A 72,089-nucleotide genomic window follows, 5' to 3' on the forward strand; every position below is an offset into this window, starting at 1 on the left:
GGTTGTTTACTTACCTTCCCTTTAGCAGAAAGGGAATGATCAGATGCTCTGGCCTCAATACGACACAGACAGAACATGTTTCAAAAACCACATGCATAATCTTTGTGGAGAACTCACACATGCTGCTACAAGGCACAGAAAGCCGGTTTCTTGCTAAATGCCATTTTCTTCTTCCACAGGACAGAAATAGAATGGCAGAAAAACAAAAAAGCATCACAAGAAGCTGTAGCCCTCTCCTGCATGATCTTGCCATAAGGCTTTGCCATGAGGCAAGGTAGGTAGCTGACCCACCTAAGTAGCTCTGGAAGACTAATTGGCAGGATGACTTTCACAGACCTTGACTGTGCAGGTGTTGCAATCAACTAGAAGAACACCTGAAATACTTGAACATTTGAGTGCAGATAAGGTATTGTTGTAGTGCAACAATCAATCCTAAGTCAATCTTAGTTGACTGCCCTGTGAGGTGGTCTCTTTCCAGTGCATCTCCTGAGGTGAAATCAGTTTCATGCAGGGCAGCACCACTTGCCAAGGCCTGCAGTGCTGCCCTCCTGGTCAGCTTTTGCACCCCTTGGCTGCCAGTGCCTCTGGATCAAGAGTGAGCCGCCCTGTATGTCCCTTGGCTGTTTCATGTGTGACTGTGGTTTGGGTGATAAAGCCTGATCAGGGGGGATTGCTGACTGCTGAAGGCATGTAAACAACTGCTGAAATGTCATCTTAGTGCATCTTGTGCCTGTGTTCAAAATGGCAATTGTTTTAGTGTCAGTATTGCATAAAGAATGTGGCTTAGAGCAGAGTACAAAGCTCCCCAAAATGTGGGGTGAGAAAGCACAAGAGGAAACAATGCTCTGTCGAGTTACTTTAGCTTTTTCATATAATAAATAAAATTTGTATTGATCCTGTGTCCTTGTGAGAACCCTGAACACTGACCACAATTTCTTAAAAATATGTATCTGTCTTTTTGCAGCCTTTTTAAACTTCACAGGTATCCATCAGTCCCTCCATGAGCCTCAGAGTGTCAGGACTTGCCATTTCAGAAGTGCTACTGGGCAAATCCCCTTTTGGCCCAGAGAACACAGAAGAAAATGTCCCCCAGGTGTGCTCAGCACTGCAGTGAGCAGCTCAGAGCACTCATGGATCACACACGTGGATGGCAGCGCTGGGCAAGCCGTGTCTGAAAAACGAGCTCCCCTCTCTGCAGCAGGGCATTGTCAGCCCAGTGCAAGGGGGTTGGGCACTGCAGTTGCTGATGCTTGGTACCAGAGTGAAACCCTGAAACAGGGCTCATGTGTGTATGAGGTGATTATTCTCTTTCTCTCCTAGAACAATTAGGGCTGAGGCAGCATCAGACTTTTAGTATAGACAGCTGTGAGCCTGCATCTTAGTGTGCTATACAAAATTATAAGTTAAGTTGCTCCTGCCATTTCTCTGGCAACCACTTCAATTATGCAGGGAAAACTGCCTTGGCATCTTGAGTGTGAGAGTTGATAATTTTACCGAATAATCCCTTAAATGGGCAGAAACTCAAATATAAATACATAATGCTGGACCTACTGCACCTACCTGAGAATGTACACTAACATCCATGGCAATTATTTTTGAAAAAAGAATTGGTTGGTTTCAGGGTTTAAAATATTTATAGTAGCACATGCAAATTTAAAGCAGGCTGTGCAATCCAGTCGTTAGGACTCCATGCACTGGCATCCTGGCAACAGTTTGCCTCTCTTATGGACTTGGTGATGCACTTAAGCAAATCACTTCATTGCTGGTCCTATGTCAACCCAAGAATATCTGAACTGTTGTTAGGTTACCACCAGGAAAAGGAGCAATGTATAAGAAGGTGGCAGGTATCTTAATCAGAAAACACCGCATCAAGAAACCATATATCCTTCTAGGAATTACTGATTAGAGTGCCTCAGAGACAACTAATCCTGTGCACCAAAGCATATCTCCAAATCTCAACTTGAAAGCCTTGAAAATAACTCATGCAGGTAGTAATTATATGGTGGAGATTTGACCAACTAAAACAATACAGTGAAAAAATCCCATCAAAATACAGAAAATGCTATGTAGAAAAACTTCTTTTGTATAATTTCTATTCTCTTCATAACAGAAACATTTTGTACTACCAAGTGTCAAATGGGGATAAAAAGACTGAACTCCTCCAAATTGCTTTAGGGTATCTTTCAAAAATTAAACATGCATGGAGTTTTGTAATTTCTGATCACACTGCAATGCACAGGGAAGTACAGACATTAATTAATCTACCCATGAAATTCAATAACACATGTTTACGTGATCAAGAATGAGACTCATGGAAACAAACAGTAAATATATGCTTAGAAAATAATTATAGCTACTGTTGTTTTGACTGACAATGAAATCAGTCTTGCAGTCACCTACTGTTCTTACTCAAGCAGGAAAAAGTAAAATTGCAGACAAACTGGCTTAAACAGAATAGTGTTAGAAACAGTAGTAAATAAGCAAATGGGAGAAAATACTGACACAATTGCATAGAGATGAAAACCCTCAAAAAATATTGCAGAGAGAGATATAAATGCACAGTTACATCATTATATAGAGAGATATTGATGGCCAAATATACCACTGTATGGGTATGGAGAAATACATGTGTACTTAAATAAGCCACCCTGCCCAATTGGTTACTGTTTAAAATAAATGCATAAAATTGTTAAGAAATCAGTGTTCTTAGAAAACTGAAAGTACTAAGAATATGAGACGGAAAATTAAGATAAGTGAGAAAATATTTCTAGAGTTGTTTGAAGAAAGCTTATAGAATGAGTTTAAAAGTTCAACATAATAACTGTGGGTGGGGTTTTTATATCTCTTTGAGAAATTATATTACTGTGATACTTGCACAAAATTAAAGTGCAAGATTGACAGCTATACTGCTAAGCATTAAAAAAATTAAGCTTCTGGTTTGTACATATAAAGAATGTTAGATATCATTACCAATAAAGACATGAAAAAGGATTGTTATTTAAAGGGTGAGATTCAGAAAAATAAAATAGTCGGAAAGAAAATTGAATCAAATTAAACCTCTTTAGCAAATAGAGAATTCATACATAATCACATCTACACTCTCAGATATAACCCATAGAAAAGGGATTTGCCTATGAGGAGTATCACATTTTGCAACTTATTCATAGTCGGAACAGAGGATGGATAAAATGGAGAGTGACATAATGCCAGAATGTGTCAAAATAATGGCAAACCTACAGTTAGACCATCAGGCCTGCTTGAGACAGGCGCAGAGACAGGCACGTGTGAGCCAGCACTAACCTTCTGTGGTTCTCTAATCTAACAGCTGCCCATAACAAAAAGGACATGACATAACTCTGCTACTTTGGCACCTCAGTAATTCAGCTTGCTCCTAAAGTTAGATTTTTAATGTTGAACAATATTTTTTGGCACTTCTGGTCCCTAAAATACCGCTCTTGTTTTGCTGAACTAACAAAACAGGGGCTATCCAATAAATCAGAGCAGTGACGTGCAGTATTGCTCTATAAATCAGCAGTTTTGTTCCTGGATTATCCTGCAGGCATCTGCAAAAGACACTAAAGAGAAAATAAACACATTTTCAGGCTTAAATCACCTTCAAATAATTCTCAGGTGCTGGAAGAAAATATTTATCGGCTTGTTAATTGAAAATGGTGCTGATGTTAGAAAGAGATTTCACTGTAAGACATCTCTGAAAGACTGAAAGAAAACTGGAAAGAGAGATTGCAGTGTTCTGTACACCCTTAGAGACATTACACTAGTTTGATGTTAAAGTTGTCATGAGCTACACTACAGGGTACCACATCTCCAAACAGGCAATAGATTCTTCACGGACACCATCTGTAATTGTCCTGAATACAACCATTGACTGCAGTAAGCAGGTGGCAATTATAACTGTGGGATTAATGTCTGTGACAGCTGTGACCATATTCCTCTTCCAGTTAATGCTATTCTGTGACAGGAAAGATACATCTTTTATATGCTATAATGTTTAATGTGAGGGATGTCTGGGGAGACCAAACACATATGCTTTGAATTCAGTCATTTTTGGACCTGTGGCTACGAGCTAAATTGTATCCTACTCCACATTGCTCCTGGATAATAATATGAACTGGGTGTCTGAACAACTCATCATTAGGGCACAGATGAGCTACATTTAAAGTATTGACTTGTATTACTTCCTACCCTTTGCTTAGAAATATTTGGATTTTTCCATGTATGCAGTTAGGACTAATTAGGAAGACAAGAGCTGCTGTTGTATCAGCATCTCTTTTTGCTCATCTGTTATGACAGCATCTCTTTCTGCTCATCTGTTATCAGTGGTCCTGTTTATTATACCAGGATCAGTACTGCTCATTATTTATGAGCCAGTGCCTTATTCTGTCTCTTAAATTTGGATTTTTACAACCCAAAGAGTGTAAGCTGCAGCCACACTGTAGTGTTTGCAAAATGCCTTGCTCCAAGCAAGCATGCAGGAACAGTCAGTGCAGAGACTGGCCTTCAATTCTTCACTTTGTGTCTCACACTTGTCATCTGTGTGCCACCACCAGCTGATATTTTGTTAGCTGGTGTTGGGAAGGAAAAGTATTGTGTGCAACCCAGGTGACTATGCTGGCTGGGTGAGTTCCCTTCCATTTTTGCTTGGGAGACATCTGGGATCTCCAGGGATGAAAATTGCAACGTGCAAAAGACACAGTCAGAAACTCTGAGCTTTTTGAAGAACACATATCTCCACTGAAGTTGTCTTTTGCCCTTCCAGAGTTGTGCTCAAAACATGGAACTCAGATGATGGTGTCATGAAAGAAAAAAGTGGCAGTGGCTTACAGATTTCAGTTATGGAATATTCTTCAGTGAAAATATACATAGCCTTCTTGTGCAGCTTTTGTCTTAAAATTATCAACCCTAATATATTTAATGCCCGAAGCACTAATTATCTGTCATACCTATTTTTATGGCAATGCAAAACCCCTCTCCCAGTGGATCAGTATGCAGGATTCTTGCCACATAACCATTTTTTCCCCATGTAAAACAAAAGCATTTTCCTTCCACTGTTGATCACTGATTTCATATCAAATAAATCATAATGTCCACCCTAGCAGTGGGTTTCTGCAAACACACTAAAAAAGGGCACAAATTAATAACTGTGGTTGTGACTGGCCAACTGCTCCTTTGCTAAGCACTAGGTCCACCTAGTTTATTATTTTCAGGATCAGGGAGGAACTATTCTCATCCACTCCATTCCTGCTCTAGCAGACTGGCCAAAAATGAAATCAGTATTCCATCTCCCAGGAAGAAAGCCGGGATAGAAAGATGAGGTTTGTTCTTGTTACTGCGGTGTTACTGCAGTGCTGATGTTCTGCAGAAGGTAAAAGAGCCCTCGGGGCTGTGACTGACTTCATGAGATACTTGGAAATTCCACTGTAATTCATTGGATTGTAGGATTTCAGGCCTTTCTGCTGTCTGTCACTAGTCTGCTATAGCAGTGCTCTCTGTATGGCTAATTTCCCTCCAACACGCCTTGTAAACTTGTCTCTTTTATGTGTTATTTTTAAAGAAATATAAAAGTTTAATGCATTAGGAAGAACCTAATGAAGCTTGTGACTTTTACTGGGCCTAGTGTCACTTATTCTGTTTTTAAATTTTATATTTTTCTGATCCAGATAGGATGAGAATGCACTTATAATTAATTGTGGACATCAACAGACGAGAATATAAGAAATTCCAGTGACTGGATTTTTTTTTCCAAATAATGCAGAGATTCAAAAACGAACTGCTGTATAACAAAAGGCAAGTTTGATTTGTCTACAGAGCATAGAATCTCTACCACAATTATTTCTATCAAATAATTGCCGACCACTATTTTTTCAAGCAAATACTGTGACTAATGAACTACAGCAATTGCAATTATTGAGAAAAGTTCTATTACCTGACAATTTTGTGGACAGTTTGTTCTACCTCTTCACTATTTGTCTCCACCCATAAGCATGATACAAATGATAATTTCAAAGCTACAAAAACAGACAATCTTTAATTTTATATTGTGTACCAGTTTCTATAATCTGGCAAATCTTCCGTGTCTATAAATAAAAATGCTCTGAAAAAGTAAGGAAGAGAAGACTGTGTCTTTCTTCCTTGCATCATTCTGGGAAGGTTTGGCACTGGACACCTTTTGTCTGTCCTTTTCTCAAAATATATTTTTTTCTTTTTCCAAATAGTCAATGACTGTTTACATGGTTCAGAGAATTTGTAATTATTGTGGTAGAAAAAGAATAATCTGGCACAAGAATGAGTGTCTGTGTGATGGTGTGTTAGCATGCAATTCAGGTATTTCATTACATTCATTCTTGTATAACTAGCCAAAAACCTATTCTTTTAAAGCCATTGTACATCTTAAAGGAGAAAAATAATTACAACTATATGTCCAATGTTAAAAAATACCAGTCATATCTCTAAAAGAAATTATACTATTGTGATCAGAAATCTGTATTTAATACAAAGAGATATTTTTCTTTTTTATCCAGTTTTTCTTCTGTTATTGACAGCATTTTCAAAAATCAGGATTATTTTAAGACTCTTCAAAAGCCTAATGGTTAAATCTTCTTACCCACCCTAACAGATTAATGTCAGCTAAAGCATGATACAAGCATGGCTTCAAAAGCCACTCTTTTGCTTGGGTAGACTCTCCTGGCTGAAGCATCCTGATAAACAGCCAAGAACCTGCTTCCTTAGGGTCTCCTCTCAGGCAAGGCATAGAGGGACCAAGCACAGAAACTAAAGACAGTCTTTCTGAAGTATCTTCATGACAAGGACATGTGCCTCTGTTTTTGTGCCACCTTCCTTCTCATTTTAAATACTTCCTCTCTTCACCTGCAAAGTTTCTGCAGGAGTTCACAGGCAGAAAACAGATCTCCTTTTAACCTCCCCTTCCCCAGCTCTCTCAGGAGCCTCTCTCTTTTTCTGGTCCTTTTGGAACATCAGTGGTCCTGCCAAAACAGTCTTCAGGGAATCTCTCCAGGCCCTCTCACTGAGATTCATACCAGCACTGCTGGAAATGTTTGTCCTGGTATGTTCTGGAATTACATTCACCTTTTCCATGGCAAGTTAATATATCCAGCTGCTTCTTCTTCTTCTTCTTCTTCTTCTTCTTCTTCTTCTTCTTCTTCTTCTCCTTCTCAGGTCCTTCTTTGTGTTTTCTTTGTAATGGAACACTGACCTTCCAAGAAGACTTGTATCTGCCAGACCCTGAGTGTAAGACCTTACCCTTTCATTCTGTGCTCTGAATTTCATGCCAGCCCTAGCTGTACAGTGGTCAAGGTTGTTTAGTTCTTCTTTTATGTAATTCTGACCCTCTTCTGTTTTGACAAAGCATCCAAGTTCAGTGCAATCAGGAATTTTAATTTTTAAGCTCTTACTGAGTCAGAATCGTGAGAGAAGGTTTCAAACATGACAGTCCTAGGAATGATGCTCAAGGAGCTCCCTTGGCCACTGCTGCATGTCCTGATACATTCCTTTGCAACACAGCCCGCTGTTCCCTCCTTTCTCACCGGTTCCCCATCCATTCTCACACCAGTTCCCATCTGTGATCACCCACCCACAAGGGGAAGGAAGCACCTGATCCACCCTGTGACTTAAAGCCAACTTCTCTGGGTCTCTACACCATCTTCTATGCCTTAGTTAGACACTTCTCCATGTAGTGTCTTTGGGCTACAGAAAGGCTACTATGAAAGTTCTTGATTAATAAAACCTGACAGCATCAATTCATCTAAAATTTATGGACTTGTACAGAAATGTCAAGCACATTTCACAAAATAAATTAGTTGATAATGCAGTGTTTACAGAAAGCCATACGAGATTCATATCTTTGCCTTTCTCTAGAAGACTGGGAAGAGCTATCAGGACAGCCTGGTGTCATCTATTCTGGTATATCTATATTGCATTTTACCCTAATTTCCAGGTAGTTTCATGCCTTCGTAATTATTCTTAAAATATGCACAAATTATTTATATACTCCATGTGCTTCAAAATTTATGCACTTACTCCTGTTGCAGTAATTGTCCTAATTTCTTTGTGTTGTCAGGCTTCAAAGCAAGGATGGTTTTCTGAATTAGTAGAATTTTTAGTGTTTCAAGAAATCTCAACACAAGCACAGCAGAGCAGGCAAACAAAAATTATCAGCTACATTTTAGTTTATTTGTTTTAGCATCATTCAGGTCAATTAAGGAATACAACTGATTAGACTTGAAAGAATTTCTTTTGATCCACATTCACCATGGCTGGTGCACACCACCACCAGGCTGAGGGGAAGCAATATCAAATGTGACACGCAAAAGCAAAAGAAAACATTAAGCTTTGTTGTACAGATAGCTAACAGGCAATAAAGCAGACATTTGAGTTTCTTTACCCCTTTGAGTATGCTTCCCAACGTGGAATAAAGACCCAAGAGATTCCAGGAGGGATTCCAGGCTGTAGGGCACTGAGTTGACGCTCTGTTCTTCTCTGCAAGATCCAGTCAGGGCTGCATAAATCTCAGGAAGGGCTCTAACATTTTCTCTTGACATCATTAAAGACCTTACTCATTCTGTGGCCGAGAGGAAATCCAGATTTAAAGCTCTAGGACTCCACAAGCACAGAGTTCTGGTAGTGTGTGGGTTCTGGCTGAGATGAATTGCCTGTACAGCACAAGGCCTTCTCTTTCTCACACTCCCCGCAGCGAGGAGGTTGCGGGTGGGCAAGGGTTTGGGATGGGATACAGCCAGGACATCTGACCCCAGCTCACCCCAGCTGATCCCAGCAACATTCCATAACATCCAATGCCATGCTCAGCAATGTGAGGTGGTGAGTTTTCTAAGGGGTTGTTGCTCAGGGGCTGCATCAGCAGCAGTCAGCTGGTGGGAAGTGATTGCTTTTGCATCACTTTGGGTTATTTGGTTTGGTTTTGGGTTTTTTGTGGGTTTTTTAATCCTTTTTTTTTTAACCCTTCACTTGTAATACTGTATTTTATCTCAAAGCATGACTTTTCTCATTTCTGCCATGCCAGTTCTTTCTTCTATTCCACTGGGAGCTGTGAGCAAGCAGCTCTGTGAGGCTGAGCTGACACCCAGGGTGAGCCCATCACAGTCCTTCCTGGCACCCAACACAGGGCACTAAGTGTTCAGAAGAATAACAGATTCAATCACAGCATGGTAAATGAAACTAATTCTTTATCTACTTAGCAGTTGCTGGCTGCAATATTGAGTTACTTGTTCTTGATACCGACTTGTTTGTTCCCTACCTGCACCATGCCACATTCCATGTCTTGCTGTACATCAAATTAGAGCATGTGTGGAAGGCTGGTTGTAGTTTTTGCAGTTTGCTATGCTGTAAATCATTTGTGCACTGGTTTTGAGAGTAATCTGGTGTTTGGGCCTAGCTCTGCAGTCACCTGTGTAGCTTGGGCATTGTCATAAAAACAATAAACAACTAAACCTTTTCCCTTTTTGAAATTGAAGGTTAATTTATGGTCAAGGTGAAGAATGTCACCTTCCCCTTCTCCAGTGAGATGCTTTCTGCCTTGTTACAATGGCTCCTCAGTCCCTCCAGCATCCTTGGGTAAACAGAATGCACATTCTGGTGTGTCTCAAGAACCTGTTCTGACTTTTCCAAGATACACCTACTTAGGAATTTCACACAGAAACATGTCCTGAAGCAGTATGGTTATGGGTAGCAAAGTGCATGGGAGAATGTAGGTAAGTGCCTGGAACAGTTTTCATCTCGGAGAATGTGGCACTTCTCCCCAAAGTGGAAGGATGGAGATATCTGATGTGCACACCAGGAAGAACTAATCCTGGGTGAGATAAGCCATGGTTTGAATTACATGGTGCCATTGCTGTATGATGCCCCTGCTGTATGAGACTGCACATCACCATTAACAGCAAAATATCTTCATGTTAAAAAGGCTGGTTTGGTCTAAAATGAGCAGCAAGCAAGCAGTGCATCAAAGAGTGGAGTCTACCTACAGGACCTGGCTTTTGCACACTCTTTAAGCCAAACTGACTGCATGTCTGAGCCACAGAGCAGTGTTGTGTTCAGGGTGTCTCACCTGTGCCACAGCAAGAGCTCGGTGCAGCAGTGGGAACAGGCTGGCACCAGTCTGGAGCGAGGCAGGGCTGCTGGAACTCATCAGTCACTGTGTGCACACTCCTCTAAGAACAGGGAGCCAAACCCAGACAAATAAAAGAACACAGTTGCACGCCTTATTCTCATATTTTCAAAAACCAGATCAGCCTGATGACCCCATATGCCCAAAAAGAAGACCACATCACCACCTGTCCACAAGGAAAATCCATCTGGATCAAGAAGATATGCTTGTTTATATAATAAATGATTATACATTGATTACACAGCTCTGTCCTTCTGTCCCTCTGTCCCACTTTTGCTCACAAGCCCATGCTATAATCCCACACAGAAGACTGTCTGTCTGATCAGACCAAACTAATGACACTCTGGACTGGTAGGAGAAGCACAATCAATACATACATATTCTCTCATACACACAGAGTTTAACTCTGTGTTTACCGATTATTTGATTTTTCAAAGCAGTAAGAGCATACTAAATACCTTATGTTTTCTGCATTTATATGAGAAAAATTTGTTTAAAAAATAATTCTGGAATGGAGAAAAGTGAAGATGTTAAATACATCCAAATTCACACAATTGTTTTGAATTGAAGCTGCATACCCCTAACTGAGAGTAAGCTCGCTGTTTAATACACTATAAAGTCAGACTTGTTCACAATTACTGTCATCTAGCAAACAGCACACACTGCTCTTGGAATGCCACTCATCAAGCTTGGAAAGACAGGATTTTATAATTATGTTACAGCAATTAGCAAAGAAAATATTTCATTGCATATTTACTTCTTTAATAGACATAACACTAATATATTATAAACTCTTTATTTATAATCAATTTATTATTATATGTACATATATATATAGGATTTGGGCTCTTCCACATTCATAGCTGTGTACAATGTTGACTTTCACATCTGTTGATAAAATTTCTACTTGTTTCTAAATAAAACATGTAAATAAATAGTTTTCATGCAATTTAATTTTCATTAAGTGCTGATTTATGGGGCATATTGCAGGTGCAAGCATGGTAACGTGGGAATGTTGCAGCTAAATCAGAGTGTATTATTTCAATTTGTGTTGGCAAAGTAAGAACCACGTGCAAGTCTGTTTGAACATGATAAGAACAGGAACAAACATTCAGTCTGTGTTTTGCTGGGGATTATCAGCATTTTAATATTATGTGGTAGGCAAACCACTACAATGGGAGTGAGAACAGATGGGGAGAACACTAATGCTTTCCTAGATGGCAGAACACAAGTGGATATTGTACTTCAGTTGTCACCAGGCTCCATCATCCATGTACAATCTCACGTTCAGCTGATAGGAAAAGTGATTAAAGATAATATTTTAATAAATTAAAATTACATCGTTCATGCTGCAAGTGATGACCATCATCCCCCTTAATAAGTCCATGTCATCAGCTATGAGATTCAGATGCAATGGAATCAATGGACAAGAAAGACCAAACTTAGAGATATTTTAAATATCTCTATTTAAAAGGGGAGAGAAAGATCTCTCAGCTCCTTTTCTGGAACAGTAATAGAAAAAAAAAATCAAACTTGTGATTAAAAAATAATATCAAAGCAACAGCTGTGCTGTAGGATATTTATTCTGAAATTTATTCTTAACATCTGCACTTGCATTTCCAACTGCTGTCTCAACAGATCAAGATATGTCACCCTATATATAAAAAGGGTTGCTTGGGTATACAGTGTAATAAAAAAATTATATATCTTGTATCTTAAAAACTATAGCAATATGTAACCAGATTTCTCAGAAAGTGTCTTGCAAAGCCTGGCAGTTAGGCTCATAAAAGAGACCAGAGTCAGAGCCAGCCCTGACAAGCTTTCAGTCCTACAGGTGGACGTAGGTCAAGACAGGGAGATGCCAGTGAGAGATTCAAGCCTTTACACCTGCCCCTTGTTAAAGAAGTGGTAGTGTGTGAAGTCTATACAGCGCCTGACAGCTTCCCAGAAATATGTTATGAAAGTATTATGCCCTTTATGAAAGCTTTGAACCTCTGATGGCAGGTCTGGCTCTAAAAATGCAATGTGGAGAAAGTCCTGCAGAGAGGAATAAAGGAAGAAAACAATCTGAAGAAAAGACTGGAGCAAGGGGAGCGAGGTAAGAAAGGAGATCCGACTGCTGAACGAGATGGAGCTACAAAGACCTTCAAGACAAAGATGAGGCTTTTAAAGTGATTGAGGAAACAAGGGAAAAGGAGAAACAGTGGCAGATGTTGGAGGGTGTTGTGTTTTGAGTGAGGGGGAGTGGAGAGAGACAGTTCCCAGTGAGACTGCAAGGAAAGAAGTTCTATCAAGGCAGGAAAGACATCCAAAGGACTGTGGGTATGGCTAAACTGTATTTAACTGAGAGGAGGGGAGGAACAGAAAGACTTTCACAGCCAAGTCAGGATGTAGAGGAGGGAGGAGCTTCCTTCCCTCAGGAGTCTGAGTGACAGCACAGAGCAGTTGTCAGCATCGACAGATTAAAGGCAGCAGAGAGGATTAAGGGCAAGAAATAAGAAGCTTGGTGGCACTCGTGTTTTACAGCTGAGCTGCCAGGGAGCCATTCATTGCCATGCCAGGGACGTTCTGCATCACAGCACAGGACACACAGCACAGGGACAGGAGTGGATTCATGATTCCCCAGTTAAAAAATAATTGGAATAGTTCTCCAGGATTAAAAAATAAAGAAATGAGTTGAGCTCTATACCACAAACTCTTTCCTTCAGAACATTTGCTCTCTCTGGCCCATGCTGTGGACCAGCTCTGTGGACTGCCTGGATCCTTCCCAGGTACCTTCAGCTTTCTATCACCTCCGGCAAGCATCCTTTTCTAGAAGCAAAACAGTTCCTGCAGTTTATATTTAAAGCATGCACATGTGTGCAAGGTCTTCACTATTAACCAGGGGAATGGAGATTGCTGTATGTTAGACTCCTGTGTCTTAGATTTTTGAGCCTTTAAAGCCTTGTCACTCCTTACAGCTTCAGCATATTTGATTACCAGTTTCTTCTCTTACAGTTATTGATTTTGCAAAATTAACATGAATGTTTTCACCTCAAGACTTTTTTGACCTGTGTTTTTGTATTAATTGAATTTTAGTCTAAGGAACACAAAAGCTTTTTTCAAAAAATATACCAAGAATAATGTTAATCATTTTGCTGTGATCCAACTCCCACTTTTCCTGGTTTATTTTCACTTAGGGTCTCCAACATAAGCAAGATGGATTTTATTTCCTAATATGAGTATTTTATTTTCCTTACAATTGAAAATGGATCAGACACTCAACAGTTCTATAAGAAAGCAAGTTACCTGCACCACATCTTTTATATTACATACTAAGAAAGTATGAGTTACAACAAGGGTAATGAGCTATTTTAAAAATTTGAATGCATATAGTAGGAAATTGTATTACAGGATATTCCAATAAGGCATGTTTTATTAGCTAATAACTAAAAAGAAATAATTTGTTAAAAATTGATAAATGAACAGAATCAAATAGTCAGAAAGAGAATTAAGCACACTTGTTCCTCGTTCAGAGAAATACAATTAGCAATATTTCCATTGTCCCCTATGGAGGGGTGCTTTTAAGACATGTAGTGCATAACTAAGCATTAGTCAATGCAATCCTAATATTTGTCCCCACAATCAGGTTTAAAAAATAAAATTGTCCCATTCTTTTCAGAATAACTTGGAAACCTGAATTAATTTAGAATTAACAGGCAGTGTTAATTAATTTAGAATTAACAGGGAAACACATTTGATATAGCAAATGTCATTATTCTCTTCATTATGAACAAAAGATAAATTGACACTTCTCCCACTCAACTCTCCAAGTATCAGCCACCCAGAGGTTAATGGCTGGCAGCAACAGCCCTTGTTAAGGGGAGCAGTCTCATCCTACCTGCAAACAGCACCCATCCAAGAGTTCTCATGATCTTCTGATTGCAATTGGAGTTAAAATGTTTCTGTCAGCAATTTACATAAAAGTATAGCAGATTTTAATTCCTGTGCCAGAAAGAGAGATGGGTTGAAAGTGAGGATAATGCCAGACAGGGAGAACAGTGTCAGATGAATACCCATGTCCTTTCTGTCCTACAAGGAAGAGTGGAACACCAGCTACCAGGCAGTGTCCCCACCCAGCATGGAGCCTCACACTTTGCATTTAGATTAGCAGCTGCAACAAAAACCTCTTCAAGCAAATCTGGAGCTGCCATTTCCACAAAGGGTGCAAAAAGCACACTAACCAATAACAAAATATAATGTTATTCTAATAACAGACATTTTAAAATGCAATCAGCTTAGTAGGGAAGGCCAACTACTTATAAACACAGTAAAAATTGTCTGTATTGCCTGTATGTTCTCTAAGGAAGGAGAGTCAACAGCAGTTATTGAGAAACTGTTTCAGAGCACATCTCTGCTGCTTCTTGCCTTCTGGAAACCAGGTGTTCACTCCTGGGGATACCAGGAATACCCCTGGGAACAGTGTCACAGACATACAAACTCACTAGTTTTGCTTGGTAAGAAGGGCAAAAAATCCTAAAACTCAGCCTAGGATCCCAGGAGACAACACAAACAGGGATGAGATTGGCAAGTGAATCAGCATCAGTTTAAAAAAAATCAAATCTACTGGAATGTCTCCATGTCTCAGTAAAAAGGGATACAGACAAAGACTATAAATATTTTATGTGTAATTGGCTCTACATTTTAACAGTGACTGGAGTGATTGCTGAATCTTGTCATTCTGAACAAGGACTGTCCCTGCAGACAGGCACTGATTAATGATACCATCCTCTGAAATTTGAGCCACAGAGACCTTCAGACTTCAAGAACATTTTAAACTGAATTTATGTGTCCTTCCTAGTTCACTGAGCTCACTGTTTCATTGTGTCACATTTGCTTACAAGAGAAGACTTGAGACCATAACTGGCTGATATTTTTCCTGTTTTCTTGTGGCGCATTGACATAACATTTGGAAAAAAATTGTAATTTTGAGCAAGAAATTTAATTAGGTGGAAGTGGTCACTGATCATACATGAAGGCCATTGCCATTTATGCTTCTATTTACAATCCCCATTTTTTACCTGATCTCATTATCAGTGTATCACAGTGGTACTCTATTAATGAGACTAAAATACATCCTCATCAAGAGGCTGAGTCAGACTTTAATGTGTTTTTGAGAGAGATCCCCACAGCTGGACAATTTCCATTGTCTAGAAATATTTATAAATGATTGAAAAATTCCTTCCATGTCTTCACTGACTTAATGTGGTCCAAAGCATAGATGATGGTGAGTTCTGACATCCTGATCATAGCAAAAAGCCTTCAAGGTCACTTTTAGGGATGAGCATTGGAAATTAGGGTCTCTGCCAAAGGGTCGCAGTAACACGACTCAAGCAGATATCCAAGCTTATACTTCATTTAAATTTGTGTCAAGTAGATATAAGCAGAAGTATAATATGTTGTCAAACTGCTCTTTTCACTTCTTTAAAGTTTTCATTTTTACTATTTTTAGGCATAATCCCTGTAAAGTACAACTCACAAGAAATCCATGTACTTTTGTTACCAGATCAAGTCAGTCTGACTGGACACTCTGTCCATCTCCAGGAGCAAAGCAAGCAAAGTTACGATACTTCAAGTAGAAACTCTTGTGCATTTCTTCCCTTGGCAAGCAAGATAAGCATAGAATCCTACAGGAAGTATCAGGTTTCTGCTGAGCATACAGCAAAAAGACTCTACTGCTTAGACATTTGAAGGTAGATATATCAGGTTACAGAGGCTATGGGTTCCCAGCACTTTCTTGTCTTGTGTGGTAGTTCTGCCACTGGAAAATCCCTTTCTCCAATTCTAGAGACAAAGCTCTCCCTCCTCATCCTGCATGTGGTCAACCCTGACACTAAATGCTGGGAAGCATGAGTCTTGTCTCCCTAGCTTGTGAAAGATTGAATAGATAAGAACAACAATAAAATATGTGGCAGAGACCAGCAAGATTGTCAGCTGGTCATAATTTCTATAACCAAGTAAAAGAGAGAATATGTCACCAACAAGATGGTTACTGAACAAGACTGACTCTTCTCCTTGTACCTTCACCTGGGGATGTGCTGTGTGTCCCATCTCTGTCCCAGGCACTCCCAGGCAGGTGGTCAATGAATAGAGCTGAAGCACAAGTTAAGAGCCTTACTATGGAGGCTGCAACCACAAATCCAGTATCCAACAGAAATGAGTTTCAAAACGATTATGACAGGGAGCAGGGGGGAGCTGACCAAAGGCGGCAGCGGGACTGAAGTGTGATACTATCTAGAGAACAAGGCTAAATACAATAAATTTCGTGCAGAAAGCCGAGCAGAGCAGCTCCTGCTCTGGAGGCTCTATCCGGGCTCCCGACACTAGGTGTCATTGGCACTGCAGCTCCTGGGCACCGGGGCAGCTCCTGCAGCACGGCTGCCCTTGCTGGCAGGGGCCTCTCACTCGCCATGCTTAGGAACACAAACATTTTGTTCTTGCTGCTGGAAAAGCTTTTGCTCTTTTCTTCAGCCTGTTTTTAGTACTGTTGTTTCAGATGCACACTGATGCCTAAAGAGAGAGGGTCGGTCATGGAGGGAGAGGCTCAATTCCTTGAGCCAGAAAGGATAACATGCTGCAATTCTGCCCTGGCATTATGCTGATATATATTATCAACATAATGCCAGGGCAGAATTGTATATATTGTATATACATACATATATACATATGATATATATATATCTCAACATAATGCAAGGGCAGAATTGTATATATTGTATATACATACATATATACATATATATATACACACACACATAGATAGATAGATAGATATACAAGGTGCATGTGTCTCTGCCTGTTCACTTGGCGGGCAGGAAGGCTGGAAGGGCCTCCCATTGCTCCAGTTCCACTCGTGCTGCTGTTGGAGTAGCACAGGGTGGCATCCCCCTCACACTCAGCATGCCTTACATTTTCCTCTGAGAGTGATGAAAGTCTTCCCTCAGTCACAGCAGCATTTTGGTCACATGCAGGGTTACACCTTTATTGTCCTCCAGCAAGGTGCAAAGGAAATTCTTCTGTCTTCTCTCATACTGACCCAAATGTAGCCAGGATTGGAAATAGTGTATTAAGATTACATCATCAAAAACACTGGTGAATTAAAAATAAAAAATAAAAAAAAAACAGTCCTACACAGCTGGCAGATGAATGAATGTTAAAGAGAGAAAAAAAAAAATTAAGTTAATGAGTATCCAATTTACCCAATATCTTCTCAATAATGTGTTTCTAAGAAGGTACAAAAAAGTGATGTGTAGATGAATAGAGAACTACTATCTCCAGGAAATATTTGAATTGAATCTTCAAGAACCAGAGGTTGTCATTCATTCCAATACAGAGAATTTAGATATTTAGAAACTCCGGTCTTACAAACCATAGAAATCTCTTGAGTTATTTAATGATTCTTAAAAGCAAGTAACTCCAAGATTTGATTAACTAGATTTTCGTGCCCTGCAAACACTGAAGGTCACAGTTTCACACTGCAGTTCTCATCCACCAAGAATACTTCAGAAGAAGCATTTTTTTTTTTTAACTGAGTGGTGCATTTTCTGAATCCAAGGAGTCTGAAAGATATGCTACTGTGTCCAATTTTGGGTCACCTACTACCAGAAAGATAGATGAGGCATCCCAAAGGAGGATCACCAAGGACATCTGAAGCTGGAGCACCTTCCCTAAGAGCACAGGGAGCAAGGGATGGCTTCAAGGAATCTGGAGGGGAGGGGAAGGGAGGGGAGTGGGAGGGGAGTGGGATGCTGAGAGCAACTTTCAAATTCACAAGGTGCTCTGAGATCCAGTTCCAGTCTCGTGTATCTGCCTTAGTTTCTGGATAGCCTGGCACACACTTCTGCTAGCACAAGAATAGAGTGCCACAAGTCTTTAGTTCCTCTGTGCTTTTATCCCTCTCTGTGAATCAGGAAGAACACAACTCCCTTTCTCACCCTTGTCTCTGTCTCCATCTGTGTGAGCCTCTCACTGTCCGTGTGTGGTGTCTAAAGCTGCTGATCAGGGTTTCTCCTCACAGCGATGACACAGATAGATAGTCAAAATCATTAGAGTGCTCAGTTAAATCTCCATGAGTGGTTTCAGAGGTTCAGGGCTGCCATCTGCAGTTTTTAGCTGCAGTTTTAGCTGTTTTCAAGGATTAGGTTTTTCATAAATCAGATGTCACCAGAAGCTATTGTTCTCAGGGACCACTGCACCACTTGTAAGAAAAATTCTAAGTTGTCTATCATCTGCTTAACAGGCATAATCTGCCAGACATCTCCATTTTCAAATAAATTGTAAAGAGACAGAAAGGAGGCATTCTTCAGCTGGATTTTTCCATTTTGTCTCTGGATAGTTTTCCCTAAAATTGTGACAATCTCATTATGCTCTTGCTGATTTTTCAGAAGGACTCCTTCTTTTACTAATTTATTAATGCTCCTTGATCTACAAGCAGCACAGCAGAATAGTATTTTGGCAGCATCTCAAACTATATCTTTAGTTTCATGATGTTTATTTTAATTCTCAAAATAATCCTTATGCCATAGTGTACCTTTTTGTGTAGCATTAAATATTTCCTAAAAAGGAATTTTTTTTCCTTTTGGTTCAATGATGCAAACCCATGATGTTGACCCGTAAAAGGATGGACTACATTAGCTTTGCCAGATCTGAAGTACTGGCAGTCTTCTTCACTCATTTCTGTAGCTAAGTGAAGGGGTCTAGTAAACATCTCTCCAGCCTCACTACCTACTCCCAGAAAGATACAAGAACAGTCATCACAGGGACTTCTTTCTTCACAGGAATGAATCAGCTTAACCAACAGGATTTGTTTTCATATACTCTGTCTGATTTGCTGTAGAGATTCTGGTTTGCTAGAACAAAATGTCATGGTTACACAGTTGAACAAACACTCATATTTCCCCCCGCCCTAAACAAGAACCATTGTGAGCTTTCTTCTGCTTCCTTCAGAGAGGCCAAATAATTCACCTCCCATGCAAGCCAACAGGCTGCATTTCCTGCATTTCCTGCACTTCCTGCACTTCAGGTGTGGTTCCTGAGAGTGGAACGTTCAGCCCCTGCACTGCTGCAGGGAACATGACTGACCTGACCTGAACACCAGGAAGAAATCTTGTGTTCCCAGCCTGCTGAGCTTTGCTGCCAGGAGCACAGCAGCAAGACAGCTACACACCTACTCAGGAGCGCCGACAGAAGCCATGGCTCCTGCAGAAAAGCCCTAGCCCAGAACACTGAGGGAAAACCTGTTCCCTCAAATTTACACTGACCTCGTGGCAGAATTGCTGCTTCCCAAACTGCTCACTCAGCTCTGTGTTCTTGGCACTTGCCTGGTTCAGACACACTTCATGTTCTTGAATCATCTGCATTTCTCAGTACCCTTGCTCACATGGAGACAGCTCTGCTGGGCTGAAGTTAATATTGCATGACTGCTTTCTCAAGAGAAAAAAAAAAAAAAAAAAAAAAAAAGGAGAAACCCCCTCCTTTCTCCTTTTATTTTTAGACTATGGCAGAGTTTCAGATGATCCTGGACTCATTTCTGCATCAACTGACACTTGCCATTAATCTCACAGCTCTGTGAGGGAAACAGTTCTTAAAAATTAAAAGAACTCTGTAACTCTGATAGAAATGCCCTGGAAGTAAGATGAAACCAATGTCAGAAGCAAGAGCTGCTTCTCCCTGATGCTTGCTTGCCTGTCAGCGTCGCCTCTGCCCACTCCCCCAGAGAAGTCAGGCTTTTTGATATGTGGGAGGCTTATCAGATGGTGTCTGTCTAAATCAAAGACCAAATAATGCTGTTATACAGCATGTAGAGGTGTTTTGTTTTGGTCCTTTTGCAATAATTCTGCCTAAAAAATTATGCCTTCACAGTCAGAATATACCTTTCATTAATGCTCCTTTAACAATCACTCATCTTTCTTTGAAAATAAAAAACCTGCTGTTTTCCTTCACTTAGGAAACTAAGCATCTATTAAATAAGGTTGTTATGCTTAGAAGCCTTTCAAAGTGCTGAGGCAGTGCTCCAACATAGCCTGTTTCAGTATATTCCACCAGGTTCACACCAGCTCTCTCATTTGGAAGCACTACCATGTGTAGGCTAAGGATCACTCTTAGAGGGGAGTATTCCATGCTGGATCACGCAGCCCAGGAGGGGAGGCTGCACCATCTGTGTCTCCTGCCCAACCAGCAGTGAGGCTGAGATGTATTCCCAGTGTGTGCAGAGCACACATATATGATATATTTACCTATATTCATGCCCAGACACACAGATGACAAATACACAGAGCACTCACATGAGCACTGGGAACCCACAGGAAATCTGTTTCTTCCCCCTTTGTTTTCAAGAATCTCTCTTCTTCTCTCAAGGCTCTTTCTCCTCTGGCAAACCACAGCACTGGTAACAGTCACAACTACACAGTGTCCATGCACAATTTGAAAAGCAACCAAAATTAGTGTCCCTCGAGGAAAGGCCCCAGTATAAAGTCAACAGCCTTCTGTTGGGCTGCCAAAACCAAACAGCACCAACACAGCTTTATACTGAATGCTTCTCTCTTAGGCAGAGAAAAGGAGACTTGGTGTGAAAGTGATGGTTAGCTATTAAGTGAGGGTTACTGGAGGAATTACAGGTGCAAAGAATGTTACAGAGGACAGGAAAATGCTGACAAAATGTAGTGAGAAGAGTATAGAAAGAGTACACCAGGCTTTAGAACTCAGGTGTTATTAGTTCCATCATTAGTGTAATAATGATGCCAAGACATTAGTGTAATTTTTTCTGCCAAGACTTTAGTGTAGAAAGTATGTCTTCTTTTCCCTAAAGAGAATAGGACCTCAATCTTGCCATTTAAGGAAACTTCTAATGTCAGAATTTGCACTTCAGTATTAAAAAGGGGTCTGTACTTGTGTTGTCTGTGCTGGAATGCCTCAGGTAAAAGCAGATAAAGGAGCATGACAGATGAACAAGCTTGTCTAAAGTGAGCCTTGCTTTGCTGCTTGTAATATTCAAATACTGAACTCTGTACTGATGTTACTGATAGGCACAGGAGTGTTGCTGTAGAACTTCTGGCAAACAATTGCAAATCCAAATTTCAAAGGTCCTTTGTACATATATAATAAAAGGATAATTTAATATATGTTTATCTAAAGTATTTCTTCTGTATGCACATAAAGCATTCTGTACTAAGATCAAAGCTGTGTGCAGTGTCATGATTACAAGTTCCTGCTTCTGCACTGCTGTGAAAGAGCAGCAGCAATCCTGTACACAGAGTTTCACTAGGAACCAATAGGATGTTTTTTGAAATTACTAAGATGCCAGTTATGAAACTACATTTATGGGGGGGGGGGGGGGGGGGGAAACAAAAAGAAGGAGGCTTGCAAAGCCAGGAAAATGTGCTTATTAGTCAGTGCTTATTCATGCACTGACTAATGTGAAATGTCACTTGTACAGAAATCAATGTGTCTCCACAGCCTGCAGCAGTGGCCCACAGGTGGTCTCCAGACAGTTACAGACTTCCCTGAGATGAGAAACATTCTGTTTAAGCTGTCTTGATATTTTTTACAAAGCACAGTTCAAAATTATAGCTCAGTCTTCCCTAGGGTGTTGTGTCACTTTCCTGAGCTCTTTGGGAATTTGCTGTCTGTGCTCCTTGCTTTCTTCCTTGTCCCATTTCTTGCCAGCATAAAGGAGCAGAGGAGACAACAGATGCACAACAGAAAATTGTGTCCTTGGGCTCCTACAATACTGACTGGTGTTAAAGCTGGAATCTCACTGTTTGGAGGCAAGAGGATCCAGATGTGCTAAATAACAAGATACCTCAGACTGATAATGAAACTCTGAAAAAGGCAAAGATGATTCCTGGATTTTGAACTGCATTATTACAAGCAGAAACAGGAAAACATCAATGTTCCTGTGTGAAGCATTTCTGCTGTCTTCTCTGGGGTAATGCATCTCATTCCAATCACTCACACTTGAGACATAAACTGAAAATGGCCAGGATGACCCTGAATTTGGAGACCCAGTCACGTATGGATGGCTTGGCTTATTTAATCCATCCAAGCAGAACTGAGAATTTTATATGGTCATTGATTACAAATACATCATTGCATTGTTATGAAAAGAAAATTCTGCCAAAGTGAGAGAACAATTTATCCCAACTAATTATAGGCTCATAATAAACAGCTTTAGGGTCGAAAATTAGGGGGAAAAAAAGCTCTGAATAAGAAGTAAACTGAGCTTGTGAAACAATCTTCCAGGTGCAATAGAGGATACAAAAATGATGCCAGGGCACAGCGAGGCCAGGTAAGAGATCCCCAGGGCTCCCAAGAGCAGCTGGGAACACCAGGCCAGCCTCAGCCCTGGACATCTGTCACCTCCCTGAGGATGGGAACAGCTCAAGGTCAGGCCAATCCTTCAGCCCATGGTGGGGAAGCTCACTCAGGGGATCCTGTGGCTGGGCAAAGAACACTGGACCCAGCATCATTGGGCTGGGATGGGCATTCCTAAACAGGGCTGAAATGGCATGCTGGGCAGTGTGGGGAAGGTCCCCCAGGGGCTGAGAAGGGACTATCAGGCCTCTTGTTATCCTCTTCCCAGGGCCCCAGTGAAAGGAAAAGCCACAACACAGCTGTTATTAAATTGAGGTTTGAAAGTCACTCACTGTACCGTGTCTGTAATAGTAAAGAGGATAACTGATACAGGATCACTTCCAGTCCTATATTCCCATGTTGTATGATGCAGTGGGGCAGAAAAAAAGGACTCCCACAGTCAATTCTTTCCAAAATCAATAGAATAAACTCACTGGATCAGACACCTAAAAAAAAGCAGTCTAAAAAATGGTGCCCAAATGGGCACAATTTTCTGCTTTCAGAATGAGTCACTCAGATGAAAAAGGCAGATTGTAACCAACCTTTGTTGGTGCTGGGGACAGTTCTAGACTACACCTCCAAGACACAGAGCACAGTCAGAAGCACAGTCAGAGATCAGGTGTAACATCTGCAGCCTCTCCCTAGAGCTTTCATATTCTGTTGATCTCCTTGATGCAGCAGAGCAGTCATCTTCTCTTGACTCAACTCTAAACCTGCCTCTGGACATTAAGGTTTTAGCACTTAGTGATCTGTCAATAAATTTCTCAACAGCACAAATGATTCTACATCAGTTTTAGCACAGCCCCTGTCTGGAAGACATCCAGACATCCATTAGCACCAGAAACCTTCCTTGGCAGAGTTCACTCACCCACTGGAACAGCACAACCACTAATCTTAGAGGGCCCTTGGTACTCACCTGATGTGCTTGTTTTTGACCATATGCTTTAGGTAAATAATAAGTATGAGAAATCCTGTGAAAATATTAATGAAAAAATCATGAGCTGAACCTCCTGAAGGGAACACATGGTGGCTCATAGAACTGTTTGCTCAATATTACATATATTCTACAACTCTACTCTTTGCAAATTTTAACAAGAGACTCAAAAATATTGGTCATTGTGACTCTAGTGGTTCACAGAACATGTGAAAGCAATGGCTAGCAAAACCCCCTTTGTTAAGGACAATTCTACTCTCCTGTGACAGTATCTGGTTCTTAAAAGACAGAGTACAGCAGCACATTTGGCTTTGGCAGGGTTGTCACTGTCTTCCTGGTGCTGAGTCCTGCAAAACTTGATGTGCTAAATAATGGCTTTTATGCACTAGAGGTCATGGCTGTTCTTATATTAAGAGAACCAGCATCTGAATGATTTAACAATTTCATCTGCCAGAAATGTTTTTAGACCACAAAACCTCAACATTCCTGAAATAGCAACAGAAAAACAGACAAACAAACAAACATCACAAACTCAAAGCTTTTAGCACATAGTTTACTGTGGTATCTTGGGGCTCATAAAGTGAGTGATTTTAAAAGTTTTTTAAATGAGAACTGGTTGCCCTAGATTAAGAGTGTTACATTAAATGTTGATGTGTTGCCAGGGTAATTTGGATTGAGGAGGAGGGGGAATAATGCACTTTTAGCTGTTTTCCTTTATATGTGTAAAAGCTGGGTAGCTCATAATGATGCAAGAACACAGGTTTCTAGACAAAACAAACTGTGATGCAAAGCAAGGTGAAAATCCATCCTCTGAACAATTTAGTCTTGCTATTAAAGCAACAAGAGCAAGTGAATTTACTCTAAATTCCTGAAATGTTTGTGGTGTGGTCCTGTATCACAAGTCTCTGAGTTAAATGCCCTCTGGACATTCTCCATTTAAGCAAGTTCACTGAAACTAGGCTTTGACAGTTCAAAACTGGATGCAATATTACATAGGTATTAAAAAACATTTATTTATAACTCAGATGTGGTGATCAGCCTTTTAAGAACACAGGGTGTTATTTATAATACCTTTTTGAATGAAATGGCATGAATGAATAAGGTATATACCTCTGCACATTTTTGTCTCTGCACACAATTAATGCATGGTTTGCTGAAGAGTAAATAGTGTTCTGGTAGAATTTGGGGTTTGTTGTGGCTTAATTAGAGTTGTACTCTCTGACCCTGTACTGACCAGGGAGGCTGAGACCAGACCATCTCTAAAGGTTGCTTTATCACGTTTTTATCCAACATGCAAACCTGTTTATTACCAAATAGCTATTGTAAGTCAGAGAAGCATACAGATCGGGCCCTCAGTCAGTACCATGGAAATCCTTGATGCAGTTGTGCTTTTGGGGCAATTGCAGCCCACTGCTGACACTCTCTGCCAGCCCAGGTAAGCTCTGCTTACCTTAAGAGTCACTGCAGGTTCATAAAGGCTTCTGAACTTCTGAATGACGCGTGACACTGCGACACTGCCTTCTTCCATGGATTGCTTGTGATCGCTACAGCATGACAATATTTCTTGACAGCTTACTTTATATTATAATTCTCTGCATTTAGGAAAAGCCTTTCATCAGTGGATCTCACAGAGCTGTACAAGTGATAGATTTTTTTTATAGCCTGTTTATATAAAAACGGATTTCATGTTCTGACTCTCCTATTCTACTTGGTAGTCAAAGCTATTTCTTTTTAAATAAGTATGTCTCACTTAACTGCTTCCCATCAGCAGGAATTTAAATGGAGTGAATGTGTGAATTTCTGTCTGCTTTTTCTCTAGAGGAAGTTGTCAGGAGCAGAGTAAATGATATTCATATGGACCAAGAAAGAACACAGGATCACTCCCCACCTAGATTTTCTAAAGCAGGGATCAAGCAAGAACCAAAGGGCAAAACCCAAAAATTTTTTTCTCTGAAGAAGAATTAGTTAAACCAGTAGGGAAAAAAGAAACCAAAACCCCAACAAAGGAAGTACAGTTCAATCTACTGTGTTTTTTAAAGTATACTTAAGCATAAACATGTGAGGAGGCATTATTGGCAGATGTATGTCCATTTAATTTCATTGAGCTAACTCTTGAAATCAGCAGACCAATTTTTTATTAATTCTGGCTTAAAATAATTGTTACCATTATCATAGTGCATTTCTCTCAGCAACAAGTGATTCTGCATGGTTCTTTTATGACAGAAGTGAAGAACGGGCTGGGAACAGGAAGTGCTCTGTGTCACAAATTCAATTATTTTTAGAATTTTTCATTTTTAATAAGGACTGTCATTTAATTGTCATCTAACAAACAGGCCTCCAGGACAATCTAATGTCCCCACCAGTAAATGCTGTTAAGGCTCCTGTCAAAGGACAGGCCTGTTATTATTAACAGTCATGTGATAATGATCAGCAAAATCAGGAAGTTCTCTTTCTAAAAATTAAAAATTCTTTTTTGTATGCTAACATGAGTGATCAAAAGAATGTGTATGCCTACAGTAATTCACAGATATGTTACCTCAGAGGTAAACTGTTTCAAAAGTTATTTTCCTCCATTTAAAATTATTATGTAGCCCAAAGATGTCCACAGATTGTACAACAGTCAATAGATGACTTGATAAACCAGTTTAGTATCTCCTTGTGGTGTTTCCATTATATACACAGATATTGCAGATGATGACATTGGTGCAACACCACAGAGATTTAGGTTTTAAGTTCTCTTTAAAGACCTGATTCTCCATGGTTTCAGTGGAAAGAAGACAATTTAAACAGGATTTAGACATTTAATTCCCTTAAGGATGTAAGCCTTTTTTTTCTATAGTGGATAGATCACCATCGTTTTTCTGACAGTTCAGTTCTGATGATTTTAGCATATGGTCCTTCAGGCTCTGTAAAAGCTAGTCATCATATATGATGCAGAAGTTATAGGATAAATTTGCATCATTATCAACTATATTTAGCAATCCACTTCCAAAGCATAAATAACTTCAGCACTGGAAAAACAATTCTATCATCATGTCTGCACACAGAAAAAACAGAGCTAAGAAGCACATATGAAATTTCCTGGCAGGATTTGATTTTTGTTCTGCCACTTGGTGTTGCATTTTTTACATGTGCATTAAAGCATTCTGAAATCAGGGGGAGGAAAAAGTGTTATTTTTGTCCTGCCTAGCAACAATTAAATTGGTAGATCTTTGAACTTCGTGGACCTAAAGTTGTGGAAAATGGATTTTAGAACCATTGGAATTAGAATTATATCCTATTCAATAGGAAGAGTTTCTTGACACTTAACATATTGAATAGCCCGAGTGTAGTAATTTAATAAATTGGTTACAAATGGAGTTAATCTAATCTCACTTAAAGAGCTTCTCTGTTAAGGAGCTCTGATTCCCTTTTCAGTGGGGTCATTTTGGCAGACTCTACTTAAAGTCAAGCTCAGAGAAGCATGGAAAACAAAGGTCTCTGAAGGCTACTTAAATAGTTTGGAATCAGATTTTCACTAGGTGGAAAATGATACTAACCTGTCTACAGCTCAATTCAAGTCTGTCCTCATAAATGTTGCACAACTGAGAGCTCCCTTTGCTAGACTGAGCAATCTGCCATGTAAATGAACATTTTGGTGGTTTACACAGTGGAGATGAGACAGTCCCTCTTCCAGAGTAAAGCTTTGGGATTACAATTTTGTGTGGATACATAGTCACATCTTCTGATGCAATTCCTTCTTCACCATTTCAGAAGTTCCCTGTAGTTAGATTGATTATTCTCTAACACTACTGGTTTTTTTGAAGTATTTTGCCTCTTTTTTGTTCCTCTTGCCTACCAGGCTTCTTTTTAATTTGCATATGTTAGTCTTTGTCTGCCTCATTTGCTTAATTAAGAGTATGGTTCTGCTCTACTAATGAGAACAAAATCTAACTTCTAAAGAGCTTGTTAATGTAGAAAGGAGAAACTGTGTTATGGTTTTAATTCTTGGAAAGTAATATATTCTCCAGCACAGGATTAATATTAATGTCAGAAGGAAGAAACCTCTTGTGCCCCAAGACATAAGAAATACTCCCTATGCTCTTAACTATGTTATAGGAACCTTAACTGTATATAAGCTACCATTAGAAGGCAGAAGATCAACACTTTCACATGTGGATGCCTCGAGGTAATTACTTTAAGCTGTTTCTATTGTAGGTCTGATTTTTATGGTGGAGCCACATGCACACCATACCCTCCCTTAATGGGGGTGAGGAAATGTGCATGTGTTCACAACAGCTGAAAATGAGGCAACCTTGTTTTGAGGCTTAAACGGCATTCCTAAACATGCTCGGCTTTGACAAGTTTAGTTTGTTTCAAGCTGTTAGAAACCAGAGCACAGTGGATCTAAGCACAGGAATGGTATGGGAAAGCCACTGCATCCCAGAGAGCTGTGTCCTCCCGTGTGCAGGTCACATGGCAGTCAAAATTATTCTGCCTCTTACCAGTGGCATTAGTGGTATGCTACAGGGAGCAGAGGCTGGGTCACCAGCAAAACGTGACAACTATAAATGGAGTGGCTGATTATCAGCTGCAAAAACAGCATGTAGGAAAGAGCACCACCACCCAAAATAAAACGCTGATGTCAAAAATCAACATCTTCCATATAAGGCATCAAGAGCTTCAGTAAATGAAGGATAATGTCTAACCCCCAGGTGTATCCCAGGTACATGAATGACAGCTGGAAGTCACTGCATTTTTTAAAAGTTTGTTTGGTCATAATGCTGTTAATTTTATTCTTGGTGTTTTTTTGGTTTTGTTTTTGTTTTTTTTTAGTAGCTAAAATCTCTGTATGATGAGAAACTTCATTTTTGTCTGTCTCCAGTATACTCTCACATTTCTCCTCGTGTTGATAACAGCACTGTAACCAAATAGTACACCCTTTCTTGACAGATCAAATCAACAATAAGCATTTAGAAAGGAAAATGTTTTGTTTGTAGCTGTGTCTCACTAAAAGACAGTGTATAATCTGCCTCTGGGAAGAACAAAAGCTTTCCTGGTTTAGAAGTTTTGTATTCCTTTTGTTGTTGGGAGCAACACAGGTATGGCTTCTCCTGTGGCAGCAGAGGTGGGAACATTGCTGACAACAGAGTACCTACAGCACAGCAGTCATTGTAACGAACGTAGGTGTTCCCTTACATGACAACTCTTGTTTTGTAATCCCAGATAAAGATCCTTTTAGATGCCCCCTGAGCTTTAACTGCTTTAATTTGGTAATTCCAAATTGCCTCATTTAATTTGGTTTCGGCTGTTGTGAAATAGGAAGGTATAAGTATATATGGTTTCCCAAAACTCCATTACACCTGTTTCAGGCAGGATCATTTTCAATAGAGTCAAATAGAGTAATCCATAACCCATATAACGCTGCAGACAGCAGTCAAAGCTGTGTGCTCAAAGACAACATGTTCAGGTAATGTTTCACATGGGGAAGTTTGCATGTCCTTCCAGGTGGTGTATACCTTATGTCTTTAACCAGGAAAACAATTGCTTTTCTTCTTACTGAAGGCAATTAGAGAGAGTATTCTAATGTATATAACATCTTAAGTGTTATCTTTGTAAGTGTCTGAATTCAGCGAAGGAATTCGACTGGAAGTTAGCCTGAGGCAAAGAATTCCATGGGTTAATTATGCAACATTCCTTCTATCTCTTCTAAATCAATTGCCTCTTGATTTCAATGTCTGTCCCCTTAAGAGGGTGAGAAGGATCTAATTACCTCCCTCTGGACCACTTGTTACTGCCTATCCCTGTGAAATTCACTTTTATGAGCTTGTGCTGTATTTGCAATTTAACTGGATCAAAACTGCTTCCTTCCCCCCACTTGTTAATTATTTTGTCATCGCCTCAGATTATTTCTTATACATTTCCTGACAAGATGTCCTAAACAGAATACTGTATTACTGGTGAAAGTGCAGACTGGGCTGATACAACAAGGCTTTTTTTTTGTGAGTTCACCCCCACACCCCCAAATTTACATATAGTTTTCCTTTCTTGTTTGCACTGACGGTACCAAAAAAAAAATTTTTTTTCAATGGTACTGACAAGAGCGACCTTTGCCAAAGCAGGATTTAGTTTGGTAACATCATATCCTTGTATTACTAGCTCCAGCTAAAGATGAATTGATTCAAACATAAAAAGGGATGTAGCTTCTGGAGAAGAGGGACTAACAACAGTATTTTGACATCTGTTGAATTCAGTGTTTCAGCCCATCTGAGAATAACATTATACATCTTGGAGAAGAGCACAGAAATTAAAGGTCCATATATGCTCCTCAGCCTAAAGTGTCAACTGCCTTTACTTGGTGTTGGCTTTTTAGGGCTCCCACAGTTCTTTCCAAAACACAGAGGTCGGAGAGCGGGCTTCTGCAACCATTCCTTATTGCTGGGGCATGTGAAATGCACGTGTGGTTACTATTCCAACTGTCTTACATCCAAGCTTTGCCTCAGATTTCCCCTTGTCTCTCTGACAAAGCTAAGAACCTGTAAAAATGAGAAATACCAAGGTTTAGCTCTGTAACAGCTGAAGTTAATCTAAAACTGTATTGCTGATTTTGCAATGTTCTTGCACTCGTTTAACAGCCCTGTGAAACAGGCCAATACTCATTTAATTGAAAATCAGCCTGGCAACTCCTCCATTTGGTTTGGCCCAGTTCAGGTCTCAGATCTAGGAACGGGAACGCAGGAATGTCAGTATCTGGACAAGGGAGGTGGAATAAGGGGTAGCCTGGGAGTGCAGGATTGCAGCAGCCTAGAATTACATTACTTTAAACTGGAGGGAATTTGATCTTCACCATCTGGAACAAATTCTGATCCTACAAATGTCAGTGGAAACAGAATTTCGTACCAAATATTAGTATGTTTGCATTTTTGTATATTGAATTATCACGTTATCAGTATCACTCAAGCTATTGTACTTTTTAGCTTTCAGTGTATTTCAGTATACCAGGGTCAAAAATATTCATCACAGTTTGTCTTTTATCATTGAATAGATGGTCAGCATTCCGACACTAACTCCACACAAATCTGGTTAGAATTAAAATTAAGTGTTACATTTTAAAAAAGAGTATTTATATTCTTGGTGTTTGTAATAAATAGTAATAAATATTTTATTACATATATTTAATTCCACAACAACCTACATATTCACAATTGGTGCACTATGAAATGCCATAATAGCAGTATCTATGGATGTGTATGATTAGTTCTCATTTCAAACTCCTTGTACCATTTCTGTTTGACTATCTGGGGGCAGATTTCACTATTTAGACTTCAAAAGAGGGAGAAACAAAAGCTGCAGCCTTGGAGGGGGAAAAAACACAACAACAACAAAAAAAACTAAATAAAAAAAAAAACACCCCAAAACAAAACAAAAAAACCTCAAAACCCAAACCACAGCATAAAGACGTATTTTACTTAAATTCCTTTTAGAAAAGCTGATGTCTACTCAGCATCAGACAAAACGTGTATATAAGTGCAATGCCATGCTAAGTGATGTGGAAATACCCAAAGACTGTGAAATACTTTCTAAGGAGCTGTTAACACGTGCCTCAGGCTATACTGCTGAGTTGCAAATTTAAGGGGCGTGTTTTCATCAGTATTCAAGTTACCTCTTAGTCAGCAAAGAAGGGTAAAAGCTAAAAAACCCATGAAAAATTGCTATGAATTTTAGAAATTCCATGTGTGGAGCAGTGCAACAGCATAAACTTTGATTTTTCATCACTTTCTTAGCTACTGCTCTGAAATACAGCTGTAAGTCCACACACCTCGCTCACAGAATTTTCCATTTTTTTTTCTGGCCCAGAGCCTTCGGAATAACATTAGTATTCAACTCCCAATATGGGAACATCTTTGATGTCACTGCCTAATGGTCAATACCTACAGGCCCGGAGAACGGAGCCTTCTGGAATAGAATTCAATCACTACACGTCTCACAAGCCATCTGTGTATCTGTGATCCACTAGGTAAATAACAAGAAATAAACTATAACATTTGAGCATTCTCTGAAGCAACCTCTGTACCATGTCCAGGACATCACTATGTAACTACAGCTATGAAGATGAAGCACTTTTGAAACAGATGCAGAGAAAACAGGTTTTCCAAATAACTGATAAATGTCTTCATGCATGCCCAGTGCCAGGCCAAGGACAGCAGATTTTTTTCATCTCTTCAGGTACATCAATGCCAAGTGGCATTGCAGAGAAATCCCAACTCAGTCATTCAAGAGAAGAGCTGTAGGACATCTGGGACCAGTAATTTCTTCAAGTATTACCAATAAATCTGCAGCCAAGTACGAGCTGGCTGTGGTTCCCCAAGAGGGCGAGCATTTGCGACTTGAGCTTGCTGAAGATCTCTGTCCAAAAAAACCTCAAGACCTAAAGTACAAGGGCAACTGTGGAAACAAAAATAAAATTGCTAAGACTTGCTAACCAAGGAATTAAAAACTAAATCAAATATTTACAAAGGGAAAAACAACAATTCATTGATTCAATTCCCTTCTATGGTCTGAAGAATGGACACTTCAAGAGTACCATCAGTTTTATTGAGAAGATCCAGATTTGGATTTCGCGTCTCATAAATACTTGAGTCACCTATAAAAAAGGGGGGAAAAAGCTTCTGAAACTGACTTTGGATTTTTTACAGGAGTTTCTACAGGCACACTTGCTACTTCCAAGCCACAGCAATTATTTGGCTATTTATGAGAACCTAGTGAATTTTCATTTATAATGCATCAGCTACATAATTTCAAGTAAATATCAAATATATATTAAAAATCTTAGGATGTGAGCAGAGGTCAGTGCTTTAAGAAACTACAAAGGCAACCCTTACAAGGAAGGAAAGTATCTTCAATGAACTAATGTAGTTGCAAAAATGTAAACATGTAAGAGGGCATGTAAGAAGAGGTAATACAGCTTTGGGGCACAAAAACAAAAACAGAAAAACAAACTTATGGCCAATTTAGACTCTGCTTTGTCTTTAGCATGAAATGTTGACATAATAAATACATAAAGATTCATGCATTTCTAAAAGATCCAAGGGGGTGAGGAAAAAAAAATGCTGGTCTCATATGGATCACTTAATTTTTATTGGCATATGATATGGTAATTATCCAAGGAAAATGCAGGTCTTTGAACATTGAATAAGGGAAAATCCAAATACATTTAGCAGAGAAGTGAAAAATACAAAAATCTGTTGCAACAATCCCAGTGTAATCAAGTGCAGGCTTCACTGCTCCTTGAGCAGAATGGCTGCATAAGCCGACTCAGGACAGGTTCTTGAGAAATTTCAGCATCCTTTCACCCTGAAATGCTTACCCCGCTCTGCATGAAGGCTTTACACCCCTGCACTGCAGTACTGATTCTTCCTGCATTTGAGAACCCAAAGCTTTTCCCCTCCCCAACCAGTTCTCCCAGCCCCCAAAGGAGATTCCCACAGGGCTCCCCCATGCCTGTTTTACAGGTCAGTGGGCCAAGAGCACACCAAAAGCTTTGCTCTTTTTATATTCTGTATTCACATGCTGGGCAAGGCAGTCCTGTCATACCCATCTATCCTGATGCTTTTTTCCTGTTCTATAGGAGAAGACTCACTCACTTTACAAATGAGCTGATTGTACACGTGATTAATATAATTAATATTATTAATATTATTAATATTAGAGAGACAGAAGAATTCAATTTATCCAAAGTCATATAGGAAACATGAATGGCTGTATGTTGTTCAGCTTAATTTAAACAGCCATCCAACTTGGCCTCAGGGGACAACTCAGGTGATAAAGTTAGTTTGTGAAGTACCTCAGCAGCATCTGGAGTTGAATGGCATAAAACTATAGGATATGATAATTGTAAATATATAAGTGATGAAGACTGATGTTAAAGGCAATACTGACTGCGGACAGGAATTGCCTTCCCAAGAGCTCTGTGAGAGGAGGAACTCGGGGACCTGCATAGCCTCTCCCGCAGGAGGTCACTCCAAAGACTCAGCCCGCGCTGACAAGGACGATGGCTCCCCACCAAAACCAAAGCTCTGTCGCCGCGGTAGCGCAAGGAACGCTCCCGGCACCCCAACAGCGGTGGCCGGGCCGGAGCCCGCCCAGAGCCGCCTCTAGGGACCCGCGGGAGCCAGCGGCGGCACGGGGCGGAGCGGCGCCGGGAAAGGGCCGGCAGCGGGCGGAGGGGCTCGCCCGGGCTGCTGCTCGCACACCGCGGAGCCCCCGAGCCTGCCCCTGCCCGTCCCGCCGGTGGCTCCCGTGATCCCCGCGGATGTTCCCCGTGCCCGCTATCAGTTCCCCGATCCCCACAGATATCCCCCGTGCCCGCTGTCAAAATTGAATGCCATTGCCGGGCCTGGCCGAGCCCACGGCATTTCCGGGGGAGGGCGCGCGGCGCGGGCTGGCGGGGAGCGGCGCGGCGCGGCGCGAGCAGAGTTGACTATATATGGTCAAAGGCAGCGGAGAGCGGCGCGCGGCGCGGGCGCTTCCTGGTTCGCGCCGCGGGGCCGAGCGGGGCTGAGCGGCGGCAGCGGAGCCACAGAGCCCGGCCCGGCCGCGCCCGCCGCCCTTCCCTGCCCGAGCCTGCCGCCCTAACAAGTGGGCGAAGATGCCGTACGAGATCAGTAAGCTGGCGGGGGCGCCGGGGCGGGACGGGGACGGGGACGGGAGCCCCGCGGGCTGCGGACCCTCGTGCGGCCCCGCGGATGGCGCGGACCGGCGGCGCCGCAGCCCGCTGACAGCAACAAGTGACGGCGGCTGCCGGCAGGGCAGGGCGTGTGCCCGTAGCGGGGAGGCATTAAGCCCCTTCCTTATATTTTGATTTAAAAAAAAAATATTATTATTTTTATGCCCTTTCTTATTTTATTTTTCCATAGAAAAAGTGTTCGCCAGCCTTCCACAGGTTGAACGAGGCGTTTCCAAAATTATTGGAGGTGATCCTAAGGGCAACAATTTTCTCTATACCAATGGAAAATGTGTCGTCATCAGAAACATTGATGTAATGTATCTTGATTTATTTTGTTTTTCTAGTGTGACGCTTTCGTGAAGTTTCATTTTGTCTCCCTGCCCCTCCTTTAACAGCCTGTGCTTCATTCAGTCTTGGCGATTTCAATCGAGGTCGCAGATCCGTGATCAGCAGCGGGGGAATAAGTAGAGTGCATGACTCAGGCATAAAACCATAGGCAGCGACTATAAAAACATGTAGAAAATCTCGGTAAAATGTGCAATTCTTTCCGTCTTCGCATAGGACTTAAGAGATGAGAGACTGGTATATTCTGGTTGGCCCTGTTTATCTTCTTAGGTATCACTATTATGAAGTTGAGTGCTGTGTTTGCCTAATAAATGAACTCTTCCCTCTTTGCTGTTTGGGGCCCTTTTCCTTTCAGGGAAGCATGTAAATACTTGCAAACCTGTATCTTTAAACGTGTTATTCTTCAGCTTCTTTGCCCCCCCAGCCAGCCCCAACTCCAAGAATCAAAAGAGTTATGAATTGCTGGACTCCATGACGAGCTGGGTGCAAGTTCTCAGCACTGCACACAGGGAATTTTGCTCATCGATTAAATATTAGAATGCCCCAGTTAATGTTTTCAGTAGTGTGGAGGTTTGGGTTTGTTTTTTTTTCCTCTGGTGCTAACTAGAGAAATGTTAAGAGAGTTATTTGAATGAATTCTTTTCAAAGATGGCATCCCTTTGAAAAGTGTGGAGGAAGCATTGCATGTTTAGGCCACTGTCTTGCTATTGGTTTTTAAAAAACAAATTTTTTCAAAGTGATTGCTTGTTCTTTAGAAATCAAATTCTCCCCTAGGTTTACTTTCCTATTGCAGATTTGGCCTGCAGCAGGAAGGGCTGCAGGGGGAGGGGCAGGACATACCTCTGGAATTTTTAGGTCTCCACAACAATGGATTTGTTTATGGCTGCTCCTGTAAATCACCTTTGTAAACTGAGCTGTTTCCCTGTTTTACCTCATCATCCCCACTAAATTCAGTCATTTCTTCATTGTCATGCCATAATAGATAAGTGCTACTAATAACTTAATTCCTTGCAGATTTCTTGATTGCTATCAGTTTTAAATTCATCCACTTAAAACCAAAAGTAAGCTTACACTCTGGTTTCAGTGTGTCGCTGCAATGCCTTTGCAAGTGTGTTTTGCTCTCGGTATCAAGAAAAGTTCGAGTTTCTGAAACCAGAAGCCCCAGTTAAACCCTGTAATGGCACTCAGTGTGATGAGAGAAGAGGGAAGAGCCACTCTGCTTACGTTACAGTTTCTGACCAAGTCGTGAATGCTGACCTTTTCCCTTGTACTGTCATTAATGCTCTTCTGACCCTGTTTTGGAGGTTAAATCGGAAGAAAGCAATTTGCTTTACCTGAATCAGCTCACTGAGGATTAGGCCAGTCCAAATGGGAGCCCCAGCGTGAGCTGGGGGGTGTGGGGGACACGGTGACCTGAGAACAGGCAAGGTGGGATTGTGGGAATTCACATTCAAACTGTTTAAACTCTCAAGGGAAGGTGAGAATGGAAGTCACGAATCCTTAGGGTTTATGGTGCAGTTCGTGCTGATACGCAGATTTACCCAACTGACAAGGGAAGTTTGCTACTGTTAATAATTGACAGGCGACTACAGAATATATTGTAGCAGTAACACAAAAACTGACCAACGCCTGTGCTATGGCTTTTGTGTGGAGAATGCTGCAGTTTGTAACCTGACTGGCAAGTGTGTCCACTCTTAGTTAAGATCTCTGCCTTCTTTGGGCCGTATAGCAGCCTCTCTAATAGTTTGCAACAACAAACTGAAAATGCTGGGGGGGGTCTGTGTATAGTCCCTCCATGAGCGGTTCTCCAGTAAAATGGTTGTGCTCTAATTAAAAAAAAAAAACCGGCTCATCAAAATGCAGTGATCACCTTTCTCCTTAAGTCTAAAGCTATCTAGCATTAGCTAATCAGATGAATATAGCATTCAGGGTTAATGCTTGATCTCTGAGCATGATCTAGAGATTTCCTTAAAGTAGTTCTGGAGCAGTGCTGGAAAAGATCTGTGAGAAACACTAATGATGTTTTTAAGGTTTCATACTTCATTAATATTTTATCTTCATGAGTCTAACACTACTTTGAAGGTTGGAACTGAAACTGCTCACTTTCATATGTGGCTCTGGTTTCAGTGTTTGACATAAGCCACATAAGCTTGCTGCTGGTTTAATCTAGGTACTACATTTGTCTCAGCTCACACTATAATTTTCTCCTTAAATATCATTTTAGAAGTGGTTTTTGGGGGTTGGGCCTGATACAAAAAACATGCAAGTTAGGAAACTGACTTTACAAGCAGCAATAATACTACTGAATAAATAATGTACAGTTTGACAACCCTAACTTACTATCTGGTTTCTGGAATCTATATACCATATCTTAAATTTGGGTTTTTATCTTTCATATAACCCTTTAAGTTAGTCTCTCAGCTTAGTTTCCTGGGCTCTTGGAGATTGTTGCTGTAAAATGGCACTTACCATGCCATGAATAGCAACATGCAGTGGGATGTGAGCTCCCTGACCATGTAGGTGATGCAGATATAGAATTGGGAAAACATTGTCTTGTCTTGCTTAGATGAAATCCAGTTGGACACAAAATGAAGAGGGATGTGCATATAAGGCACTCAAGCAATGCATAAAAGCAGGAATGAAAAAGAGTTCCTTTTTGCATGAGCAAGCTGAATTCTGTCTCCTGAGATGTAACAGTAGTGCAGCAGCAAGAACTCTTGTGAGCAGGAGACTGCTTTCTAACACAGAGCGGGTGTTTTAGTTTTTGCTGATTGGATGTCTGAGTCATACCATAACATCAGGTGGTTTTCTGGTTCAATTGAATAAATCTGTATTAATTATAGCAGTTAAAATGGAATTTTGTTTTGATCATAGGAGTCAAGTTTCTGGAGCTGGAGCAAACCTGTTAAGTAGTAGAAAAATATTTCTAAAGAGTAGCGTATTACTATTGTAGCATATGTACACTGTAATTGAGAGGGGTGCAGAATGACTTTTTTGTACAACTAATTTGACAGCAGTTTTTTGCCTTGATGTCAACCTTTTTTTGGTTTGTGTGGTGCCTCTCTTGTATAATACTACTGATTTGCTGAGACACATTTCATTTTATTGTCCAACCTGAAATATCTGAAATATTATGTCTGAAAACATAAATTATACTATAGAGATAAAATTATGATGGAGTGGCAGTGAATTTCTTCCAGGATTCCTGTACAACTCTTGATACCAGGTCTTCTGGCTTTTAAGCAGATTGCAATTATCTAGAAAGAGCAAGCCTAGCACATCTCATTGGTTTTTGAGTGATTTTGGGTACATGGTGATGATTAACAGCCACGTGTTGTGGTTGACTGCAGACTTAAGTTTCATACTTGACTACAGTAGAATTTTAGATGTGTGCTGCGAAGCACAGCTCGTTATTTAATATTCTGCTTGAGTAACTGCTTCATCCCTGGGCTAGCTCTAAAGAAAGAGAGCCTGATGCTTGGCCTGTTATTTTGGAGAGTGTTTTTCTACTATTCAGCAGGTATTGGAGAAGAAAGGGTCCCAGCACTTCAGGCTTCCTTAAGAGGAAATCCTTTTTGTGTCAGTTGTTAGAAAGTAGTGTGTTGCTTCAGTGGTACAGCAGTGTTCTGCAATGTGTACTGCACTTCTCACTTTTAGACAGTTCCCCAATTTAATCTGGAAGGCAGGGTTTGAGAGAAAGGAATGCAGGGAGAAATTATGAATTTTATTGTTGAATTTCTGATTTTATTCTTTCAAAAATGAGGAAGTACTACTTTGTAACTTTTTTCTTTCCCCTTTAAAATAGAATCCTGCAATTGCTGACATCTACACTGAGCATGCCCACCAGGTTGTAGTTGCCAAGTATGCTCCTAGTGGATTCTACATAGCATCTGGAGGTATAGTATCCATGTGCATAAGATGTGTGGACAGAGCTGTTAAAGTTACTGGCAAAAGCACAGTAACACTTTGTGTGTGTGTGGAATATGCAGTCAATGGGATGTGCTTGGGTGAACTTAGGTACACATCTTCTGTCCTTGTTCCTCTAACGTCTTTCTCAGGCAGTGAGCTTAGTGACATTCTTGGTCTTTTTAAAATGTAGTATTTCAATAAAGAATCTGTAAATGAACCCTAAATACTTAGTGTGTAAATGCAATAGTGAAAAGTTATTTCTGAAATACAGAGCTGTTGTTTGTGATATTGATAAACTTTGATTCTTTCTAGGCTGGGGGGGGGATTCTAAAACAGTGTGTACTGCTTTCTTTTCCCTTCTTCCTGACCAAACTTGGTAACATTTATTACTTTTGTTACTTTTTAGCCTGAATTAAAAAAGCTTCCCTTGGCAAGTTAGCAGGGAAAGAGGCTGAGTCTCAGTTTCCATGTAATGCATAGGAATCAATAGTGTGAGGACATGTAACATGAATTTTTACAGTGTAAATTTTCTGTGTTATAGGAGTTTTTGACTACCAAAGAACGAAACAAACATTTTTTAATAGAAGCTTGCATCAAATAATTGATTTTTTTTCAGGAGGGCTGGTATACAGTGAAGAATATTGATAAATACAATACTGTAACTTGTATTACTCACAAAGACTTGCAGCTAAAATACAGAGTTTTTAAAAAATGCTTGCCATTGTCTATTAGAAGTGCTTCAGAAACATGTAATGTGCCCAAATAAATGTGTTTTCTAAGTAATATATCTGAAAATAAAACATTCTGAGCCCCTTAGAAAGGAAGCACAGATTCCTGCAAAGGTCTTAGTAGAATGGGAGTTTCTCTTTCAGCAATTTCAAGGGAACTGTATTTTTTTAAGTGTAAAATGTCCTGTCCTTCTCAGTTTCCTTCATATCAGAAAGCTATATTAGAATTAGTATTTTTGGAGTACTGGGGAACCTTTAAGAACACTGATAGCAGAGCTTTTTTTTTTTTTTTCCTTTTTCTCACATTCTTGTCTGAAAGGGATCACAGCCAGGATTTTCTTGGCTCAGTCTTGTGTGTGGACCATGTGTCAAATTGAATACCCTCTTAAAATCCAGTTTGCATTCTGTATTGTACAAACTTGGTGCTCTAGGTTTGTGCAGCACTTAATACTCAGAATAACTAATTTTTTCTTGTAGTCTTTTAGATTTCCAGTCCTTTGTAAAAGTACAGTAGTAGGTACTGTGCTAGGGAAGTATTTGGTTTATTTTTGTCATACTCAAGTGAAAGAGTTTAGGTTGCAATATTTCCCTTAAAAAGTGTCTTCTGTGTGTCATTTATAAATAGTTTTGTGATAGTGCTGAGTGATGGGTTCTGAAGATAGATGACCAGGCTGTTTAAGCTGTTTCTAAGTATAACATGTAAGATTCATTTCTCTGTCTATAAATCTGCATTAGCCATGCAGCCTGCATTAATACTTCATGTGCTTCATGAGACAGGCCTTTGGCATTATGCTTTTGGCTTTTATGGTAATTTCTCTTATTGCAGTTGTAGCAGATGTAGTAATGGGAGATACTGCAAAGTTAAAGCTCTGTGTCTTATCTGTTAATAGATGGAGAAAACAATTAGATTCTAAAGTCCACATTAAAATTCTGCTTCAATAACAAATTCTCTCTGTAAAGTTCTGAATCTGTCATTTTAGCAGAAGTGAAGATGAGTCTATGACCAGGTCCCAAAGATGCAGGATGGCTGTGTGTTTAAATTGAATTGTAAAGATGCACCAGTAAATGGTGAACAGAATTTAGGCATTTTGCTGAGGTGAAAGATGCATATTTTAGCACGTGGTTTATTCTAAAACAGTGGCTTTTTTGAAGGGTACAATACACACAGACTTTGCTGTGTGGGCTTCATTAGAGATGTGTAAATTTGTCTGTGTATAGAACAATTCCTCCGGTTACAATCCTGACAATCCTGCACCACAGTAATTGTTCTGAATAGCTCTTGGGTTTTACAGTACTCAGTGGAAACAGTGACCCAGGGAGCTTTCATTATCTTAAGTCTTAAATTGTTAACTGCTTGTGCCATGTCTGCTGCTTTTGACATTACTGTTCCTGAATATTCTGTTGCATTCCTGTCTAGTATTCCAGATAGTGCAGGCATCCACACCATTAAGTGTGTACATGCTTCTGCATAGAAAAAGTACACTTACGTGTACGAATTGAGTTCTGTGAGCAGAAATTTCTTTGTACATTACACATGCCTGGTACTTGTATGCAAAACAGGACTAATTGTAGTACATCAGCCACTGTCCACTGGACTGCTCCCTTCTTGTTAGGTGTAGGGTGGCTTATTTCCCAGTGAAGGGTCAGTGAGCTGTCTTGTAGCTGCTGGGCAGGGGGGCTGGGCTGGCTTGTTCTTTGTGTAACAGATACTTAACACATACCAGCTGATAACATTAAATTTCCTGTTCTCTTACTGTGGAGTTTCGTCTGCAAATGCTTTCTCAGTCTGTGGTATTTGGTGCTGCATGTCTTGAATCATAATACCTGGTTAAAAACCTAATTTGTTGAAAGGGATATAGGCTTCAGCATTCCTAAATAAAGAGATTTGTAGTAGTTGTAATGGGGTAAGGTAGTAGGTCCCTAGTACAAGTCTTCAGTGTAGCTGAAAATCTGTACTCTGGCAGATTGATGAGTCATGTGACTGAGTCATGCTGGAACAATAGTTATATTCTGTTTTATTATGGCAGATGTCTCTGGAAAGCTGAGAATCTGGGATACTACACAGAAGGAACACCTACTGAAGTATGAGTATCAGCCGTTTGCAGGAAAAATAAAGGACCTTGCATGGACTGAAGACAGCAAGAGAATTGCTGTGGTTGGAGAAGGAAGGGAAAAGTGAGTAATCCTTTTGTGTTTGTGTGTGTGTTTATACATAGATACATGCATTTACTGTAAACCTCTGCATCCTAACAAAGCAAGTTCCTTGCAGAAAGCTTTTACTTCTTAGTGGAATTAAGTTCATTGCTTTTTCCCTGTCTTGAATTCAAGTTGTGTTGTTCTGCAGCAATATTTTCTATGTAGTGTTTGACAGCTTTAAATAAGTTGGAAAACACAGTTCCGTTACAATTGATTCGTTTAAAAATTGTATGGGACTTGTTTCTTAGAGGTAGGTCAGTATTACATTCAAGGGTAGCTGTTTGGTGGTTTTTTTTTTTCCATCAAATTCTGATAGGGTAGGAATGGGTAACAAGATTTTTTTTCCCCTCTTCCTTCACTTATTGGACTCATGGTCTTAGTCAATTGATTGAATAAGAGTTAAAAAAAAAAAAAGTGTGTCTGAATTTTCTCCTTTGGTAACATGTCTATATTTTTAGGTCTTATTATGGTAGTTTAATGAAAGGACAATAAGCAGTTGTCCTTTACCTGACCAAATGAGATGCCAGTTTAGGTTTGTGTCCTCCATTTAATGTTCAAAGACTGTCAGAACTTTTAAAGCATAGTACAGACCAGGTAATCTTATGCCTAAAGGGCTGAAAAGCATCGTGTGGTGCTGCTCCCTAGTCCCCTGCACCATTTTTTAATCCTTGTCGTGTATTGTGTCCTTGAAAGAGACTCTTTGTCCTCCATTGCTCCCTCTGCCTCATATCCCCCTGGGTAGATACAATGTGAGTTTGCTCTCCTTCTTAAAAACATGGCCAGCTTCCTATTAGGTGAATGCACTTTCAGTCTAGAATATTGTTGAAGGGATTCTAAAGAAGTCCTTTCAAATAACAATGCTCTGGCAGTTTAGTGCCTCGGTATTGGGGCTTTTTTTAAAGTGATTTAGAGCAAGAACTGTCAAAAAAGCTTTTAAAACTCTTCTTCCTTAAACCTTTAAGTAATAATATTTATAAATTATTAGATGGTACCCAATCTAAGCTAAATAGATAACTGTGATCCAATATCATTGTTATCCTAGCTTTCTGCAGTCTGTGTTGTGGCTAGGCAGATGGAGTAATTTACTGCTTTCTTTTATAAACCAACAGTCTTAGTGAGGAATGTACATTGGATCTCTGAATTTGAGAAGCTTTATATGCAAAACCTGGTTGTCCCCGTCAGCAAACGTCTCCTATTGAACATTAGAATCTCTCACCAGCAAGATCTCAAATAGCCTTCAGGGAACTATGATGCACTTGCATGAGATTAATGAGATGACCTAATTTCTTTTCTTTGGGTGCACTCAAATCTGCAGTTTGCAGATGTTCAAGGAGTTAATCTACGTGTAACTTCTATGAATTGTAGTTATTGTGTGCTTTTCTAACTAGATTTGGAGCAGTGTTCCTGTGGGATAGTGGCTCTTCGGTTGGGGAGATTACTGGGCACAATAAAGTGATCAACAGCGTGGACATGAAACAAACGAGACCGTATCGGCTGGCGACGGGCAGCGATGACAACTGTGCTGCCTTCTTTGAGGGACCGCCATTCAAGTTCAAGTTTACACTAAGCGTGAGTTCAAGTTTAGATGTGGCTCTGTTAAACTGTGCAGTTTCCACCAAGCTTGCAGGTCTTATCACAACTAGCTGTTAGAAGTTCTCAGTTCCCCCTTTGAAGCATAGCTGGTGTCAAGTGGCTTTCCTAAAACCATGTATAACTAAATGTTCGTGTCAGGCCAAGAAAGCCAAAATAAATGGTTGGTTAAAAAGAGAACCTGAAACAGTTTTTCCAGTATTCTTTTTTCATTGTCACTAAGCTATGGAAGGGATGAAGTAGGCTGTTTTGTTGGCTCTGTTGGTGCTTTCAGAGCTCTGTTTCCCCATGCGGATGTGTGTAGAATTTCTTGAAGCTTTCCATGGTGTTTGATTCAAGAAATGTTGTGATTCTTAATGTAATTTTCCAATCTGATAAAGAGTGCTCAAATCTGAAATTCCAGGGCCACTTAGAAAGGGTGAGTGTAGATGTTTTAAACCACAACTTGACTTCTATTTCATGAATAGGTATGTAACTTGTGTGGTCAGTTTTCTGTTTCCTTTTAACTTTGTTTCTTATTCTAATTGTTACAATCTCTTACATGAAACAAAGGCTGGAACTACCACAGTGAAGGTATTCATTGTTGCTTAAGGCCAAAGAAAATAAGGCACAAGCTTCTGCAGCTTTGATGGCAGGAGATCTCTTGCCTCAAAAAATTACTATAAAGATACTGGATGTTATTGCAGTAGTAGATTCAAAATGTTTAGTTTGTGTTTTAGTTTTAAAAGCAGTGTAGTAGGCCTTTTATTTTCTTACACATGAGCCTTGAGTAGTCTTCACATGCTGACTTTAGTAAGGACTCCATTCCAATTCTAGAAAAGGAATTGTTTTGAGCTCTACGATCCAATGAAATGATGTAGTTGCCTAATATATTTCTGAACTTAAGCTGATACTTGCATTTTGCTAAGCTGGTTCTTTTAGAACTCTGAAGTCCAAATTGCTTACCAGTGCTGCTTAGACTGGTATGTGATGCAGTCTTCCTTTTAAAGTGATATTTGGGTTGATATATGGGATTCTGGTATGGGCTGTTACATGGTTTAAATTAGAGCCTGCAGTATCATCGGGGACAAAAAGTTATAGTTGGTGGAAGTAGGTTAGAACCTGCCTTCCATATTACTAAAAATAGTCTTCCAAATCTCTCTGCATGGGAGCTTTGGCCTCATTGTGGTGCTTCCCTATTTAACCTGTGTTTTTTAGTTTGCATGGTTTGAATAGTCTCCTACTTGTAAATAGTCTATTTGGGGAGCACACATCAGTCTTGCCTCATTACTTCACAGAACTACCACTAATGTAGTCTCCCAGGAACGGAATTTTAGAAAAATAGTGACTTACTCCTCATGCCTGTGCTTTTTTTTCCTTTTGCAATAACAAGGATAAAATACTCTTGGTGTGTATAAAACTCACTGTGCAATGAAGTGAGAGTTGAAATCTGGAGAATGTTGCAGAAGAAGTCAGTCATCTCATGTTTGTAGGCTGTATCTGACTTTTTAGTACTTTGCCCTGAAACTGGGTAGTCATTCTTCTGGTATGCACTGAGTTGTTTTAACTGCTTCAGTAATGATGTCACAGTGTCTTCCCTGGACTGTTCTTGGCCCCATGATTCTCTTCAGATAGAGGCTAAACTTGGCTCATAACAATTCTCTACAGCAAGCATCTCCTACACAGCTAATTTATGGTTCATGTGTAAGAGAACTTCATTGTTACTAGATTGTCTTCTGTGTAAAATGGTCTGTTCATTTTTTGTTTGCTGATTTTTACTTTTTTTTTTTCTATAGGACCATACACGGTTTGTGAACTGTGTGAGGTTTTCTCCTGATGGGAACAGATTTGCTACAGCTAGTGCAGATGGGCAGGTAAAACAAGGAACTCTTTTAATACTGATTTTAGCATGATATTTTCTTGTGCATTTTGGGCATAGGTTTAGTATTGTAAAATCCATGTTACTTCTTTTTTATGCCACAAGTTTAAACTTTTAACTATCCTCCTGTAAATCTGTAATAACTGATGGGTGGTTGTAACCAGACTATTCTTACTCAGTTTCTTTCCCCATTCCATCTTCCTAGCATCCTCTTACAGGTTATTTTGACAGGAACACATTGGACTTTTGGAATATGTGTGTTATGATCCTGAGAGGTCTAGGTGAAATAGTGAATTCAAAGATAGCAACCCACCTTCATATGTACTCCCTACTGATAAGGGCAGGTTGACAATGACTCTTTTACCATAGGTAGCTTGTCCTTCTCAGCGGGTAGACTCCATGATAGCAGTGCTAAGCAGCTGCCATCACAGTAGGAGTCAAAACTGTAACATTTTCCAGAATTTCAAATGTCTGGATTCAAAGTACAGGGGACAAGCTGTGATTATTTGCAATTTTCGTCTCAGTTATTTAGTCTTAATTAGTCAGTGCAGCATAGCTTGTGCTTCTCCTTAAAAAGGACTCTAGTGTATCAAAATATCCGATACTGTCTTGGAGTTTTTTCTATTACTGCTTTTCCCTTTAAGTTGTATGTGTTTGTGCTCTTTTAAGATTTTTGTCTATGATGGGAAGACTGGAGAGAAAGTGTGTGCTCTTGGTGGAGGCAAAGCACATGATGGAGGTATTTATGCTGTAAGTATCACTTCATTTGTGCAGATGATCCATAGTGTTTCATTACCCAGTTAATGAACTGCAAAGTCTTGGATTATGAAATGCATTTACTGTCTTGTGTTGACATTTGTTTTTACAGATTAGTTGGAGCCCTGACAGTAGTCAGTTGCTTTCTGCTTCTGGAGATAAAACTGCTAAAATCTGGGATGTTGGTGCTAATTCTGTTGTAAATACTTTTAACATGGGATCAAACGTGTTGGATCAGCAGCTGGGTTGCCTGTGGCAGAAAGACCATTTACTGACTATCTCCCTGTCTGGCTATATCAATTATTTGGACAAGAACAATCCAAATAAGCCTTTGCGTGTCATAAAGGTAGGTTAAAGTTCTGTTACTGCATGAGTTTCTGCAATAAATGACTCGGTGACTGAAGTTGTAAAAACGGAATAGTAACTATTGAAAAATAGCTTTGTTAAATTAGCATTGCCAAATGAGCTGTATGTGACTGTTCCTTGAATTAAGAAGTTACTCTTTACATGGGTGAGACTGTGCTTTGTGCCAATACCCGGACTGATTATTTCATTTTAATTAACGTTCTTGACTTATCTTTTGTTGCAGCTTTTGAGCATTTTTGAGATGAGAGAAGAAATACCGCATAGATTGAGATATCTCTGGTAGTTTTCTTTCTCGCAGAACTAGTGTATTGTGGACAAGGTGATTAGGGTTACCATGCAATTGAACTTTAATTTTAGGATTTAAAGAGTTCATTGACACTAGACTCTCATGGGAACTTGCATTTTTACATGAACTAGAAACAATGTCCCAGATTTTTGTCATCACTGCTGTAATTCTGGAAGTTGGTTTGGGTACATGACCATATTTAGTCCTCTTCCCTGAATCATAAAGTGCCTGAAAGCAGTGATGAAAAGGCTACAAAAGTATTTTGGCTCATCAGGCTAATAACGACATCCATGGTCCTTATTGTTTCTCATCTAGGACATAGCAATAGCAGTTCTATAACAGTTAAATGACTGTAAAATAGTGACTTTTATACTGTGTGACTTCTAATGCTTGGGACATCCATGGTCCTTATTGTTTCTTATCAAGGACATAGCAATAGCTACTATATACAATATATACTATAACAGTTAAATGACTGTAAAATAGTGACTTTTATACTGTGTGACTTCTAATGCTTGTAAATGGCTTGTTATTTCCTGAATAACCTATCATTCTTATCAAATAGGTGTACGTATGTGTTAAAAATTGCTTATCAGTAATTATTTACGTCCCATTCACAGGGTCATAGCAAATCAATTCAGTGTCTTACGGTGCACAAAAATGGTGGAAAGTCCTATATTTACTCTGGAAGTAATGACGGTCATATTAATATCCTTTGAATGATAGTGGTACTTGTTTTAGTCTTATAGTCTGATATGAGACTCATTAGGAGAGGTGAAAGAAAAAGCTTTGCCAAAGACAAAGTTTATTGGATGCAAGTGAATATTTTGTCTGCAGTTATTTTGCTTTCCCCCAATGCCTGTTTTAATGGCTGCCTTCACACTTTCCTGCTAAATATAAGCCAACTCTTAATTTTCAGTTGTTGCTTCTTCATGATAGGTAGCTTGATAGTATGGAGAAGCAAATAAATATATAAATTAGCCTCTTGTAACATCAAGAAAGAGCAATACGTACTTTCCACTTATAACTTTCTGCATATTTTGTCATATTTCCAGCATTCTGAAGCTTATAGTTACAGCTACAGTCCTTTTTCCTGCCTTTAAAATGGTTTCATGTTGGGATAAACGCTTATAAATATAGGTCCTGTTTCTTTTCAGACCTGCAATACAGTGTGAGTAGTTCACATGATGTTACCATATAACATGAGAGAAAGCCAGTGTTACTAGGGATTCTATCTAAAATTCTTTAGAAAGTATTTCGTAGTCTCAGACTTAATGCTAATTACTCCAGTATTTGCTGCCGTTTGTGGTAGGTCACTTAGTTCGCTACAGAACATCAGAGTTTCACTTAATAAATATTATAAGGTTACCCATGGAGCTTGTGGAGTCTCCATCCCTAGAGATACTCAAAACCTTACAGAACCCTGCAGCCCATTGTAGCGGACACCAATTTGAGCAGCAGGCTGGACTTAAACTCAAGAAGTCCCTTCTAACCTTAGCTGTTCTCTCAATTATGTAACTTTTCATGGTGTGGAACCTGACTGCACCAGTATCTTCAAATGTTCCTTAATTCTACTATGCACATTATTGGGATTCTGAAACTGGAGAGAATGATGGCTTTTCTGGGAAAGGCCACACAAACCAGGTTTCTAGAATGGCAGTGGATGAAATGGACCAGCTGGTCACCTGCAGTATGGATGACACTGTGCGCTACACCAACCTTAGCAAGAGAGATTACAGGTTAGTTAAAATGTGGCCTTTTATTGCAGTGTAATTGTTTTACAGCAAGAGTGTTGTTGATTTTACATGGTAAATAAAAATGCTGGAGTTTATTTAGGTTTTATGTTACCGTGGAAACTGTAGAAATTATTACTATACCAACCCTGTGCTTTTTTTCTGACAATGAGAAATGCATCCCAGGCTTTTCAATTTGTTTTATCCCTTCCACGGGTTAGATGAGAGAGACTGTCTTGTATTGGGTGACTTAGTTAAGGGCCTTGGAAGGGTATCTGCTTTGTCATTTGTAAATACTCTGGGACAGTGGAGATAAATGTGGTTAGGAGGAGTGGGACACTGTTTCTTCATGGAAACCAGAATTTAAAGAATCCTGTTAAGATAATCTAGTTAGTTTAAAAATTAAACTGTAGTATAGTAACATTGATTTCAAAGGTGAACTACCTGATCAAGCTAGTAAAGTTTTAAACACAAAACAATAGCAAACTTTGCAGATTAGTAGATGAGAAAATTAAGTTATGCATGTTCTTTATGATTAGTGGGTGATTATTTGAATGGGCAATTTAAAATAATGGTAGACATGGAATAATTTCTTCCTGTTTTGTCCTTCCTGCTTCTTCACCTTGGCGCATCCTCGTCCAGTGGGCAGGATGCTGTGAAAATGGATGTTCAGCCAAAGTGTTTAGCTGTGGGTCCTGGTGGTTATACTGTAGTTTTATGCATTGGACAAGTAAGTATTAACATGCGGATTATCAACTATTGCTGTGTTAATAATGCCATGTATGGTAACACTTAACTTAGTCTGTCATTACCTTGCACAGCTGCAGAATTTCCTAATAAGGCCTATAGGGAACATAATTCAGCAGGATGCTTGATAACCCTTGTCTTTTTGCATCCTGTACCAATGTCACATTTAAATTTCACAAAGTCCTTTGTGTGGATGCATCAGTATTTGTTATCAATGCAGCTTTGTGCTGGAAGGCTAAACCTCAGAATCACTCTCTTGCCAGATCTGTTCAGTGGCAGTTTTGGCAAAAGGATGTTTTTCTCATGCGTTTTATTTTTTTGCAATTAATCCTACTAACCAATTAACTAGTGCTGTTGTACAGCATAAGCAGCTCTAGCTCACTTGTTGCTAGTATGCAGATCACAGAAAACTGGAGACATTGCACTGAGGCTCTCTTGTATCAAAACATTATTAACTTCTAATGATTTATGTTTTCTGCATGGGTGCTGGTTTTGTTTGGGACATTTGATAGTGTTGTTCAATCCTGTTTTCATGTGAAATAATCTCAGTTAACCATAACATGGAACTGGATAGGAAATAGCCTTTAAAGTTTAACACTGCAGCAATAACTTGCTACTAATTTGGTCCTGCCTCCCTCCCTTTAACAATTAACCAGGAAGGGAGTAAGCACTGCTAAAAATACTGGTTTCTCGATGTTTATTTTATGTTCAAACCAAGTGAAGCAAAGCTGAAGGCAATGGAGAATGCACTGTAGTTTAGAACACATCAATACTGCAGTACAGCAGATTTGTTAGTCATCACATCTAGTCATTTCTTCAATTTTTTTTTTTAAGAATTAAACTGTTCCCTTAAGATGAGAATACAATAAACATCAATAAACATCTGAGTTACAAAGGGAAATTTATATTTATGTTTATATTTAGATAAAGTAATAGTTTTATATTAGGTACTTTGAAGAGGGGTCTTAGTTTCTGGTTTTCTGCTTACAGATTGTCTTGATGAAAGATAAGAAAAAATGTTTTGCAATTGATGACCTTGGGTATGAGCCAGAAGCTGTAGCCATTCACCCCACAGGAAGTACAGCAGCAGTGGGAGGAGCGGTAAGGTTGCACTTCCTAAAACTGTACTACTTTGAACACTGGAGCAAGTTACAGAAGTAATATATAAAATAAATATATAAAATAATAGTAGGTGTGTAGTGTTGCGAAATGGTAGGTGACAATTTGTAACAACATCAGTATTGTTGAAGTATGTGTATTTGTTGTTCCTGGGCTTTCATTCCCTGGGTTCTGCCACAATTGTGACCTAAAGTCTGTTTCGCTTCTTTTTAAATTTAATCTTTTTTCCTGTATTTGCTGTTTTGAAATTGCCAAATTGTTTTTATCCAGTGTGCTCTTGGAAGTGGGCAAATTATAGAAAATGGGATTTTTCCACACTTGGTGGATTGTAGTCAGCATGAATGACTGGTTATCTAAACCTTTTCTTAACATAAACACTACCAGACAGAATTAATGCAAAAAGTTTCAGGAACTCCTCTTTGTATTGTAAAATGATTTTTCTACCTTTTCTCCTTCTTTGCTATTAATTTGCAGGATGGGAATGTCCATTTGTATTCAATTCAAGGAACCTCTTTGAAAAGTGATGATAAGACTTTGGAAGCTAAAGGTCCTGTTACTGACCTGGCATATTCTCACGATGGTGCCTTTCTTGCAGTCTGTGATGCAAACAAAGTTGTCACTGTCTTTAGTGTTGCTGATGGCTACGCGGTAAGAACAACTGTTGTAATGAGAGTTGTCTTTGTTTAAAAACAAATAGACTGACAGCTCATGTCTAAATCTGTTGTACTGAAAAACTTTGTAGCTGCTGAGGCTTAATTGTAAATCGTTGTAAATTTGATGTTTCTGTGACTGTCTGTTTATCTGCTATTTTGGGCTAGTACTGGTATTTGCAGCAGCCTGTGTGAACCCTCTGCAGAGCGTAAGAATAGCTGAGGAAATGTGCAGCATGGGTTGGCTGCTGGGAGAGCACTGAAACCCATCTAGTAATAAGTGCATAATTAAAGTAGGGAAGGAGCTGGATTCCCACACACTAGCCATAGTTAAATACAAAAAGTTCCTTTGGATCTGCCAAACCACTAGTTTGTTACTTTGGGATTTTTAAAGGAAATAACAAAATACATGCCAGGTCTGTTAGGGAATTTGTGTGCATTTTTGTAAAATGGAATGTAGACTCAGTTTGATAAGAATCATGCAATACAATAAAATTCAATTACATAAATAAAGCAGATTTGGCAATAAAATTCTGCTGGCTCTGGTACACAGTTCCATGGTAAGGACTAAGCTATGAAAGGGATATGCTGGGACAGGAAATCTTGCTTTATCTGCCAATCTACTGTCTTCTAACAAAAACCCAAAAATTGGGCAATTTACGCTTTTCAGTCAATGCATATCAACCTGTAAACTCCTTAAACTTTGACTAAAACAACACTGAAGTAAAAACACAGGATGGCATTCCACAAATAACATCTCATTTTCCAAGTAGAAATTGAAATAATTTTGCCTTGTGAAACATCTGTGGGATTATTTTGGAAGCCTCTAAATTGCATATACCCTTAACTTATCAAGCTTTCATAGAAAAATGTCTTTGTGGGTTTTTTTTTTACAAAGGGAATTTGTATTTTATTGGCCTACTAAGTATTTAAATAAATCACATAAAATGAAGCCACCGCTTGGTTTACTTCGTGCATCCATCTGCATCTGAGATATACATTGTCTGGAGCCTTGCAGTAGCTTGTTCTGATGCTGCACATTGAAAGCTAGTGATTTCCTGAAGCAGCTTTAACTATTGGAGTAACCTGTGTCGCTCTAATTTTCAAATAGGAGCATAATGTCTTTTACGGACACCATGCAAAAGTTGTTTGCATTGCGTGGTCACCAGACAATGAACACTTTGCTTCTGGAGGCATGGACATGATGGTGTATGTTTGGACTGTGAGTGATCCAGAGACCAGAGTCAAGATACCAGGTATGTTTTCTTCAGCATACTACTTCTGAAAGTTGTCAGTAGTTCTTGGGATCCAACGCTGTCTTGTAGACTAATGGTAAGCAGGCTTTGAATGATCCCAAAGTAATTTAGCCTTTATGTTAATCTCCATCTAGCCACACCAGCTGGCATTCTTCTGTTACTTTTGTAGTAGTTTTAAAATCCAGTATTAGTATTTAATGTAGCTAAAAATCATATTTGTAATGTGTTGAAGTTAGCTTGTCAACCCAGCCTTCCTAACTCTTTTCTGTTACTTTGCACTGCAATACAGATGCTCACAGACTACACCATGTAAGCGGCCTGGCGTGGTTGGATGAACATACTCTGGTAACAACATCCCACGATGCTTCTGTTAAAGAGTGGTCTATCTCCTACAATTGAAATAAGCCCCCTCTTTGGAAGGACCTAATCAGGGACTAGAACTACTGCAGTGGAACATAGCATTTCTTTTAAAAAATCTGTATTGGCCTCTGGGTCTGCTGTCATATCCTCATATCTTTACAGGGTGTTCATATCTGTAATTAAATGTACTTTGAAAGCTTTAGCGAATAACAGTTTGCACATGAAAAGCACTTAAATTATGTCTGGAGCTTAACCTTTGTGCTGAACATTCCAGAGGCAACAGCCAAACAAGTTGGTGTGCAAGGTTCAGGTGCGAAACATTCAAACTCAATCAGTTGTTCTTTTCTAACCAAGAAACGTAAGACTGTACAGCATGAGAGTAATACTTCTCATTTTTTCTAATTACAGAACATTTCTGTACTAACAGTCATAGTAAGAGTATTAGTTGTGGTCTGAAACCAATCAAGCTGTGTGCAGCTACTGTATATTGCTTTGCTTCTCTATACTGCACCAAACTGTTGCCTCAGATTTTCTCCTCCAGATAAGAAGATGGGGTACATACATAATAAACTTTTTATGTATTTCATGTCAAATCTTTGTGGTTTATTTTAAGGTGGAAGTGTGGGATTTTAATGTACTTACTGTTGTGGGTATAATGTTTACAAATAATCATTGTGGCAACTTGTTGCTTCAGAAACACAATTGTTACTTCCATGAATTAAGACTGTCTCGTCATTTCAGTGTCAGAGAAAAGAAATCATTCTGTTTTAAAGATTAAAGATATTTTCTGTTTGAAGGAAAAGCATGTTATTGTTTAAAAAATGCAGTACTTCTACCACCTTTTGGAAAATACAGGAATTAAACAAAGTGAAGTGTTGTTATGACTTAAAGTGATTTTTGAGAAGATGGTGTTTGCTCAGTAAGTTTTATGCCTTTGCATGTGCAGAACAGTTGCATGGAAGCGTTACCTCATGCGAAGAGATCCTGATGTTGTGTTTAGTTCCCTTCTCACACTCCACAATAGGTTTAAGTGATTTGAAGCTAGCAGTCAAACAAGGGTGGAGGAGGACACTCTGATGCAAAGTAGTAGGAAGATTTATTACCATCTCTGATGGCCAAAAAGAGTTGTTGCTGTCTAGAACCTTGGAAAACTTAAAAAATTTTCTCTAAGTCTCTACCACCACCACCGTTTCAGTTGTCTTTGGATTTTATTAAGCTTTCCTTTCTGTGTGGACTCGCGTGTTTTTTTTTTTACCAATCATATTTCTAATGACACTAATTATACAGCAAATAAAATGCTTTTGCTGCTTCTCATACTGTGGCCTATTGCTCAATTGCTGAAAAAAGAAAAGCTGTATAAAAATTAAATGTTTGGTGAAACATCTTTTGAAAAGGAAAAAAAATGTTAATTTCTTTTTAGGAGTGGTGATCAGAATGTCTCCTAGCCTGCAAACCAACATCTGTAGTGGAACAGTTGACATAGATTTTTGGTTTTTTCTTCTAAGAAATGGGATATTTTGCACCTTGGTTTCTTTGTGTTTACTGTGTCTCTCTATTAGCAGTTTCGCATGTTGTTCTTACTAACAGTGCAAGGACAAGAGAAGTTTTGGAAAAGAGTGTATTTGATACTTAGTTTAAGATCCAAATAAGCACGGTTTTCTCAGTGTTTTACCCCTAAAACTTGTTCTGCTGTTGTATAGGGACTGGCACAGTAAGCAGTTCATCTGTTGTTCCTCAGTCTGATCTGGAAGAGTTGCTATTGAATCCGCTCAGTGGGTTCCTGTGGTAGTTGAATCCCTGTCATTTAAGTAACTATAAGGGGGAAGGGAGGAGGAGATAAGCAGTTATCAGAGCTTGTGCACTATGCCTGAAAGGTGATGTGTAGGATGAGGTATTTTTTGATTCCTCGAAGCCCTTGTAGTACTGCTCCTGTGGAATGCCTGTTAGCTGGAAACCCTGCATTGAGTGTTTGGATGGCAGTGAGGGTGGCTGCTCATGCTTCAGCTTCCACTGGATTTGTTTATTGGCATATGGCCTGAGCTTCTAATTCCTTAAGAGCTAATATGGTCTTTATAGTTGGCTAGCAAATCCTGACTAGAGAACTGAAAATATATTTTGCTGTTGGACCAAATGTCTTAGCTCAGGTTCATTGTTGATGCAGTGTACACACACCACAAACTGATCTAAGGAGCCTGGCTGCTCTGAATCGGGCCCCTTCATTACTTGTGTTTGCCCCAGACTGCAAATATCTTGTGCTGAACTCGAAGCCCTTGGCCTGCCCTCGAACAGAGAAGCAGGAAAAAAAGACAGGATAATCTGTACGGGTTGTAGTGACTTCAAAAGGAAACTGTGATACTTGACATGAATATGAAATCAGGCTCAGAGGATGCGAATTAAAAAAACCCAGCAACCAACCCCCCACTTTACAAAAACCTCAAAGCACCTGAAATGTTGCTGTCTTAAGAGTTATTAGTTCAAGCCCTGTTCAAATATAGCTCCTCAAGCCCCCTTGTACTTGAAGGCTTCTGCTTTCAACATGAACATGCTTTTGAGCTCCTCCTGGCAGTTACTGGGAAGCTGAATTCATGACTGGCACTTTGCCTGCTTTACAGTGAAAATGCAGCTTAATTAGGCCAGGGGTAGATTTGGAGAATTAATGTGACCAGTAATTCCTCACAAGGCTGTGATGCAGGCATTCCTCTCCCCTCCCCCTTTAACTGTGATTTAATCCTGGCTGCCTGTTCCATTTCTGCCATGCTCGTACAGCACATTGGCCTTCCAAGAAGCTGCTCTGTACAGTCAGCCAGAAATTTACCAGCAGCTGTTGTGTGGAGTATCAGCAAATCCTAAATGCAGTTCTTTAATTGGCAATTGGTAGAAGGGAAAGATAAAGGGCGTCACTGATCTATTTGGAGATGGAGGTTGTTTGTTTTGTTGCACACAATAGAACTATGGATAGATGTTCTGACACCTCTGTTCCTCTGCCAAATGCTTTTGCTCTTAACAATTAGAATTCCTCAGACTGAGGGTAGCAGCCTTAAAATCTTAATTGCATTAATATTTTTCTGAAGCAAAATACCAAAAATGTAGAATCCTTCAACCTGGAACTGGTTTTTTTTGTTTGGTTTTTTGGTTTTTTTTGGTTTTGTTTTTTTTTTTTTTGAAGGTATGTTTCTAAGCAGAGAACCCAGTATGTCTGCAGATAGTGTTTCATGGTTGTGGTACAAGAAAGGATTTGCTGATAAAAACTTCTCTACAGTAATTTTAGCCTTGCCTATCTCTGTGATGAAAGTATACAAAGGAGAAAAAAGTGCCTTCAGTGGGCCTGGGAGCAGAATTATGCAGTTAACTGGCCGGGCTGAGAACAAGTCACAAGTTCACATACATACAGCAGATGTTCTGAAAGTGCAGAGCTTCCCAGAGACCTTGGAATGAAGTTAAGCAGGGAAAGAATCATAGAACATCTCAATTTGGAAGGGGCCTGTAACAGTCATCAGACTGCAATGAATAAGTGTGTGTGTTTTGCATACTAAAGGCAGTTTGAAATACCAGTATTTTTACTGACAGGAATGAAGTCTGTTACACCAATTCATAGATGTGTTGGAGGAAGGACCCTAAAGGCCTCATCTCAAATATGATGTAAGGCCATGGCCAATACTAGACCAGGTCAGCTTTGTTCTGTTTTCTAATCAAGTCTTAAGAAACTGAAAAGGATGGAGATCATGGAACCTCTTTGAGTAACCTTAAGTTCCTCTTAAGTTTCTCCTAATATCCAACCTGAGACTCCAGGCTGTATTGTGTGACCATGCATTTATATTATCTGGACATTATATAAAGCAGGAGAAACAGGAGAAGGTTGAACACTATGCCCTTGGTATTATACCCCTGAAATATTTTCTCTGTTACCTGCTGGCCCCTAGCTGGATATAAAATTGTTGACTTCTTCCAGCCCACACCTCAGCTCCTAAGGAAAGCTGTTGTGGGAAGTGTTGTCTGAGGCCCGGATGTGCTGCATCACCTCCTCAGTATTGCTGTCAGCAGTGAGATGCAGAATTATCAAGTGGTCAAGTCTCATTTGCCTGTGACAAGTCCATGTTGGTTATTCCTGTGTCCTGCAGGTATTTGGGATTAAATTCCAAGGGGAAGTGTGCCTTCATCGCTCTGGAGACTGCAGTGGAAGCAAACAAGCCCCTGTTACTTGGGTCTTCTTTTTATTCAGAGTTGAGGTCTTTTTCCAGTGATCAGAGCCCTCTTCATGATAAATGTGGTTTGTTTCATGTATGATATTTTAACTGTGCCATAATCATGTGGGCCAACTACTTCTACAGCTCTGTGCTGGTCCCATCACTACCCTATGCACTTGAATACATCCAGTTTTTAGGTAGACCCACCCTAACAGTGTTTCCACCTGATGGTTGTGCCTCTCCAGAGCACACTGGCACAATCAGAGGTGTGGGAGCAGGCCTGTCTGTGAAAACCGAAGTCAGAAAGTGTTGAGTACTTGAGCTTTTTCTATCACCTTGTGCCAGTTTATTTCCCTCATTTAAGAACAGAACTCCATTTTTCCTTGAAAAATTCAAGCAAAAAAGCTGTACTGTATATGTTTTAAATATCTACATCACTGCTGTGTTTAAAAAAACAGAGACAGCAGAAGAAACTTTGTTTTCTTGCCTTGCTGCTTGAAATCTGCAGAAAGCACATCAGGTCTGAGGAATAAGCCTCACTTTATAATAATTCTGAATATTATTTCTGAAATGTTCAGTCCTGGAGCTGTAATAACAGTTACATCCCGATGAGAAGAGCTTCATAGATGGTTGTATCTTTATGAAGTTCTACTACAGGTCATGGTTCATTCGCTCTCTGAGCCAACCTGAGAGAAACTCAATCTAGAAGCCAGGCTTGGCTGATCCCTTTTCCCACTCTAGGTTAGCTGGCAGCTGAGTGTACTGCCTATGGAAATGGGAGCAGTGGGTCTGCTGGCCCAGACCAGCCAGCTTGTTCTGTGAGCAGTCAGCCTGTGCCCACCAGTCCCTGAGTTAGATCAGTCAGTTCTGATTTCCTGCAGAGAAACACGGAAGTTTGAAGTCCAATTTACCCCTGACACCAAAAGAGGCTTCTATGATACCCAGAATTGCTTGACATTCCCAATTGCCTGATCTGTGTGACTGCCAGCAAATCTGTCCCACATCTGCAAGGGAGTCACCTGTATTTAGCAACCCCTGAAAACATGGCTTATCAACATCATTAGGCTGCATTGTCAGGTGATCTGACTGCCTGAGAGTCATAAACACTCAGTGTTTGCCTGTTGATTTGCTTTACTCTATAAAGCTTGTGGGCAGGAAGGTGGAATCTTCTCAGGGTAGCCAGGTGTGAATATTACAAGCAAATAAGTATTGATAAATGTCTATGCCAGGATTTTCATGCTCTGCAGGCAGGCCAGATTTCTGGACCTGTTTGTTTCCTGGACCCTGTTGCCTGTGTGCAGCCTGCAGCCTGTGCATGACTTGTACATAACACAGGGGCTTGCCCTGTGTGTTGCCTTTGAAGGCTCTTCATATGCCCACTGACCTGCAGGGAAGCAGCACTGGCTTGCTGCTGATCTCCTCAAGGTTCTCAGTATCATTCTTAGGGCAGACTTACAGACTCCAGAGGTGCCCATTGCACCCAGGTACAGCCCCACAAAGCAGGGTCAATAGATCCGGGAACAGGGAACTGTGGGGGAAAAGCTGCAGCCAAGTAATTTAAAGCATAAGGTATTTAGACACAGTGTTTCTACAGATTTCCCAACAGCATTTATTTGGAGATGGAAAAGAATCCCTTCTGCTGAGTATTTTTGGCAATCTTCATGGACAATCCATTTCCAGGCAGTTAAAACCCAAATCTTTAATGCATGCTGCTGACTAAGCTGTGCCTCAGTTTACAACTACAGAAACACCTGCACTATATTAAAATGTAAAAGGGAAATGTTAGGTAAGGAAGGAGTTTAGAACACACCTAATCAGATCATAAATGTACATATTTGGTACTTTTTAGACTTAGACATTAAAAATGAAAATAGAGTCAGGGAATATAGTTGGAATTTCTGAGTTCAAAGGGACCCACAAGGATCATCAAAATCCAGCTCCCGGCCCTGCACAGGACAGCCCCAAGTATCACACCACGTGCCTATAAATTATGGGTAAGTACCAGTTGCATCTTTGCAAACAGTAGTTATCACATTCTAGGACACAATTTAGCCACCAGGACTGCCCTGTGCAAAGGGGAATGATATTTATTACTAGTAAAAATCATCCAGGGTTAAAGAGCGATGTTATAGCTCCGTGGTGAGCGCCTGTCCCGGGCTGCCGGCGGTGCTGTCGGGAGCGGCTCGGGGCAGGCGCTGCCCGGGGCTGGGTGACGGCGGCACCGGGGGCAGCGGCGGGACCGGCCGGGACGGCGCTCCAGCGCCAGGGGGCAGAACAGCACTGCTGACGGCATCTCCGCTCCGTTTCCCGCTACTGTCCTGCCCAGAGCGACACTTCCAGGCTATTTCTACTTCGGGAATGATTTAGCTGTCCCTGCGTGGGACGGCAGCGCGCAGCCCGCCCGGGAAGGAGGGCAGCCACAGCCGGGCAGCCCTGCTCGTCTGTCGGTGTGGGTCCCACACGGCACAGCCCTGCTCGTCGGTCGGTGTGGGTCCCACAAGGCACGGCCCTGCTCGTCTGGCGGTGTGGTCCCACACGGCACGGCCCTGCTCGTCCGTCGGTGTGGGTCCCACAAGGCACAGCCCTGCGCTCCTGCTGCTGCCCCCTGACCCAGCGAGGGAGGTGCCGCAGCGGAAAGCGGTGTCTCCAGGGGACAGGGCTGTTTGGCAAAGGTTTTACATCGTCCCAGATCAGCGTAGCACCATAATGATGAACACCGTTCTTTATTATTTGCTATATAGAAAAGGGCCGCTGAGAGGGATAGAACTTAAGCACGCAAAAAGAATCACAAAATCCTAGAATGGTTTGGATTGGAACGGGCTTCAAAAATCACCAATCACCAGTTGCTGTGGACAGGGACACCTTTGGTTAGACCACATTGAAATAAATAGATGAAAAGGCATGCAGTGTCAAACATGCATTAATAAATGTTTACTATATTTATATGCCTGTGTTTAAGGGCAATTCTGTGACAGTATTTCCTTACAAGAGCAGAGGAAGTGATGTCTGGTCTAACTTAAATCAAAAACAAGTTGATGAGTCCTCAATCTGCAAGTCAGGACAGAGGACCTGGTGGAAAAAGTGTGTGCACTGGAAGTTTGGCACTTGCTTAAGCAGGCAAAAAGAATCATAAAATCCTAGAATGTTTTGGGTTGGAAGTAGCTTCAAAAACCACCAATCCCCCCTTGCTGTGGACAGGGACACCTTTGGTTAGACCACATTGAAATAAATAGATGAAAAGGCATGCAGTGTCAAACATTATAACAAACATTAATGCATTAATAAATGTATACTATATTTATATGCCTGTGTTTAAGGGCAATTCTGTGACAGTATTTCCTTACAAGAGCAGAGGAAGTGATGTCTGGTCTAACTTAAATCAAAAACAAGTTGATGAGTCCTCAATCTGCAAGTCAGGACAGAGGACCTGGTGGAAAAGGTGTGTGCACTGGAAGTTTGGCACTTGTAAAAGTGGTCACTGTAGGAGTTGAACAGTGCTAAGAGAATAATTTTGGTGCTTGATCAGTTAGGAAAACTTTACAGCTGAAAACATTAGAGGTTTGTATAATGGTTTTGATACTGTAACAAAGTATGAACAAATGAGCCTTTGTCAGGTGACCAGATCATCTATGACTTAACCAACAAAACAAGTTAAATCAACTCCCCTTTATTGTGGTCAGCTCAACTTGATTTATTAATGTCTAGGTTAACAAACTGATTGACAGCAGTTTATAACAAGGCAGCAAAATCAATTGTACGAAGATCTGGGACTGGAGCTTTGCTGACTCTATTCTGATAACACTGAATGCACAGAAAACGTCACAGCTAGACCGTGCAAGGGTCAGTGACCAGCTGAGACAACAAAGAACTCATATGAAGGGAAGGTCTTTCAAGGTGGGTGGATTGCACTGCTTGGCAGGGGAGTGCTGCTGGGTTTTGCAGCAGCCCAGTGCAGCTGACAGGCTTGAGCAAGCTGCACAGCCAGTCCTGCACTGGCAGTGTGGGCAGGGTCTCAAGGGCTGTGAGGGATGTGCCATCAGCAGATTGCTTGAGGGGCACAGGGATACCAAAAAGACAATGCCTGGTATGACTTAGGTCTCCCAGCAGCATAGCTGCTCCAGGCTCTTTGGTGATGCAGCTGTGCCTGAGGGTACATACACAGCAGTCTTCCTTGATAATGATAATAATGTCATTTCATCCTCTCACATGAGCATTTCTGGCAGTGGAAAGAGGCTCACCACTATTGATGATTCCAGTCACCATCTCTCCAGTCATTGTCTGCAAGGAATCTGGATAGGCTGGATCAATTGGCCAAGACCAACGGTAAGAAATTCCACAAGACCAAATGCCGGGTCCTGCCCTCAACAACATCAACCCCAGGCAGTGCTACAGGCTGAGGGTAGAGTGGCTGGAAAGTTGCACACTGGAAAAGGACCTGGGAGTGCTGTTTGACAGCAGCTGAACATGAGCTAGAGTGTGCCCAGGTGGCCAGAAGGCCAATGGCACCTGGTTTGGATCAGGATGTCACAGCCAGCAAGAGCAGGACAGTGACTCTCCCGCTGTACTCAGCACACGTAAGGCCACACCTCGAGTTCTGTCGCCTGTTCTGGACCCTGCAGTTTAGAAAGGGCTTTGAGGGGCTGGAGTGAGTCCAGAGAAGGGCAAAAAAGCTGGTGAAGTGTGTGGAGTACAAGTCTGATGAGGAGAAGCTGAGGGAGCTAGGGGCGTTTAGGAAAAGAGGAGGCTCAGGGGTAACCTTATCACTCTGGAACTGGTTATGGAATATCAAAAAGGAAATTAAGCCAAGGCTCACACTAGGTACAAAGTAATTCAGCTGAATTAGGTTGTCTTGTTAGGCCCAAGGGAGCACAGCTGGACATGGCACTGTGCTGGGCCATGTGGCTGCTTGAGTTGTGTGCCTGGTGTGAACCTGGCTTGGTGTCACAGCAGCTGGACAGACAGCAAGGACAAAGGTTGCCAACTGGCCCTACTCGTCCCCTGACACCCTGGTCCCTGGAGAACACTGGTGGGATGGGAAACTCTGCCTGTCCTCGCCAGAGCTGGGCACACTCAGTGGAGTAGGTGGGCACATGGCCTGGGAGCCCCACAGGGAGAATAGCAGGGTCTGCAGGGAGTTTTTCTGGGGACAGAGGCAGACAGTTTTCCCATGCATACAGAGGAGACTGCATAGAGATGGCTGGATTTTTTCAGAGATCTTTTTCATTCCACCTTTTCCAGAAGATGAGCGCTTCTTTACTTGAAAGTTCATAGTTCAAATTTGTGTTATAATCTAGGGTCAAAGCTCTTTCCATGAACCAGAAATGTGCATTTTAAGGAAGAAGCATAGGCAGTTGCATTTTTCAATTAAGTTCTTGTCACAGTAACTGGGATTGGGTACAGGTTTTGTATGATCTGTTCTGTATATCTTACCTGGCACTTCTGTTAAAAAATTACTAGGAGCTTGGGGGACACCTGTATCATCATCTGCTATCAGCTTCTACTATTTCAGCTGTTAAGAAATTAAAGAAGTTAACCTCATCTCAACTGTGGCCCACCTGCAGAGAACAGATATTGTGGTACACCCATATGGACAAGTGACTAAAAGAGCACTTTTTAATAGCATGTAGGAGAAAACATCTAGCTCAGACAGACAGACAGCTCTGTCTTCTCTGAGAAGCTGCTAAATTTCATTTTATAAGGCTTCCAATGTATACAAGTACAAAAAATCTGCTACTTTTTGCCAAACTCCGGCCCTCTCTCAGCTTTTGAAGATCCTTTTTTTTGTATTTTTGAAGAGGACCTCCCTAAGATCAGCCCTCCAGATCAAAAGAAAATCAAGCCTGTTTCTAAGGCATTGGAGCTAGACCCATGCTTTATTCCTTGTTTGGATCAGGTGTATGGGTGGGTGTCCATGTGTCTGCTCTCCCATCCCGTGTGCTCCACTGAGAGAAGATCTCACCCATCACCACTCACTAGCTCCAATGTGATGGTACTGGTTCCCAGAGGGTGTTAGATTGTCATCACCAAGTCCTGCTAGACCTTTGGTAATGCTGTTCTGAGACAGAAGCTACTCAATTCAAAAGTTTTAAGTGATTCCATCTCTTCCTGTTCTCTTGGAATAGGTTCTGAATGACCTGATCAATGCAATCTCTTCCATAAGGTAACAGATGGTTAGCAGACACCACCCCATTTCTGCTCTGAAGTTGCCTGGCTTATGGAAGGAAAGCTTGAGCTAAAATACATCCTGTGCTCTTGCTGGTGGTTTTTCCCAGATCCACAGGGAGTTTACTGGAATGCAGCATCCACCCAGCACTGTGAGCCAGATATCCCATTTATGGGCTTTTATCCCTTTTTTTTGACGTCTCTTCCTTGTACCTGGTGATATGTAGAAATGTAAGACTGGCTGTGAATGGTTATTTACAGAAAGGTGAGTAGCTTTTCTTTCAAGCCTCTCTATCACCTTGGCATGAAGCTATTATAAGTATTACCCTCTGGAACACCTTCATTGCGATTGAAGCAGCAATGGTGTAACACCAGGTTTTAGGAAGGAAGAGTGCCAATCACTTATTAAAACTGATTCAAGTCCTGCCAAGTATTTTAAACTTTCTGGATATTTTTAAGGAAGAGGGAAGCAGTTTGGATAATGTAAACTGAGTGTCAAAGATAACATCTTCTATGAGGGGTTTTCTAAATGGTGCCAGGTTCTGATAAATGTAATAGATACTATTTTTAATCTGTCTGTTTTGGCATTGTGTTGTGAAGTTCACTTTAAATCATTAAGCATTACATTATTAAATTATGATGGCACCATAAAAATGCTATACTTCAAAGAGGGGTTAATATATAAATCATAAGGGTCCTGATTCAATTCACAGTGGTTTGATTTCTCCCTGGAACCTACAATCTTAAAGAGATAGGCTGTTAAAGAGATCAACTAATTTATATTTTGGCTGTTCTTTTAGGTCCAAATCAATTAGCTTAAAATTCTTCAACCATAAAATCCTTGTTTGCCATCTAGGCAAGCCCTGTAATAACCACACTGCACTTACTGCTATGTAGATTGGAACTGAATTATTTTAAAACTGAAATTCTATACCTTAAAATCTTCTTCCTGTATTTTTAGATCAGTTTGTTCATTATTGGCCAATACATGATGTATCAAATACTTCCATGCTGCATTTTCATGACCAGCAGTGTGCTAGTGCAATGCAGTGTGTGTTATTGAAGGTATGTAGAACTGGTTTGCACTATTTATTTGTCTATTTAACTCCTCTTTTTGCTCAATTATTTGTCTTGTTTATTATTAGTACTTGCCCTTTCAAAGAAGAAAGAGAGCTCAAATGACCACCAGCAACCACATCATGAGTATTTTGGGAAGATTGCCCTTTAGAGATGTGCAGACAGTGTGCCCACCTCCCATTCACAGCACAAAAGGTCTCACTTCAAATGGTTTTGGTAGCAGAGGAGCCTCCAGTCACTCAACACCGATGGATGTCTCTGCTGAGTCACACGCCTGCCTCACGAGCACGGCAGGACTGGTACTCTGCCAGTATGGTACCGTGCCAAAATTGTGTCCTGTGTGGTGTAAGTGGCCATTCATCAAGTGCAACTGATGGCATCCTGATGATTGAGTCAGGTTTATTTGATTTTTGAAGAGACTTTTTCATTTGCATGCTGTAAATGAACAATCTCCTGCTTGCTATGATCACGGTTTCCCTGTTTCATTTGCAGCACATACCAGTATAATAACCTAAGGTAACACCTACATTACAACCATTGCTGCATGCCAGTAGATTTTACAGGAATATTTGACATGATTGTATGTTCCTGTTACCTTATTTAACACAGTACTCTCTTAGTACTTTTTTTTTTTTCTCATAAATTGTGTCATTTCTTTTCTTAGGCAAGAAAAGGCTTTCCTTGTCACTTATTACCTGAGAAGATGGTAATGTATCATGCAAAAAAAATTGCTAAAGGAAACAATTCAGGCCACTTTTCCGTGGGCTGTAATTGGCTACCCACTGCCCCCTGGTGAGACACCTCCCCACGCAGCATATCTCACCCAAGTTAAGGTCACAGAGAACTATTAGATCACCAAATTTGGCCTGATACATATCAAAGGCATTTAAGTTTCACCCAGGAATGTCTTGCTTGTTACATATTAAGTTTTCAGGTGATAAAACTACACCATTGTCTAGTGCTTAGGAGCGACTGAGGTCACTTAGTTTGTTCAGCCTGGGGAAGAGGGGACTGAGGGAAAACTTCGTTGCAGCTACAACTTCCTTGTGAGGAAAAGAGTGGGGGCAGACACTGATCTCTTCTCTGTGGTGAGCAGTGACAGGATCCAAAGGATTAGCTTGAAATTGTGTCAGAGGAGGTTTAGGTTGGATATCAGGAAAAGGTTCTTCACCCAGAGGGTGACTGGTCACTGGAACAGCTCCCCAGGGAAAAGGTCACAGCAGCAAGCCTGGCAGAGTTCAAGGACAGTGCTGTCAGACACATGATGTGACTTTCAGGGTGATTCTGTGCAGGGCCAGTAGTGGGACTTGATGATCCTTTCAGGACCCTTCCAATTCAGAATATTCTATAACTCTATGGTTTAACAAGATCCCTCCCTGTGCCCCAGCAGAAATATTTCTTGTTCCCACCAGGACCAAGAAACCTGGAGGCCAAAGACACCATGACTGCATACAGACTGCAAAATCAAGCAGAGCCAGCTACACACTGCAAGATAAAGCAGGGTTAACATGAACAGTTTGCTCACGTCCACACCACACGGTGCTTAGATTTGTACCTCTCCTGAGCATTACACTTTCTGATGAGTGCAACAAGTCTGAAGTTATACAAGTGCTGTGTTGCAACCCATCAGGGGCATAGTTTGATAACATGACATGACCTGGGTGTGTTGCATACCTTGAGAAATTGCCTGTGGGTACAAAGTCTGCTGGGATAACATTGGAGGATTGTGTGGGGTGGAGGAGCCAAAGTGACACACTTTTGTCCATAATGCCTATTGTGACTGCTCCTTGCAGTCTGCTGTCTCCTGGACTGGGCCATTGTCATCTCATAGTGGGCTAACTGGGACAGGTCAACAACATGTCACATACTGACAGCTGCTGCAGTGTTGTTCCACCTGAGGGTTGCTTTAACGTAAGACCTGAAGGTTACTGCATCTCCCTGTTATGTACCAGAACTGCTATATCTTGGAACTGTGTCATGCAACGTTTCTGACTGATATAGGGAGAAGGTGATTCCAGCTTAGAATATACACCAGTACAGAAATGGACTTAGAGTCCCAGACAGTTAGAAGATCTGGCTTGCTTTTTCACCCAGGACTCACAAACCCACGTAGAAGTTACATGCCTTCCTGGCAGACACATATGCAAATTTTTTGTTGACTAAAGATGGATTTTCTTTGAACATCCATAATGAAAAATGGTTGATGATAGAATCTTTTCCTCTTCAAAACATCAACACTGAATGAAGGATGAACCTACTTTTACATCACAGAAGATTCCTTAATTTTGTAACAAACTGCCAGACAAGGAAATGGCTGGATGTAGAGTTCCCCAGGGCATCAAAAAAGCTGATTACAGTAGGGTTGTGCTGACATAAATACTGAAACAACACAATCATTGATCAAGCAAAAATAGAAAAGCAATATTTTACTTGTTTTGATTACTGCTTTTTTCACAGCAACTTCATCACAGCCACTAAAACTACTTGAATTTTAACATTTATACTTCTCTTTTAATATGTATAATAACTTTAGAGAATCATAGAGTGGTTGATGTTGGAAGGGACCTCTGGAGATCAGCTTGTGTACACCCCAGACTCAAGCATGGCCTCCTACAACCAATTGCCCAGGACTGTGAATAGATCATGTCTAGACATAATTACAGTAACACAGATATTTCCTTCTGATGCTCATGCATTAATTTTTATTATAATTTCATCATTGGCTCTTTGAAAAGCAAACTTGTGCTTTTCATCATCCTCAGATGAAGTCTTTGAGTGTCTATGAGGAAGTCTAATAATTTCAGCAGCGCTGACCTTGGGAACCTGTGTACTCCAAGATTACATGTTAGAGATCCCAAAGAGATTATTTACCCATTTTGGACTATTATTTCCTTTTTAAACTTATGTTCATGAAAAGATTTTCAATTCCTTTGTTTGGAAAAACAGTTTTGGAAATATGGATTAAGACTCTCATGGTCTAGACTGTCTTCCTGAATCTACCAATTTCTTTAAACAGCTACTCACTGACCGTGAACTGCCTTTTGGGATTCTTAGCTGTACAGCCCACCATACTGTTTGTTCTTCCTTTTCTGATAATTTTTAAAGATTACTACTGTTCCAGTGAGTCCAAAATTCCCCAATTTTTACTTAGTTCCAGTTTGATTCATGAAGCACCCAACATAAAACATCTGTGACCAAATGAAAACCATGAACAAGCAGGAACTCAATAGAATTTAATAGAATTTAATCTTTAAGTATGTAATTGGGGTACTGCCTGAGAACATGTTATTCATTAAAAAGGGAAGGATTTTTTTCTTCTAAAAGCCTTGTTGCTGCATACAACAGCTTTCCCTGGCCTCAATGTGCTCTACGGTTCTGCTGCAGATTTCAATCCATTTTGCCATGTCTTAAATTCTCAAATGTTTCTCACAGTTCACCTTGAATATTGAACCTGAGAAAGGACTAAAATATTACAATCCTTTCCAAACAGAATCAGAGCATGATCTTCCTTTTGCAGCCTGGTGGCCCAGCTGGACAGGACAGCTCGCTGGTCTCTGATGCTTCACTCACTGCACAAGGGACCAGCCTGTCTTCCTTACAAGTCCAGGCACCTTGTAGTTTAGCACAGTTTTAAAAAGCTATTTGTAGTCCTGCTGTCACTGCTGTGAACACAGCTTAATAAAAGCAATAATCTAGATACAACAAGAAATAACACCAAAAAATGTATCTCTGGAGCAAACCAGGTTCCTTGTCCAAGTGTGCACTTTGTTTTTCAGCTGCTTCAAAAACATAAGAGCAGAGCACAACTTTGAGGTCTTACCTCTGAACAAGCACCAACAGAAATCTGATGTGAAGGAAAGCTGCAGCACGTTTGTGCAACCATGGCAGAGCAAGGTTAAGACAAGTATTGAGGCAAAATATGTGTTGGCAATGCCAAACCAGGTTATAGGTTAGAAAGGGTCATTGATTTTGCAACAAAAGTACTCTTTGCATGTAGGTCACATGTTAAACTTAACTCATCAGACACCTGATTCAGTATTGTGGCTTTCCTCATAAGAGTAGTGAACTCTTAAACTGAAAATGTAAGAGTTACAGTTATAAAAAACTGGACTTTCTATCAGTAAGCAAGAATTAGGACTCTTGTACATTTTTTAGTAAATTAATACATTATCGCATTTTTTCTTGTTGCTGAGTTCCACCCAAGATAGTCCCTAGTAAAGTACATGACAAGACGCAAAGGTTTGGAACAAGCCACTTCACTGTGCACATGAATAACACCCACTGCAGTTTTTGCTTCAACAACTTAGCTGTTGCTAGATACTGCTGAGACCATATCCTAGGTATGACTAAACAATACCTACTCCATTTTCTGTTTTCCTTTTTAAAGAAAATTCAGCACAAATCATCACAAATGCTAAGCCTTTTGAGACAGAAGGGCAAACACCAAGGATTTTTAACTTTTATTCCTAAGCCTAATTAGAAAACCTCACTGGTAATATTTTCATCGTTGTTTATACCATCCTGAATTTCATAGGTTCCACTTAACTGGCTTTAACAAAGAACCAGATAAAGAAAGCTCCAAATTAGCAATTTATTGAGTTCTTTCCCCACCACTTCTTAAACTGAGCTGAAAGATTGTATTTTGCTTGAAATGTGAGAAAAGATGCAGAAGACATTATGTAACTGATGCCAGTACCAAAATGTCCATTGGTTTCAATAGGCCCAGGACTCATATGTGGTCTGATTTTTGTTCATAGGTATTTCATTATTCATCATAAATCATAGACTCACAAACCCAAGGCCCTGCTGTTTTCGATGTTCACTTTCTGTCTCTCTCCAAAGCTGCACTTCATAATTATATGTAAGATACAAATCTACTTAAAAGAGAACTCAGTGTCCTGTGACTCAGTTGTAAGAGGCAGAGGGGGCCATGTTTACAGCCAGGTAAATTCTTTGTTGTTAGGAAATTCACAGTATATCTAACAAGTTTCACAAATGCATTCAAGCTAAAAAAAGGGCTCCACCTCCAGTTGTTTTGGAGCCTGCGTGTAACAAATAAAATGCTGTACTGCTTGTGCCTTGATGCAGATCTGCCCAGAGCATTGCAGTGCCAAACGTGGACAGCTGAGCTGCCTCAGGTGCCAGAAGCAAAAAGGCCATGATGGCTCAGTGCTGCCCTAAGGTGGAGAAGCAGGCTGAAAGTAAGTCAACTTTGTGTGACAGGAGCACCCAGGAGATATCAGTGCCATACAGCAAATGCAACCGTTTTGTCTTGTAAAAAAGAAAGTTGCATCAAACTTCAGGGTTGTCCTGTGCAGGGCCAGGAGCTGGACTTGATGTTTGTGGGTCACTTCCAAATCAGGATATTCTGTGATGCTTTGAAGCTCCACAGAAAGCCTGTTCTAAAGGGTAAATTGGAAATGTAAAACATATCAAAAGCCCTAATTTTCTAGAAAATTGTTCCAATTAATTAACAAGAGATATAAAACCAAGTTCAGCCTTTAAGCTGCCGAATGCTGTGACATGGGTATTACCTTGAGAGCTGAGTCTTAGGGCACTTGAAGAACAGTCAGGAAAACCCATCAGAGAGTATTTGATTTAATCCTTACTAATGAATCGACAGGGGTTTCACTAGAAGACTGTATGTGGAATTATTTTATTCCCAGCTCCACTATCCATGCTTTCAGTTCAGCAACACTCACTTTTTGAGGTCCTGTGATTAAATGTGACCTGCCAGTTCTCTGGAAATTTCCTACTCTTGCTGCTGCTCAGCCGCTTTGATGCTGTGTCTGTCACAACAGCCACTTGGTGCACTTAGAGAGACAATACTCCTCATCTTGACAGAGTATATAGACAGCCCTACATCAACATGTTATTATGTTGAAATTTGTCCTCTTTTAACCTTACTGTTGCTATTTCAAGAGCAATTTTCATTTATACAAATTGGACCTAGTGAAGCATGCAAATATCAACTAAATGTGAACGCATGGAAATTTCTCTTTGCTGAACAGCAGCATTTGAGCAATTCAGAAGATTTGTATTTCCTGTTCATAAATAAAAAAAAAAAATCTAATTTTGTATTTTTGCCTCATCTCTTTATTGTAATTCTGTGTTCTTCACTTTCATTCAAAATGTTTATCCTTATAAGACAGCTTGAAGTGGACTTTAACTATAATATATACCAAATACCTGCTAAGAAAAGACTGTCTCAGACCAGATTAAGACAATGTCACTAACTTTATGTGCTTCCAGTGTTTTCTGGCATTTTTTAAATACTCTAATGGTAAAAAAGGTTAATAATTTAGACAGCAACTTGCTGCCTCTGCTCCTTGTCTGTCACAGCCATTTTGGTATCAGCAGATTTGTCTTTAATAAGAGAAGATAATGAAATGAGATCTGTTTGCTGGTAGGATTAGAACTGATAGATCAAAGCCACTCAGAGAATTTTGACGTCATGCTATACAGCCACAAGAGGTTCACAGTTGTATAATGTAAAAAAAAATGTCTTCCCCAGCCAGTTGTTTCCTGAAACTAATGTGTAGTCTTTGTATTACTCCTTGGAAAAAGGAGTGGGTACTTTCTGTATCCTTAATGTTTGTATTTGCTATTTGTGTCATTTACTCTGTGCAAGAAGAAGGAAATTCAAGACATGTGATGGAAATGCCCCAAGGAAAGTAGCAGACGTGGATGTAGACCTGAGTCACAGAATCGGAAAGGTTGGAAGGGACCACTAGTCCAACATCTGTGCTTAAGAAGGGGGGGATTTTGCTCAGAATTGTGTCCAGACAGCTTTTTAACATCTCTAGGGAGGAGATTCTACAATCACTCTGCTGCCCTCACAGTAAAGTTCTTTCTCATTTTCTTGTGTTCAGAGCCTCATTCTACCTGTTCACCACAGGTATCTGTCAGCCCCCTATTACCCCCCAAAAGTATGGCTTATTTTAATTTCCTGTATTACTTCGTTTGGTAATATTTGGCAGGAACACTCTGATAGATTTTCTTTAAATTGAAAATTTCTGAAAATATGTTCATTTGGACTAAACTTTCATTGAAAACCAGGAGAAAATTAGGAAGGTAACCCTCTCTACCTTGCTTGCAGAGGACAGACCACAACACAGTCACTGGAGTGCTCTTTAGGATATCAGAAACCACTGAAGTGGCTTCTTGTTAGTATAAGAAGGGCAGGAGATAAGGAGATATAATAATGGAGTGAATTTCATTTCAGGGAGAAATTGTATGGCCAAGGCTTGTTCAAAGCTGTTATCTCTTAACCTGGGCTTTCTTCCAAAAACATTGCAGTAAAGCATTCTTAACATTATCATTTTGACTAATAGACTCAGCAGCTGAAACAGAGAACAAAGAATTTTGCTATTAATCCTGATAAACTTTTACACTTGATCCTATTTGTTCTGTGTCAGGCATGCACCTATGAGCCCTTTGCTGACTGCAGCGTCTCTGAAAGTGTATTTTTAATGCAGACAGAGTAAAGGGCAGTGCTCCCTTTTTTTCTTAAACAATTTATTTGGTAGTTTATTGCTACAAGTCTTCAGGAATACACTTGAACATTGAAACCTATTAAAACCTGAACAAGTAGCAATGTGAGTGGTTTCCCTCCTATTTACAGCATAGTTTCTGTCCTAGGAACTCTATAAGGAGTTACCCTACAACTAAGAAGCACTTAATTTTACATATATTCTTTTAAGGTGGACTATGAGAATTCACACAACATTATTTTCCTCACACAGTGTTAAATGATCACATTTCTGAACCTGCTTTTGAAAGATTGTGATCTGAGTCGATGACAGCTCTTCACTGAAAGTCCCTGGGTCTGCATGCAGTAAAAAGTGACAGAAATGGCAACTCCATTCTCCAGTGCTAGTTCTTGTGCTGTGGCCTGTTCCATTAGCTGGGAGCTGAATATGCTAGGAAAATATTTTTGCATTCCCTTGCCTAGAAGTTGGATTTGGGGAAAAGGAAGAGCAGCTCTTAGGAAGGATATTCCTATCCTGAGCTTGAATATTGAGACAGGCAAAGCATCTCACAGATGCTGCTGTCTTGGTCCCTAGAGCAGTCTAGTGTTGCCATCTGGTTTGCAGTAATATCTGTTTACATTTGTACCTTACCCTGCTCCCCAAGTTCTCCCTCAGACCGAAGGCCCATAAAAGCCCCATTCAGTGATACTGCCTCAGTTATAGTGAAACAGTACTCCTACTACAGGAAAAAAATTATTAACAATTGTACCATGACAAAGTACCTGAATTGTCAGGAGCTGGCATAAATCAGAAAAAAAAATTATTTTACCCCTTGGAAGAGGCCTTAGTGCAATAGAACAAGATAGGGACAAAGAAAGTAGATGTTAACAAAGAAAAGACTATATCTTACAGAGGAAGAATTTGCTGAGAGAGAATAAAAATAATAAAGAGGGCTTGGTTCTCAGCCAGACAAAAGTTCAGTGGAGGATTAAGCTGTGCATACAACAACAAGACAAAGGAGTGGGGCCTGGCTTTTCTGGGCTTCTAAAAATGAATCAGATGTGAATGGTGAACAGAAAGATCATTGTATTTTGGAAAGGGGACCATTTC

General features: G+C 40.3%; 1 protein-coding gene across 1 annotated transcript; it reads left to right on the forward strand.

The window, feature by feature from the left end:
• Window positions 1-33,882: 33,882 nt before the first annotated feature.
• Window positions 33,883-52,968, forward strand: WDR1 (WD repeat domain 1). Its single transcript, XM_041402770.1, has 15 exons — window positions 33,883-34,123; window positions 34,376-34,497; window positions 38,336-38,426; window positions 41,195-41,342; window positions 42,752-42,932; window positions 44,729-44,806; window positions 45,481-45,561; window positions 45,680-45,913; window positions 46,840-46,927; window positions 47,802-47,958; window positions 48,595-48,682; window positions 49,690-49,800; window positions 50,293-50,466; window positions 51,580-51,724; window positions 52,014-52,968. The coding sequence occupies exons 1-15, from the start codon at window positions 34,108-34,110 to the stop codon at window positions 52,121-52,123; spliced, it is 1,824 nt and encodes a 607-aa protein (XP_041258704.1). The 5' UTR covers window positions 33,883-34,107; the 3' UTR covers window positions 52,124-52,968.
• Window positions 52,969-72,089: the final 19,121 nt, after the last annotated feature.

The sequence above is a fragment of the Onychostruthus taczanowskii genome, unplaced genomic scaffold (genome assembly GCF_017590055.1).
Source record: "Onychostruthus taczanowskii isolate IOZ18803 unplaced genomic scaffold, ASM1759005v1 scaffold2, whole genome shotgun sequence".
Taxonomy (NCBI): domain Eukaryota; kingdom Metazoa; phylum Chordata; class Aves; order Passeriformes; family Passeridae; genus Onychostruthus; species Onychostruthus taczanowskii.

Coding starts and splice junctions, on each gene's coding strand:
- WDR1 (XM_041402770.1), top strand. Junction 48,683..49,689: donor TAGTTTTATGCATTGGACAA/GTAAGTATTAAC, acceptor TTCTGCTTACAG/ATTGTCTTGATGAAAGATAA. Junction 49,801..50,292: donor CAGCAGCAGTGGGAGGAGCG/GTAAGGTTGCAC, acceptor ATTAATTTGCAG/GATGGGAATGTCCATTTGTA.